Raw genomic sequence first — 71,340 nt, 5'->3', positions numbered from 1 at the left:
AGGACACACTACACCTGATACCACATAAATATAAAAGATCATCAGGGACTACTATTAATTCCTATGTACCCACAAACTAGAAAACCTAGGAGAAATGGATAATTCCTGGAAACATACAATCATCCAAGATGGAATCAGGAAGAAGTAGAAAGCCTGAACATATTAATAATGAATAATGAGATTGAATCAGTCATTTTTAAATCTCTTAACAAAGGAAGGGTCAGGACCAAATGGTTCACAGCCAAATTCTACCAAATTTACAATGGAGAACTAGTACCAATCCTCCTGATTGGTTGCAAATAATTGAAGTGGAGGGACTTCTCCCTAACCCATTCTACAAGGCCAGGATCACCCTGGTATGAAAATAAGGACAAGACAAAAAAAAAAAAAAAAAGAAAACTGCAAACCAATATCCCTAATGAACATTGGTGCAAAAATTCTCAACAAAATACCAGCAAACCAAATTCAACAACACATTGAAAAGATAATACACCATGATCAAGGGACTTTTATACGAGAAATGCAAGAATGGTTCAACATATGCAAATCAACAAATAAGATACATCACAGAAACAGAACGAAGAACAAAAATCATGTGATCATCTAATAGATGCTGAAAGCATTTGATAAAATTAAGCATCCCTTTATCATAAAAACCCTCACCAAACTAGGCATCAAAGGAACATACATCAAAATAATAAGAACCATACATAATAAACTCATAGCCAGCATCATACCAAATGGGAAAAAGTCGAAAGCACTCCCTCTAAGAATTGGAACAAGACAAGGTTGCCTACTTCCGCCACTCTTATTCAACATGGTACTGGAATTCCTCACCAGAGCAAAGAGAAAAATATAAGACATCCAAACTGAAAAAGAGAAAGTCAAATTATCCCTGTTCACTGATGATATAACCTTATATTTGGAAACCCTAAAGACTCCATCAAAAATCTCTTAGATACAATAAATGAATTCAGTTCAAGTTTAAGGATGCAAAATTAATATATAGATATCAGCACCATTTCTATATGCCAGTAATGCTCTAGCCAAAGATATTAGTCAAAATAATATTAATAATTTTTAAAAAGTAAAACCTTCTGCTCTACAAAAGATACTGTTAAGTATAAGAAAAGACTATCTATAGACTGAGAGAAAATATTTCCCAAAAAGGACTAAATATATTTCCTGAATATGTAAAAAATTATATATTTATATAATTATATTTAATTTATAAAAATATATTTATATATCATGAATCACATATTTCCTGAATATATAATGAATTCTTACAACCTAATAATAGGACAAACACCACAAAAAAAATTCTTTAAAGGGAATAATATAGGAGTTAAAAAGAAATTATTTAGGCAGATAACGAAGGTACAGGACTCTTCGTAAGGATTTTCTTTTAAAAATCACCCCAAAATCATTTATTTTCCAACAGAAAGCAGCAAGCATAGAAAAATCAAGCTGCAAGCATAGATAAGCAGGCATAGGTGAATACCCGCAGCTATGCCAAAGGCCAGGTATATACAACATGGAGGTTTTCCCCTCCGTTCTCCTTGTCGCCCTGTGTGCGATGTCACTGCCAGCCATCCAGGTGGAAACCACATCTGCATAATAAAAGATTAGGGTGGGAGAGCCGGCCTCTTTGTGGACTATGTAAATGCTACACCTGGCCCTATGTAAATCAGACATTGCCTCCTCAAGCCCTCTATAAAACCAGCCGCTTCCCACCTCGACCAGGGAGATCCCGTGGGAACTCTGTCCCTCTACGCAGGAGAGCTTTCCTCTTGTTTCTTTCACCTATTAAACTTCCTGTTCTTAAAACCACTCCGTGTATGTGCCCATATCTTTGTTCTCCTTAGCGCCAGACAACGAAACTCAGTTTTTTCCCCAGACAAAACCGCCTCATTATGGGGACTCACTCAGGATCAGAATCAGAACAGACGGTGTATTCATCAGAGCAGTGAGTTTAGGTGCAGGGCTTAACTTTCACCTCTCTCCCGTCTTTTCGAGGCTCTCGGCCTCCACTTTAAAATCAAATCGGGCGAGGTGCGATGGCTCACGCCTGTAATCCCAGCTCCCAGCACTTTGGGAGTCCGAGGCGGGTGGATCCCGAGGTCAGGAGTTGGAGACCAGCCTGACCAACATGGAGAAACCCCGTGTCTACTAAAAACACAAAATTACCCAGGAGCGGTGGGCGCCTATCATCCCAGCTACTAGGGAGGCTGAGGCAGGAGAATCGCTTAAACCCGGGATGTGGTGAGCCGAGATCGCGCCATTGCACTCCAGCCTGGGCAACAAGAGCGAAACTCCATCTCAAAAAAAACCCGTAATAATAATAATCTAATTCAATTTAAAAATAAAATTAAAATTAAATCAAACCAAATAATGGGCATCCTACATCCATCTAAATGCTGACAGGGCAGCCGCCATTCTTGAAGTCGCGGATGTTAGGCTTGCTTAGGAGAACATGGAGAACCTCCAAATACTCACGGGTCATCGGGCGTGTTGGCCATTCTTCGAACCTGTTTCCTCTCACGGAAGACATAGCCGTCACGTGGGGCAGGAAAAGGTCCTAAAGCAACTGAAGATTTCTGGCCAGGGCTACACCCTGGTGTTCTGCGACGGCTTCTGGACTGACCCCAGCTTCCAACCTCCGACTGGGGGTGGGCAACAGGATCTCCAGCTGTCCTATCGCAACACGTCCTCCTTTCCTATCCGCAATTGCCATGTCTCCTATCCTCTCTGTGAATGCAATGTGTGAGAATTTTTACAGTTTAGGGAAATAGTCCTATTAGGAAAGATCAGCGAATGCCACAGTAACTGGGAATATAGCACAAGGGAATCCTGTGTTCTGTGATTTTCCAGGAGCCAATAGTCTCTCTCAATAAGCATTTCTCTCTCTACCCTTCCTCTGGGAGGCACATGGTATTTCTAGGTCAACATCGCCACCTAGTGGAATAAGACTCCTCTCCATGAGGCACATGGTCGGTCCTTTGCTGTAACACTCTAGCTTCCCAATTCTCCTCCCTTTTGCACCCCTATGCTAGAGACAAGGCTTTATGCCCCTTCTGTGAATGCGAAAACTCTTGCCTTCAACAATTAGGAGTAAAATGTCCTCTAAAGCCAAATTTTAATTCTGATACTGTCCCATCAGCAGGAAAAATGCCATTAGGTCCCTACATTCTTTTAAGACACTCATTCTGCCCCCAGTTAAAACAGTACTTAGTAAGGAGGTTTTAAGTCCAGAAGTTATCTGGAACCATTCTCTAAGGGTAAATCATTCTCTAAATACCTGAGATTGGGTAATTTAGAAATAAAATAGGTTTATTTAGCTCATGGTTCTGCAGGCTTGGAAGTTCAAGGACATGGTCACCCTCATTTCTGGTGAAGGCGTCATAACATGGCAGAAAAGGTCAAAGGAGAAGTGAACAAGTGCAAAGAGAGTAAAACCTGAAGAGCATCTGGCTTTATAACAACCCACTATTATGGGAACTAATCCATTCCTGTGAGACCTAATCCAGTGTTACCAGAGGCAGAATGCAAAGTCATTTCATGAGGGATCCACCCCCATAACCCAAACATTTCCCACTAGGTACCACCACATGGGGATCAAATTTCAACGTGTGTTTAGGTGGAGACAAACAAACCATATCCACGTTATACAAAAATTAACTCAGGATGGATTGCAGACTTAAATATAAAATGTAAAACTATACAAAACTTTTAGGAAAAAAGAAAATTTGGGGGATTTAGAGATAAGTGGTGTTCTTAGACTTGCCATTAAATGTATGATCCATAAAGGAAAAATTAATTAATTGGACTTAATAAAATTTAAAAGTTTTCTTGGTGAAAGGCCCTATTAAGGGCATAAAAATACAACATATAGACCAGGAGAAAATATTTTCATACCTCCTATTTGGCAAAAGACTAGCATCTAGAATACATAAAGAACTCTCAAAATTCAATATTTAAAAAATAAATAATATAATTAGAAAATAGAAAAAAGACATGAAACAGTTCACTAAAGAGAATATTCAAATGACAAATGCATGAAAAGATTTTCAATATTATTAGCTATATTTAATTTAATGCAAATTAAAACCTCAATGAAATGTTACTACATACCTAGAGGGTGGCTGAAATTAAAAACTGACAATATCAAATGCTGGTGAGGATGCATAAAAGCTGGATCATTCATACACCACTGATGGGAATGTAAAATGTACACGAAAATAAATTAGTTCGGCAGTTTCTTTTAATATTAAACATGCAACTATTATATAGCTCAGCAATTGCATTCTTGAGCATTTATTCCAGAGAAATAAAAACATATTCACACCAAAAAATCTGTATGTGAATGTTTATAGTGACACTGTTCACAATTACAAAAAAAAAATTGGAAATAATTCAAATGTCCCTCAATGGGTAAATGTTTAAACAAACTGCAATACATCCATGCCATGAGATACTGCTCAACAATGGAAAAGAAAAACAACCTGGATGAATCTCCAGATGATTTTCTGAGTGAAAAAACAAAAATCCCAAAATGTTCTATACTATATGATTCCATTTAAATAGGAAGTCAGGGTGGAAAGACATTGGGGGTGGATATAAAATGACAACATGAGGGAATCTTGTTCTTTATCTTGACCTTATCAATGTTAATATCCTTGTGTGACATTGTACTGTATTTTTGCAAGATGTTACCAGTGGACATAACTGGGTGAAGTGACAGAGGATCTCTTGTTTCTAAAAATGTAAGAAGTAAACCAGATACAAAGAAATATGATGTAAAGAAAACCTCATTTACAAGTTCATGTCCTTTGCAGGGACATGGATAAAGCTGGAAACCATCATCCTCAGCAAACTAACACAGGAACAGAAAACCAAACACTGCATGTTCTCACTCATAAGTAGAAGCTGAACAGTGAGAACACATGGACACAGAGACAGGAACATCACACACTCTGGCCTGTGGAGGGGTGCAGGGGGAAGGGGAGGGAGAGCATTAGGACAAATACTTAATGCATGCGTGGCTTAAAACCTAGATGATGGGTTGATAGGTACAGCAAACCACCATAGCACATGTATACCTATGTAACAAACCTGAATGTTCTGAACATGTATCCCAAAACTTAAAGTAAAATTTAAAAAAAAAAACAAACAAGAAAACCTCATTCACAATCCGGTGCATCTAGTCTTCCTTTTGTTTACAATAGTTCTCAATCCTGGATGTTTTAACTCCCACAGTAGACATTTGATGATGTCTGGAGACATTTTTGATTGTCACAATTGAAAGAGCAACACTGCATCTAGTGGGCAGAGGCCAGGAATGCTGCCAAACATCCTGAAATGCACAGAACAGCCCCCACAGCAAAGAATTATCAAGACAAAAATGTCAACAGTGCTGAGGTTGAGAAGCACTGATTTGTAATATCAATATCTTTCACTCTGCATCAACATTTACAACATCTGTCCCTCCCAAGTGAGGAATCTCATCGATTATTAGTAATTTCAGGACAGGAACTAAGTGAAATAAATTACTAAGTGAAAGGAAGTAACTAAATGTTTTTCTCCTGAAGGATAAACGCTAAAATTACCAAAAATGAAAATAAAGCAAAATTAATTCAGCCAAACTTGATTTTCATTGTACATGTAGCAATACTAGATGTTATGAGTAACAACAAATATAAGACATATGCTGCCCCAAAAAGCTTAATATTTTGGAGAGTCTAAGACACAGTAAAACAGTAAGGCAAAATTATTTTTTACTGTCATAACTTGGGTAAGTTAGTAAGTCTGTGTTTCAAACTGACACAGTAATAACAGTAAGGCAAAATATGAATAAAAATGCTTAATATGTAAATAAGAATAATTGAGAATAACAAACTTGAGTTGGCCCTTAATAGATTTAAGAAGAAAAGAATTTTAGAATTGAAAGCAATTAATAATATTTCACTTAACTATTCATTTTGTAAGTGAAGTAGCTGAAACACAGGCTGACTAACTTATCCAAATTATGACAGTAAATTACTGAGACGAGAACTCTAGTCATCTGATTCCTGATCCTTTTGTTGCCTCTTCCTGGATAACATACAGCCTTTGTGATTGCTGGAAAGAGAGAAAACCCTGTCTAACTATCAGTGGAAATGTACATCATCTTTTCATCATCATCATCATGTAGCAATGCTAGACTCTGTGAATACTAGATGCTGATTCTCAATCTGGATATTGATGACCCCACAGTGGACATTTGGTGACGTCTGGAGACATTTTTGATTGTCCATCATCATCACAGCTAACATTTGAGTTTTAGTAAACATATTGGTGAAGGGCTCACATTATGAAATATCAGAAAGTAAGATTGGAAAGGAATGGGCATGTCAAGAAGAAAATATAAAACTAAACAGAATAGTAACAGTGTCAATCTAAATGTTGTAGATGTTAAATGAGAAGTAAAAGTAAGTTCTACAGAAATTTCAAGGTCAAATTCCAATGGCTTAAGGGTAGTTAGGCATGGCTTGGTAGAAGAGGTGAGTTGGAGCTGAGAATTCAAGAGCTCCATATGATTTAGGAGATAAGAAGACAATCTAGATAAGGAAGGCAGTATAGAGCACAGAGTTAAATAAACCAGTGGCTTTCAGGACAGCAAAGAAACAAAATTAGCTATAATAGAAGACTTGAGTAGAGAAGAAATAAGGCTGAAAAGGCAGGATGGCTCCAGACTGGACAGGAACCCAGGGAAACTGAATTTACTCTGGCAAAGAGAAATCACTGCAAGTGCTGAAGCAGAATAACATCTGGCAATGATGTAGGATGGATTGAGCCAAGAGAGATATAAGGGAAGGCAGGGAACTATTCATCTAAGAATAAAGAATAACAATGCTACACAATATCTGTAATGTATTTCACTGTTACTACTTGGTAGATACTGTGCTAACACGCAGTTTTTTATTTAATTCTCACCACTATCCTATAAAAGAAACTGAATTAGTGAAAATTTTTTGCCCCCCATTCTCACATACCACTCAACATAACACTTCTGACACCACATGTGGGGGAGTTATTTCCCCACACACCAAGCAATCAACTCTGCAGTGGACATCAGCTGGGTGTCTTCTACTTCAATTGTGATTCTATCTACCTGGAAAGAGGTTCAGATCCCACAGGTTGAGGGCTCAGGACCACAAGAACTCCCCCGCTTCAGATGCCAGTCACAAGTAGATTGTCACCCATACTTCTGACTGACCAGCTATAAATTGGGGGCCCCTACAATCCCCTCCTTGGATTCAATGAACTTGCTAGAGTAGCTCACAGAACTCAGGGAAACACTTTACTTACATCAACTCATTAATTATTGAGGATATTACAAAGAATACAGATGAACAGCCAGCTGGAAGAGGTACATAGGGCAAGGCATGTGAGAAGGTGAGGGTGTAAAGCTTCCATGCCCTCTCTGAGCATGCCACCCTCAAGGAACCTCCATATGTTCAGCTATCAGGAAGCTCCCCACACGCTATCCTTTTAACTTTTTATGGAAACTTCATAACATAGGCATGATTGATTACATTGGTCATTGGTGATCAACTCAACCTGCAGCCTCTCTCCCTTCCTGGTGGTCGGGGGAATGGGGCTGAGAGTTTCAACTCTAATCATCCCTTGGTCTTTCTGGTGACCATCCCCCATCCTGCTACCAGTTATCTCACTAGCATTCAAAAGCCACTCTTATCATTTAAGAAATTTCAAAGATGAAATTTCAGAGTGAGACAAGGTCTCACTCTGTCACCCAGGCTAGAGTGCAGTGGCGTGATCATAGCTCACTACAGCCTCTACCTTCTAGGCTCAATCATATTAACCCCATTTTATAAGTGAGAAAATTGAGTCAAAGAGAGGCTAAGTAACTTGTCCTTATCACAAACTAGGGAGTAGAGGAGGCAGAATTTGTGCCTGGATAATATGACACCATAATATGAACTTATACTCTTAACTATGCCATGTAAACAAAGTATGGGAGGCCATCGTTTGGACTAGCCTCCTGCACGAGGTCCCAAGAGACCAAACAAACCAGAACGAAGTCGTTCATATTAGGTGCCACATAATCAAACTAACCTCTGAAATAGGCCAGTTTTCCAAAAACAGAAGATTCATAACAGCCAATCAGAAGGCATACAGTTTACCTAAGCTAGCATGATAGGGGTGTTCCCTCTGTTTCTACGTTATAAGGAAGGAAACTTTGAACCGACCAATCTACTTTTTGTTCCATTTCTGCTTTCTTCTACCCTTTTCTGCCTGTGAAGCCAAGCTCCTCTGCACAGCTCATCTGAACACTCATCCTATTTTATAAAATGAGGTGTTTGATTCTGGAATCACAAATAAAAGCCAATTTGAACTTTAAGATAAATTTGCTGTAACTGTATCTTTTGATAGCCATGTGCGTCCATATTATTAAATGTATTACTGAAAGAATCCAAGAACAAAATAATTAGGGTTGAACTAGTAATTAGCAGCAAAAAGAAAATGCAAAGGAGGGAAACGAAGCTTAACAATTTAATGTTTATTAGATAAACAGGAATGGGAAAGAGTAAAAAATGAGTAAGTGTTGGGAGTGATTAATACCATGGATAGAAACAGGGGAATCACAAGGTGAATCCAGAGGGGAAAGATGAGTAATAAAAATTTCATATATGTTGCATTTGGGAAGATGAAAAGACATCTATGTAGAAATGCTAGAATATAGCTAAGGTAGATATTAGAAACTCCAGAGAGAGGTAAGGATTGGAAATACAGATTTTGAAATTACCCAACATAAAATGGATCGTAGAAGCAACAAAACCATTAAGCTCTCCGAGTTCTTTAAACAAAAGGAAAGGAAAGCTTCAATACTTGGGGTACAGCAATAGTTAAGAGGCAGAAGAGAGGTGGGAGGAGAGCCAGGACAGGGTACTCTCAGAGTTCTACAAATGAGAGTTTCAGAAGAGGGCAGTGAACACACTTGGTACCACACAGGCTGCCTTCTCCTTTCATTCTGTAGTCTCTCCCTGGAAGACCTTGTTCTTTACCCTTTACTTAAACCACATCCACCTATATGCAAATGAATCATACATCCATATCACCAGGCCATATGTTTCTTCTAAGTTGAATGCTCAAATTTCAAACTACCTACTTTTATCTCCACCTGGATGCCCACAGTGTATCTCAAATTCTACATGCCCAAAATCTAACTCTGCCTCTCAAAACACATTTTTCTTCCTGTATCTCTGAAAACAGAATCTAGCTGCACAAACAGGAATCCTATGAATAATCCATGACCTGCCTCTCTTTCACATTCCAACCCCAGTCAATTCATTTCAAGTCATCATGAGTTTTAGCAACTATCTCTGTCCCTTTCCTGTAATCCCTGGCCATTATCTTCCCAGCCTAAGCTACCACAGTCTTCCACCTGGAATAATACAACTATCTCCCACTTAGACATCACATATAATCTTGCCCTCTTCAAATCCATTCTCCTCAGTGCAGTCAACAAATAATTTCAAATGCAAATCTGAATATGTTGCACAACATGCCCCAACCCTGCTTGAAACAATTCCGTTTCTACAGCTCTTAGGGTAACTATCAAATCTCTTGCCTTGGCCTACAGGACCTGCATGCTGTGACTCTTGCCTATCTCTCAGTCTCATCTCTGCCATTATTTTCTTTGCTGGTCTTTCAGTTTCTTGACTCTTCCATCCTCATAAACCTTTAAATATGCTTTTCCCACTACCTAGCAAACTCTTTTCACCCTCATCACTTCCCTCCACTTCCTTTCACCTACTTATCCTTCAATTCTTGGTTCAGTGACACTATGCCAAATCTCCCTATTATTAGATGTTCTCATTGAAACATTTGCCTCTCCTTAGCATTGAACACAACTATAATTTTATAATACAGTTCTCCCTTGAACAACACAAGTTTGAACTTCACAGGTTCACTTATACGTGAATTATTTTCAACAATAAGAAATGGAAAATACAGTATTTGAGGGATGTGAAACCCAGGTATACAGAGAGCCAACTTTTCTTTTTCTCCTTTTTTTTCTTTTGAGACTAAGTTTTGCTTTTGTTGCCCAGTCCGGAGTGCAATGGTGTGCTCACCACAACCTCCGCCTCCCAGGTTCAAGCAATTCTCCTGCCTCAGCCTCCTGAGTGGCTGGGATTTACAGGCATGTGCCACCATGCTCAGCTAATTTTTTTTTTTTTTTAGTAGAGACGCAGTTTCTCCGTGTTGGTCAGGCTGGTCTCGAACTCCCGACCTCAGGTGTTCCACCCATCTCAGCCTCCCAAAGTGCTGGGATTACAGGCATGAGCCACCATGCCTGGCTCCAACTCTTCACATAAGTAAGTTCTGCAGGTCTAACTTTAGGATTTAAGTATGCACAGATTTTTGGTGTATGCAGGGACCCTGAAACCAATACCCAGATTATACTGAGGGATGACTGTAATTTGTGATTGTTTGATCGATGTCAATTTCTCCTATCAGACCAAAAGCAGAAATTGTATCTTTTTATTCACTATTGAATCACCAAGGCATAGCACAGTACATACCATGGGTGTTCATTAAATATCTGCAGAATTGATTACCAAATACTTTTAAGAAGCAAAAAAGAACGAGGACTGAGCAAGACAATTGGAGCTATCAAGATCAATGATGACCTCTGAAAGTACAGTTTGAATATACTGATGAGGGTAGAATCCAGAATGCAGGGACTTAAGGAGCAACTGAGCAAAGAAAATAGGGGAGAGAGGATGGACAAGAGGCTGACAGAAGGAAGCAACAATGTTAAGGGAAAGCTGCTTATTTTCATTTTGTTATTCTTTATGCCATTGTTGTTCTGCCTCCAACACTGAGAAGACTTAAACAGAGAAGAATTGAAAATATTAGAGACAGGATGTAATTAGTCAGATTAAGGGAGGGCTACAGTTGAAAAAGTTTGTCTGAAAATGTCAGCAAAGAGGTGAGGTAAGCAAAGATATCATAAAGGAGTGATTAACTTGGCTGGGCACAGTGGCTCACACCTCTAATTCCAGCAGGTTGGGAGGCTGAGGCGGGCAGATCACCTGAGGTCAGGAGTTCGAGACCAGCCTGGCCAAATGGTGAAACTCCGTCTCTCTACTAAAGATACAAAAATTAGCCAGGTGTGGTGCCGCATGCCTGTAATCCCAGCTACCCAGGAGGCTGAGGCAGAAGAATCACTGGAACTTGGGAGGCAGACGCTGCAGTGAGCAGAGATTGCACCATTGTACTTCAGCCTGGGCAACAAAAGCGAGAATCCATCTCAAAAAAAAAAAAAAAAAAAAAAGCAGTGGTTAACTTAAGCATAATGATATAACCAGTTGAAAGCAATATTAGAGTTCATAAAGAAGCTGACAGGTTGATAAACCAACAACACTTAATTAGGGAAAGCATACGGAAGGGAGCTGTGTTTCAATCAAAAGGTAAGGAAGCCATTTACACCGCTTAGATATAATCAGCAAAATCCAGATTATGGGAGCTTGTACAGGACCAATAACCCAGTTCCTTCAACAAATAAATAGTAAGGAAAAAAATAAAGAATGACTTTAAAGAATAAAAGAAACTTAAAGGACATATCATAACGTGGATTTGACTGGATCATGATCCAGGTAAGCAAACTAAAAAATAAATAAATAAATTTTTGAAAAGAAAAACAGAAAATTGAATTCTGGACATTCAATGATAGCAAGAAAATATATTAAGTACTTCAGGTGTGATAATAGTATTATGGTTATGCTTTTAAAAGATCCTTTAATTTTTCAGAAATCATACTGAAATATTTAGATTTCAGATACCTGGTATTTGCTTCAAAATAATACAAGACAAGGTAAGTAGTTAGTGATACTAAAGCAACAAGACTGGTCATAAGTAATAATCATCATCATCATTGCTGAAACTGGGTATTGAGCTCACTGGACTTCATTATGTATGTTTTTATTTAATTTGTTTGAAATTTTCCATAACAAATTTTTAAGATGAGATTTGGTTTGCACAGTAGGATTTTCTTCTATAAAGTTTATTGTTTAAGGTTTGACCTGGGTTCAGTAGATTTCTCGGAACCACGGGCATTATTAAATGAAATCTAAGCAAAATTGGAGAACTAAGTAATCCACAAAAAAAAAAAAAAAAAAAAAAAAAAACCAGGATTGAGTAGAACACAAGATACCACTTGAAATATGAAATATGCAGGAGTAGATCCTTCAAGTTGCTATCTATTAAAGGTTTTCAAAGAGCAAAATTTAACATAAAGGATAACAAGAAACTAACTGGAGCTGTGTGTGGTGGCTCATGCCAGTAATCCTAGCACTTCAGGAAGCCGAGGCTAGCTGATCACTTGAGGTCAGGAGTTTGAGACCAGCCTGGCCAACATGATGAAACCCCGTCTCTACTAAACATACAAAAATTATCTGGATGTGGTGGCACATGCCTGTAGTCCTCACTAGTCAGGAGGATGAGGCAGCTGAAGCATGAAAATCCCTTGAATCTGGAAAATGGAGGTTGCAGTGAGCCAAGATCATGCCGCTGCACCCCAGACTAGGCTGCACTCCAGACAGAGTGAGACTGTCTGTCTCAAAAAAAAAAAAAAAAAAAGACAAGACAAGAAAAAGAAACTAATTGGGGCATCCACAAGGAGTATGCTGATGGTCCAAGCTGGAAGAAAAATGATTCCATTTACTCTTTGGTTTTTAAGTCAGATTGGAGATTCAAAGCCAAAGAAAAACTCATGCAGGTGTAAGATAAAACCTGAGCATACTATATTTGCTCCTAAGAAAACAATATGTGCACTAAAGCAAAGGTCCCCAACCCCCAGGGCACAGACGAGTAGCTAGGAACCAGGCTTCGCAGCAACTGGTGAATGGCAGGAGCTTCATGCGTTTTAACAGCCATTTCCCATTTGGCATTACAGTCTGAGCTCTGCCTTCTGTCAGGTGAACAGGGGCATTAGAGTCTCATAGAAGCGTAAACCCTACTGTGAACTGCGAAAGCCAGGGATCTAGATTGCATGCCTATGAGAATCTAATGCCTGATGATCCGTCACTGTCTCCCACCACCCCGAGATGGGACCATCTAGTTGCAGAAAAACAAGCTCAGAACTCCCACAGATTCTACATTATGGTGAGTTGCATAATTATTTCATTATATGTTACAATGTAATAATTAATATAAAGTGCACAATGAACGTAATCCGTTTGAATCATCCCAGAATCATACCCCCTCTCTGAGCCATGGAAAAATTGTCTCCCAAGAAACCAGTCTCTAGTGCCAAAAAGGTTAGGGACCGCTGCACTAAAGGAGTGTTATGATATTTCAGATGTAGGGGCAGTCACTCAAATCTCAGCAACCTACTTCTGTCATCTTCCCTCCTTTGTTCATTCCATTTTCATCCTCCCACAAACCAAAAGTGCCTTAGAGGTAGCACAAAGGCCCTGAGGCAAAGGGGGAAGCGTAAGAGATAATACAAGTGTTTGAAGAAAAGGATTAAACATTTCTCCTCTCCCACTGAATCCTGGATTTAAGAAACGGTTTAAGTTGAACTTGACAACTAGCAGGTGCTAGTTGTTTAAGGTGGAAAACGCAATGCTCAGGACTCAGGACCAGTTGAGATGTTTGCTTGGTAGCGACTAGAATATTGAACTCTGGGGTCCTCTCCTCTTGCTTTTCCAGATCTCATCCTCAGCAATCCCCAAGTATTAGACCTTTTTTTAATTAAAAAAAAAAAAAGTAGAGATGCGAAAAATAAAAAGTTATAACGTCAAGTAAAAAAAATATATAGTGGCCGGACGCGGTGGCTCATGCCTGTAATCCCAGCACTTTGGGAGGCGGGGTGGCAGGGGAAGAAAGGCCAACATAATGAAACCGCATCTCTACTAAAAATACAAAATTAGCTGGGTGTAGTGGTGCATGCCTGTAGCCCCAGCTACTCGGGAGGCTGAGGCAGGAGAATGGCTTGAACCCGGGAGCAGGAGGTTGCAGTGAGCGGAGATCACACCACCACACTCCAGCCTGGGCGACAAGAGCGAAACCCCGTCTAAAAAAAAAAAAAAAAAATGTTTAGAGTAATACCATGTGAAGGAGATAGGCACATTCCAAAAGAAAACAGCACGTGCATGTTGGAGCAAGGCAGTCGGTGGCTGCCCCACAGTTAATGTGGGAGGAGCTGTGGAGACACAGCCACAGGCAACACCAGAGCCCTGCACACCATGCAGAGGAAAGGAGGTGCTCAGTGCGCCCAGATTTCATCAGAAGCCACTCTGTCAGGCCCCAGGGGCACGTCTAGAGCGCACAGGCCGACTTGCCTGTGCCCTATTCGAACCGTGCCCTGAGCACCTTCCCCTCCCGGCACCATCCGTCCCTCAGCAGCCAGGAGTTTATAAGAGCGGAGGCTGATTCCAGTGAGGTGGCAGAACTTTAGGAGGCCTCTCCCAAAAGCCAGCTACGTCCCCGTTAGTCAAGATTGCTCGTCAAGGACCTAACCTCCCCTCCAGATTTAGTGTACCAGAAGCGTCGCAACAACGACTGCTGCTTGCGCGCCTCAGCTAGGAGGGTGCGGACATTTTTAAGGACGCGCTGGAAATCCCGGGCACGCTCCCGCCTGTGAAGAAGGCCAAGAGAAAATGTGCGCCAATCAGGATGCAGACTTGGAGGACGTTTACCGTAAGGACCAATAAGAGGGAAGGTGGGCGGGACCAAGGGTGCTGTTTTGCTCTTGGGATTTAAACCTCAACGGCCGGCGGTTAACAGCACGTTCAGCGCGTGGGTTGGCAGTGCCCCTGCGCAAACTTCGGGAACGCTAACTGAACCTGCGTGCTCCGCTAGCTACTGGCAGGACGCGGTGCGGCGAGCGGGCTTCGGCGACGCGGGTAAGCGGGGTGAAGGTCGGAAGCGGCGGGACCTGGGGACGTAGGCTGCGGGCCGGCTGCCGCAGGAGCCCTCGGTCCTTTCCCACTGTCCGGACGGTGCAGAGTGGTAGCCTCCCTCCCTGTTTCCAGGTCCTGCCGGACGAGCCGTCCCGAACCTTGCGTTCCTGAGAAAGGCGGCCGGGGCGGCGTGAGCTGCAGGCGCTGTGCGCGACGGGCCGCGGCCCCTGGAGGTCACGGAGTGCGGTAGCCGCCGCTGCCGCCGCCTTTACGCCGGTGGTCGCGCTGAGCTCCTGGGCCGCGCCGGTGTGACCAAGCGGAGGCCAGGGACTGCCCCGGGGCGGGAGCGCAGGCCCGGAGGCCGCTGGCTACCTGGGTCCTAGCCACGCCCGCGGCCAGGCGGGGCGACTGCGAGCTTTGCCGTTGAGAGGCGGAGCGTGTCTTCTCGCCTTCTGGCTGCACCTTTCGCGGACTGCCGGATGGAACTGTGCAAGGTGTTTGCCCACCCTGAAATGGAAATCAACCTTTTTTTATTGTAAAAAATATGAAGTCTCACTAAGCATGCAAAGAGAAACATTAAGATATCGTTTTAGATTGGTAAGATTTTTCAGTACCCAGTGATGGTGAGCGGTAAAGAAATGAAAGCAAGCACCTTCTGCCCTGTGTGTTGGGGATAATCCGTTTTTCTAGATGGCAGTTTGGCATTATAAATCAGAATTCAGATTGTACCATAACTTATAAGTCATAATCCACTTCCAGGAATTTATTCCAAGGACATAAATAGGACAGTGCAAACATGTACATGTTTTTAGAAATCCGAGCAACATTTAGTACGAATAAAGAACAAAGAAAATACTCGAAATTCCAGCAGCTACAGATAACCATCAAATAAAACACTGTTCACATTTAGGTTTACTTCAGATATATTCATAATGAATATATACCTTATATTTACATGATTTCCTTATAAAATGTCTTTTAAATTTTATGTTATGAATATAATTAAAAGAACGTAAATTAAGGAGATCGTGCATTATTGAGTCAGTAATAAATCGGGAATACATTTCTCTGTCAGTGTCTATATGCATTACCATTTTTAATGGATGCATGGCGTTTCTTGCTATGGCTGTATTATTGTATCACGTATTATTTAACCAGTCCCCTACTAATGTACATTTGTTTCCAGTCTCTTCATAAAATTATAAAACAGTATGGTAGTGATCACTTATATGTATACATGTTTGCATTCTTGTCCTATTTATGTCCTTGGAATAAATTCCTGGAAGTGGACTATGACTTAGAAGTTGTGGTACAGTTTAAATTCTGATTCATAATGCCAAACTGGGCCAGCCACGGTGGCTCACGCCTGTAATCCCAGCACTTCGGGAAGCTGAGGCGGGCCGATCACTTGAGATCAGGATTTTGAAACCAATCTGGCCAGCATGGTGAAACCCTATTTCTGCTAAAGATTAAAAAAAAAAAATTAGCCGGGCGTGGTGGCCGGCGCCTGTGATCCCAGCTACTCGGGAGGCTGAGGCAGGAGAATCGCTTGAACCCTCGAGGTGGACGTTGCAGTGAGCTGAGATTAGGCCACTGCACTCCAGCCTGGGCGACAGAGAGAGACTATGTCTCGAAAAATAATGCCAAACTGCCCTCTAGAAAAACGGATTATCCCCAACACACAGGGCATAATAAAGGTACTTGTTTTTATTTCTTCACACACTTACCAGTACTGGGTATTGAAAAATCTTCTAAAATGATGTCTTAATGCTTTTATACACATTTTTGAGATTGAACATGTTTTCTGTTTATTTTTGTTGTTGTTTAGAAACAGATTTTAGCTTTGTCACCCAGGCTGGAGTGCAGTGCAGTGACCAGATCATAGCTTACTGCAGCCTCGAATTCCAGGGCTCAAGCAGTCCTCCTGCTTCAGCCTCCATAGTACTGAGACTACGGCCTATGCCACCACACCTAGCTAATCTTTTTTCTTTTTTTTTTTTTTTTTTTTTTTTAAGAGATGGGGATCTTGTTTTGTCGAACAGGCTGGCCTTGAACTGGCCTCAAGCAATCCTCCCACCTCAGCCTCCAAAGTGCTGGAATTACAGGCATGAGCCACTGCACCCAGACTGTTTATTATTTCTTTGGTAAATCATCTGTCTTTTCTCCCTTATCTTATTGATACGTGTACACTTTAATAGATTTCTAAGCAATTCAAATTACTTTTTTTTTTTTTTTGAGATGGAATATCACTCTTGTCACCCAAGCTGGAGTGCAGTGGCATGCTCTCGGCTCACCGCAACCTCCACCTCCCGGGTTCGAGCAATTCTCCTGCCTCAGCCTGCCAAGTAGCTGGGATTACAGGTGTGCACCACCACACCTGGCTAATTTTGTATTTTTAAGTAGAGACCGGGTTTCACCATGTTAGTCAGGCTGGTCTCGAACCCCTGACCTGGTGATCTGCCCGCCTCAGCCTCCCAAAGTGCTGGGATTACAGGTCTGAGCCACCGCGCTCAGCCAAATTACTGATTTTTAAACCTGTTAAAAGTATTTCTCCCAGTTTGTTGTCTCTCTTGTCTTCATTATGGTATTGTTTGCCTTTGTGATAGGATGTTTTTTTCTTTTAATACTATGATTCTTTAAGCTACTTGCTTATCTCCCCAGAGGTAGAGAAATTTGTTATAACTCTGCAATAGTCTCCCTGTAACTGTCAGGAGTCTGGCTACTGACCCAGAACCTTTATCTCAGTGTAAAGACTTTGCCCTTCTATCCTTGAAATTCTTTTGATTGTAACTAGCTAAACCTAGGACACTGAGTCACTAAGATTTTTGAAGAGAAGATATTGTTAGATATTTTGGTCATTGTTGTCTGTGTTTACAAGTTGCTCTAGCTTTTACGTGAAAGTTCCTCTAAAGAGAAAGGATTGTTCGGTCTTTTATATTAGAATTTTATATTATATTATAAAAGTAATATATTACTTTTATATTATATTACCTGTGGACCTTATTAAAGTTTGTATTTTATTTACTGTTTGGAAACATCATCTTCATAGGTTAAAGGAAAAAGGAGTATGACACAGTTTAAATGCAGAGGAAATAATACATTAATCACTGTATAGTAGGACACATGCCATTTAGGAAAAAAAAAAAAAAAAACAACTCTTGGCTTTACTGCCAAAAATCTTCCTGGCCCAGAGTCTCTCAAATTGTTATTCATGTATAGATATATATATAAAGTATCATTTAAATTTCACAACCTATTGAAATAGTTCCTTTCTTCTAACATTTATTAATTCCCTACCATGGATCAGAGACCGGAATTTGTACAAATGCTACCTAAGAGAACAAGTAATTTTGCAAAGTTACATTTGGGGGCTTCTCATTTGTTACACCTGTGATAACTGTTTTTACTTTTTCTGTGGCAACTACCAAAAATGTAGTCACTACATTCTTACTCTTCTAGATTGGATAGTATAATCTAGCTTTGAAAGGATTTTACTTAAGATTTAAGACCCTGATCCTCTGATTCCTTTGCTTCTACACAGTCTCCTAACAATGACTTTTGGTTAGTGCTTTTTGTCCATGTATCACTGCTTTAGAGTTAATTTTTTTTAACTGTATTCTTCTTTTCTAGGTTGTTTTTTTTTTTTTTTTTTTTTTTTGACTTGAATGCAAATACCAATCAAGGCACATTGAAACAAGGTAAGAAATTGACAAAAAAAAAAAAAAAAAAAACTTTGGTTTGCACTTACATTATTCCACCAGGCTCATCGATTCCGTGAAAAAGAGGATCTTTAAATCAAAATTAAAGGACAAAGTAATTGTATTTTAAGAATACCCAGGGCAGGAGCCGGGCGCGGTGGCTCACGCCTGTAATCCCAGCACTTTGGGAGGCCGAGGCGGGTGGATCACGAGGTCAAGAGATCGAGACCATCCTGGTCAACATGGTGAAACCCCGTCTCTACTAAAAATACAAAACATTAGCTGGGCATGGTGGCGCGTGCCTGTAATCCCAGCTACTCAGGAGGCTGAGGCAGGAGAATTGCCTGAACCCAGGAGGCGGAGGTTGTGGTGAGCCGAGATCGCGCCATTGCACTCCACAGCCTGGGTAATGAGCGAAACTCCGTCTCAAAAAAAAAAAAAAAAGAATACCCAGGGCATAGTGAAGTGTTGATAGACTAGGTGATAATGATTCAAATCCAGAAGACTTGGATGATACAATGGGCAATTTTGAATAAATTTTAAGTGATTTTGTCCCACTATTTCCCCATCTCTAAAATGGGGATACTTTCTGGTTCCCTCTCTGCTAGGATATAAAAGCTACTATAATGTACTTTTCAGTACTACAAGTTCACCTCAACTTTGGTATGCTATTTTACTTCCTAAATTTGAAACTCTTTCAGTGAAGTCTTATTCTGTGGTCTACCCCTTGCTGGGCTTCTGTAACAATTATGCAGCATTAGTTTATGATTTATATATATTAGTACTGTTTTTAATTGTCCCATGTTATTTGCACTAGCAGCTGGAGGATAGAAAATATTTGTATACCTGGAGTCTTGAACATGGGTAGGAAAAAACTAATTGTTGGTTGGTAAGTAAAACTTTGGATCTCATAAACATGGGAGAATTATAAATTAGAGGATCAGGGTCTGAGATCTTAAGTAAAATATTTTTGGCTGGGCACAGTGGCTCACGTCTGTAATGCCAACTCTTTGGGAGGCCAAGGTGGGTGAATCATGAGGTCAGGAGTTCGAGACGAGCCTGGCCAACATGGTGAAACCTGTCTCTACTAAAAATACAAAAACTTAGCTGAGGTGGGCGCCTGTAATCCCAGCTACTTAGGAGGCTGAGGCAGCAGAATCGCTTGAACCTGTGGAGGTTGCAGTGAGCCAAGATTGTGCCATTGCATTCCAGCCCAGGTGACAAGAGTGAGACTCTGTCTAAAAACAAACAAAAAAAAGATCCTTTCAAGGTTGTCTAGATTATACTATCCAATCTAGAGTAAGAATTTAGTGACTGCATTTTTGGTAGTTACCATAAGTCAAGACAGTCATCATAGATAGAACAAACAAGAAGACTTCAAATGTGAGTTTGCAAAATTACTCATTCTCTGAGGTAACATTTGTACAAATTCTAAATGTGGGTAACACTCACTGCAGTAATGAAAATTACTATTGAGGAAGAAGGTCTGAGTTCAAACTTTGTTGTTTATTATTTTTATGGTTACAAAGGATAATGTATTTAAGACGACTTTGAGTTCTTTTGAATAAATACCAGTGTTCACAAGTAATATTTTGAGGGTTACTTATTAACTTTGATTTGAGAACAAGCAAAGCCCCATCTCATTTTCCTATCTCAGTGTGTGGTACTACCAGCCACTCATGTTTCTCACATCTGAAAAAGGAGTTATCTAGAAAGCCTCCCTACTTTTGTACAGCATATCTATTCACTGAATCCTGTTGTTTCTTAAGTTCATCTACTTCTCTCCATTTGCCTATGAATATCTTCTAGGCCACTGTCATCATCTGTTGCCTCCCAGTTGGTCACAATGCCTCCAATCTTGCCCTCTTCCCATCCATAGAATGCCTAGAGCAGTGTTTTTGCCACGCAATTCTATAGGGCATGTAAATTTTTTCAGTGGCCCTGCAAAATAAAATCTAAGCTTCTTAAAGAATGCCATTGCTCTTCAAATGTGACTTTTGCTTACCTTTTTAAATTATGTTCTTGTCACTCTCAAGTCATACCAAGGGATTCACAGTTGCCTGAATGCATATGCCGTCCTCTATAATCCTTTACACAAACTGTGTCTTCTGCCTTAGACATCCTTAAAGTGGTTCTTTACTTTAACTGGCTCTCACTTGTTCTGCAAGGTTTAGCTTTAATATCTCCTCTATAAGAATTTGCCTATAACCACTAGCCCAGGCCTTGGCAAACATGAGGATCCATGAACTAAGAGTGCTTTTTACATTTGTAAAGGATTGTAAAAATATGTACCCAATAGAGGCCATTTGTGGCTCACAGAGCCTAAAACATTTACTCTTTAATCCTTCACAGAAAACATTTACCAACCTCTGCACTAGATGTATGTGCTTTGTAAGATAAGGTACTATGCTTTATTCAGTTTGTTAACTTCCAGGTAGGTAACTTCATGCCTGGCATTAGACCAATTTATCCAATCTTTAATTAACTGAATATTCTTAAATTCTATCTTAGAAAATAAGATACTCAGGAGAAACACTTTATGAAAACTCAGATGAGTAGTGAATCTCATCTGCTTTGGGGGGAAAAAACACAACTAATTAGATACTTGCAGGATTAGGCTTTAATGAATTTGAATACAAGGCATAGGTTTCCAGGTGTACATAAACACATCTCCATTTACAACTGCTTTTTGCTTCTTTAATCTCTAAATCCTTTTGGACAGGGATAAAAGAATATTTGAATTTTCTTATTAAAGCAGTAACTTCCTTAATAGGGCTTTAGTCTTTCTGCATTTTTTTTTAAGAGCTGATAATCTGAATTCCTAGTACTTGCAAGTAAATTTTTTTTTCCTTTTCTGTCCACCTACCATTAGGTGGTTCCTAGATCCTGGCAAATTGTCTGTGGTTAAATGATGCTTTTACTTTCTGGGTCCACACAGATCCTCTTTGTTGGTGTCTCCAAATTAGTATTCTCTTCCTCTAGTGTGTCATTACAGTCCCTTTTGGCTTTTGTTTCTTCCTCATGGAATAAAAGTGGGTGCTCAATCCGTCCCCTACGTACAAAATGCTGGATCCGGGATTCCAATCCTTGGCATTTAGGACGGTCCATGAGGGGCTTATATGTGCGCATCTTCACTCCTTCTACAAAAGCACTGGTCTGCTTTATGACAGAGGGCTTAACATTTCTCCATTCTGTCATTCCATCCATCTTTGGTTCTCTTCCACAGGGTATTGCAACAGAGTCCAGTCCTTGTAGCATACTATACAACATGTGAGTTTTGACAGCATGATTAGCCCATAGTTGTTGTAGATGGGTAATATTGAACTCCTGAGCCTCCTGGTCATAAATCCACTTGACATTTTCAAACTTACAGTCATATAAGACTAGAGGAAATTCTACAGCCATACTAGAGAAAAAGAAAAGAAAAGAGTTTGAGAATACATCTCAGCCATCCAACAGTTCCTTAAAAACTAAGAGTTAGTTGGGTTAAGGGAGCCGGGTAGCGGGCCACAGTTGATGTTAATAATTGACTGCCTAATAGCTAAGAAAATATCCCACCATCCCCAACCTTGAACAACTTTATTACAGTAATGAAAAATGCAACAAATCATAGATGAACCTGATCTATATTAGGTAAATGTCAGTGCTAACAAGATAGCTATAAGTGAGTTGACATGGCTCTATCATGCTGCTATAAAATTAAAAAATAGCTGATATTTTTTCCAGATTTGTTAATGGCATTGCAATTTTGCTCAGTATGAGTAAAATTATTGGTATCTATCTCAGCCTGTTCTCAAAAGAAAAATCTTGACTATTCTTTCTTTCCTACCATTTCAGAAATAGGAAATTAGGAAAAATTCAAAAGTACAATAGGATGACTACTCAGTGATAGAAAACCAGCCAGATTTAATACAAATAGCTTATTCACGTTTCAGTTTTACCACATCCTAACAATAATACCTCTTAACATAAATTCAGAAACAACAAAGATGTAGAAATGAATGTCCTTTTACTTAAGGAGCCTGGTCAAAACACCTGCCTCTTTACTCACAGGATAGAACAATGAGAGGAAAGTAGAAGATACTACTCCCTCTTACATGTTCATAACATTCTACAGTTCAGATTAAAAACTTCATGAAGGCAAAATCAGTGACTTAATTATTTAGATAATCATGGGGGAGAGAAGGATATGCTATTTCTTTTGTTTTGTTTTGTTTTTGAGACAGAGTCTCCCTCTGTCACCCAGGCTGGAGTGCAGTGGCCTAATCTCAGCTTACTACAACCTCTGCCACCCAGGTTCAAGCGATTCTTGTGCCTCAGCCTGCTGAGCAGCTGGAATTACAGGCATGCACCATTTATTTTTTAACTCACCTATATTGAGGCTTCTGAGGATTTTTCTCTATATTCAGCAGTTCATCAATAATCTCTGGCTTCTCCATTCCTTGGCCAATCAGAAGGAGGATAGCCATCATACATCGGACTTGATGATAAAGGAATGCCTGGCCAGTCACTTCAAATTGACATAACTGAAAAGGTACTTGCCATCTCTCCTCACCTGGGCTCTGGCCCACTAGCTGTACTTGAGCAGATAGAATAGTCCTTTGAAAATTAATCACACCATTGGCTACATCCATTTTACACAAGTTCCTGAAATCATGGGTACCAACATACTTCTGAGCTGCATAATCCATGGTTACAATATCTAAATCAGCACGAGGGAAAAAATAGCGGTAAGTCCGCTCAAGACAGCTGAACCTAGCACTGAAGCTCGGTTCTACAGGGGCCCAGGCCAATATACGGATGTCTGGAGGGAGCACCCGATTGAGAATGTGGGTATAACGGATCTCTTCAGCAGCTTCCTCATTTATATTAAAGTCCTCAGAATCCCTGCCCCTTGGAAACTGAGAGCGAAGGTCAAGTGAAATCACCTGTGGAGTAAAAGAAAGATACTGGGTTTCAGAGACACAAATATTCTCAGTACTCAGTGTGTATATCTAGAATATCCTGGTATTGCTTGGAGAAACAGTGTATTGGCCCTTACCTGTCCAAAGGCACTAACTCCTTTGTCTGTTCTCCCGCATCGGTGATAGTTGGATGTCTGTCTGCTTTCTACTAGTCGAGTCTTGGTTAGAGCCTCAAACAGTTTCTCCTCAATGGTATTATTTGTATTTTCCTGACTAGCAAAGCCCTGGTATCCCCAGCCCATATAGGCTATTCTTAGGGCTACATGTCTTCGGCCATGAGCACTGAAATCAAATGCACGCTTAGTTTTTCCAGCTCCTGAATTTTCTCTAATGTTTGAGTCCTCCTTACTTTTGGCCTGTTCCTTTTTAAGTCTTTGCACCTCATGCTCCAGTTCTTGTACTCTTCTTAGGAGTTTCTCAGTCTGGTTTCTGTCTGCATCATCAGCCATGATACGACAACCCCAGGAATAAACGAATCAAACAGGGCCGCCCTATCTGAAAAGAGAGCAAAGGAATACAACAGTTTGAGTGCTAGTTCCTTTGATGATGTTCAGATGGTATCTAACATTTAATTTAATGCCCAAAGAATATACTTTTGCTTTTCCAGGGATACAAGCATTAGCTTTATTGTGGGCTGATCATCCACAGATATCATTCTTTTCCATCCTGTCTAGCCAGTTCACAGAGGGAAAGAACTATTACTCAGCTGTCATTATTAAGGTTTCATTAAAGCAGTCAAAATTCCAGGAGAATGTCTATAGATTTCATTTCTCTATCTTCACTGAGTGTATTGAGGACTCATGTTACAGGTATTTTTTCTGTAAAACATTTCCATTTGATTTCTTATTGTATTTGTTCAATTCTCTAGTCATAAGATTTCTTTATATGGGCTACTTAAGTCTGTTCTGGGTTTCTGTTGCTTTTATTTCAAATAAATGGCTTGTATGTTCCATCATCTAATAATATTCATTAGATGAATAGTAGGTGGTGCAGTAGAAGCTAGCCTAACTGAAGAAGCTTACTGATGGTTATATTTCACATTGGAAGTGGAAGCTAGAGACAAGATTTTCTCACTTTAAGCAATTTTGATGGGAGAAAAAGGGTAATTAAGCACATTGACCCCTTTTTTAAGCTGAATTAAATGCATGTTTTGATAAAAGATTTCTGTACCTCTAATAGTTTAAAAAGTCAGTCTGTATAATGTAGATGTCACTGTAGAAATTCCTGTTATATTTCAATAATCTGAGGACAACTGTACTACATCCTTAAAATTGGGATGGTCCTAGACAATCTGTGACTGATGGTTACTTTAGTTAGAGAAGACCATCTCCACATCTGTTCTAAGGCTATGTTATCTAAGTGTAGGTAGCTAATTTAGTTTTTTATTGAGTTTCTGTATCTATAGTAATTCTTTAAACTATTATATATATTAAATATATTACAATTAAATTGTAAAAAATGAAACTCAAAGTACTAGAAGAAAACATGGAATAACTTTGAAATTCTGGAGTAGGAAAGGCATTTCTAAGCATAACAGTCTAGAAACCCAGAAACCAAAGAAAAACAAGATGTCACCTAAAAGTAAACATTTCTGCAAGCAAAAAATAAAAGGCAAACAACAAACTGAGAAGGAAAAAAATAAGTGATGGTAAAGTGCTACCTTCCTTAATATATATTTCATTAATATATAAATCAGTTTTAATGAAAAAGTCAATAAGAAAAAAAATCCAGCAACCTGAGAGTCAAACAGGCAAAGACCAAGCATTTCAAACAAAAAGAAAAAAAGCTTATAAAATTTTTATTTTTTATTTTTTTTGAGATGGAGTGTCACTCTTGTTTCCCAGGCTGGAGTGCAATGGCGCAATCTGGTCTCACCACAACCTTCACCTCCCTAGTTCAAGCGATTCTCCTGCCTCAGCCTCCCAAGTAGCTGGGATTACAGGCATGTGCCACTATGCCTGGCTAATTTTTTAAATTTTTAGCAGAGACGGGGTTTCTCCATGTTGGTCAGGTTGGACTCCAACTCATGATCTCAAGTGATCCACCTGCCTTGGCCTCCCAAACTGCTGGGATTACAGGCATGAGCCACTGTGCCCAGCCTAAAATATTTTTAAATGTTCACTTCTACTCAGCTGAAATAAATGCAAAAGGATATGAGAACTATTTTTTAAGGAACTGACTACGAAGGCAATTTGATAGTATGCCACTTTGGAAAGGGACTAGAGAAACATGGTTAACACATGGTCAGTACAGCTTCTTTGGAGGTAAACATTTTGGCAGTAGCTGTCAACTTTTGGCCTACTTCTCCCATGTCTAGAAATTTAACCCATTCATATGCTTGCCAAATAAGTAGCAACTTACAGAATACTCTTGTTAACATTAGTAAACCTATAAATCTAAGTTACATCAGTAATCAGTAAGGGAATGGCTGAATAAATGTATGATACATTGATACACTGGAATTCTGTGCAACATAAAATAAACCTCAGCCTATGCTTACATAGCTGGATAACTTGTTATCTTTAAGGTTCAGAAGAGTTGTATATTGTTCTCCTTTATGGTATAAAAAAATAAGTGTACATGTGAATATGGAAATCATTTCTGGAGAAATCATAAGAAATTGCTTTTGAGAGTAAAACTTGGTGGGTAAGGGAAAAATCCTTGCTTAAAATTATCATGTGCATGTATTCGTTTTTCAGTTTAAAAAGAAAAATAGTAGGGACACAGGAAATAGTGGACAGCAGATACCTATCTCAGATTCAGTTAGGAAACTAGCATTGGGTATTTGGCTGATGGATGTGAGTACTAAGTTATTTCAGACACTAGAATGAACAGATTTAGCCAGCAACTGAGGATGTATTCAAATTACTAAAGCATAGAAATTATATGTATGCATATATATATATACACATTGTGTGTGAGAGAGAACACAACACTGCTTTTGATTTTTTTTTTTTTTTTAGATCAAATCACTCTTTTATGGTTAAAAGCTGGGACTCACTCTGAAGCCAAACTGAGTTAGAATTCCAGCTCCACCACTTACTAGCTGAATAACCTTGGGCAAGTTATTTAACTTCTCTGTGCCCTATGTATTCATCTGTGAAAAGGAGATAATCCCACGGCTGAAAATTACATGAATAAATGTAAAGCACGTAGAACAACGGCAGGCACATAAAGTACCCCCTAAGTAACCTGTTACATAATACACATTAAGTGGTATGCCCCATATCATGAAGTTTCAAACTTTTCTTATGCCAGAACTAAACTGTCCTGTTTCAGGACCTACTAAAGGTGGCAAGACAGGAGAAAGCAGGATTAAGAGTGGAAATGAAAGCAGGTAACAGATTCCCTGGAACTGAGTTAATGCCCCTCTAAACTGTTCTTATACTACCTGGTATTGAATTTATGATTGCCTTTGCCATTCTTTCTCCATTTGACTACTATAAAATGGAGATAAGGGAATGAGCAATTTATGAGTTGGGAATTTATTATTGGAAAACTGACCAATGTTATCTCTTGCAGAAGGTCCTACAGTGTAGGAAAGCAATGAAACAACTTGCACCTGATGGACAAAAATGGGCCAGTATGGATCCAGAAGAGCAAATGTTGGTAGCTGCTACAGCTTTTACCCACATCTATGCAGGACAGGGTAAAGGAGATGTCAGGAGAGAGGCCCAATCTATCCAATATGATCCCTACAGTAAAGCTTCAGTAGCCCCAGGGAAGCGACCTACTCTTCCTGTGCAACTACAGTACCCACGTGTGGAAAGTAGTATCACTTCAGAAGCAGTCTCTGAGGCCTCCCAAAGACTCCGAAAGCCAGTGATGAAGAGAAAGGTGCTGCGTAGAAAGCCAGATGGGGAAGTGTTAGTGACAGATGAGTCGATTATCAGTGAATCAGAATCTGGTACAGAAAATTATCAGGATCTCTGGGACTTAAGACAAAGGCTGATGAATGTGCAGTTCGAGGAAGACAGGGAATCCTCATTTGATATTTCACAAAAACTTAATCCACCACATGAATACCAAGGAATTTCTCAAGATCAGCTCATTTGCTCTCTACAAAAAGAAGGAATGGGCTCTCCAGCTTACGAACAAGACCTGATTGTTGCCAGCAGACCCAAGTCCGTTATTCTCCCAAGGCTGGATCAGTTAAGCCGAAACCGGGGCAAGACAGACCGGGTAGCCCGGTATTTTGAGTACAAACGGGACTGGGACTCAATGCGCTTACCTGGTGAAGATCATAGGAAGGAATTACGCTGGGGTGTCCGAGAGCAGATGCTCTGTCGAGCAGAACCCCAACCCAAACCTCAGCACATATATGTCCCAAACAATTACCTAGTACCAACAGAGAAGAAAAGGTCTGCACTCCGTTGGGGTATTCGTTGTGACCTTGCAAATGGTATCATACCCAGGAAGCTTCCCTTCCCTCATTCTCCTCCTTAAATCTTTTTTAAACTGTCTTCTTTCACAGGATTGTTTGAGATAACCTGGCTCTTTTTATCTTTCCTTTTAAATAGAAACAACTGACTTGAAAAGCTCATAGAACATTTTACAGTAAGGACTTCACCTATCACTGGTCTTTCCTAGCTATATATCACATTGATGTCATATAAAACTTCCAAATTAACACTCAAATCCAGCAATTGCAAGATATATTGGAGAAAGAGAAACAGATCTGGTCTTTCTATTTTGTCAAATTAGTATTTTGCCAAATCAGTAAGGGCCCTTTGTGTCCTATAACCTTTTTTACCTATGGCCAATGTGAGTTGCTGTGCTTTTATGTGTATTTTTTAAGTTGCTGGGCATTACATTTATCAATTAAAGAATTTTGGAAATTCATGAACTTGAATATTGTTTCATTAAATACTTCCCTAATATGATCTTGAACCTGAGCTGTGATGAGAGCTCAAAAGAAGGAACAAAAACCTGCCTGTTACACAGTCCTAAAGGATGGGAGAGAGGTAACAACATAGATAGCCGTCATTACTAAAGGTATACAACAAATCCAAGTAGCTTTAAACTACTTTAATAAATGCCCCAAAACAGTACCATATAACAAACAGGATTCAAAATTGTTTTATTTCAGAATCATTTCAATAATATTTTGCCTGTCAGCTGGAATACCATGCTTTTTATAATTCGCTCCTGAGATTTTTGTAGGAATTATGCATCACTTGGAAGGCTATTCCTACTCCAGTAGAATTTCAAACTAGTAACATCTGGAATCAGATGCAAACATAAATACCTAAATGAATCTAGCCTCTTGGGGTGCAGATTAAAATATGAATTCTGCTCACCTTAAACTGGAATTTATCTGTTCTTGGTATTTCTAACCCAATGGGGACCATGTAAAATCTGAAAGTTGTCAGTTTTAACACTGGAGGCCAGAAGAACGATGGCATAGATTGCTTGTTCAAGGAGAAGAGCACTAACATAAACGTGAATGACTGACCCTTACTATCTGTGAAAATCATTTTCCCTATAACATTTAAAGCCACATAATTCACACATTCACCCAGTTCTATTTGCTAAGTATCAGGAAAAGAAGTAATCAATGACTCAGATACGTGTAGGATATACTCACTGCAAATAAGTAGAAACCAAACTGTCTTCCAACAGTGGAATAGTAATGTCTTTAAAGATATTAGAATATTAAATAGTCATTGGGAATCTTGGGAAGGTGAAAATTAGATGAATGTATCATAAACTGTACAGCATGATCTCAGTTATACACTGTACACACAGGGAAATATCAAAACCTAACTCTTGAGCAGTGGGATTAAAGGTAGTTTGTATTTACACATTGGCTTTTTATGAGGTCAAAAATTATACGGTGATTTTAACTTGCAGAACACTCCAATGATTTATTTAGATCTCAAAGTCCAGTATTACCAGAATCAGCCTCCAAAGTTACCTAGTTCAACACCCCTGCTAGCTAAAGAACTAGGCCAGGGAGTGAGTCTGGCTGGTCTTAAGGCAGATTTGTGGCAAAAACAAGACTTGGTACACTACAGTGTTTTTTCCAGCACACCCATCTTCAGGGTGAAGTGTAGTAGTTCCCAAGCAGACGTTTAAGGTAACACCTTGGCCAGGGCTACCAAGTGACCACAAAGGGAATTCGTGTGTACCCTAAGCATCAATTACAAACTAAAACAGCCAACACCAGATGTTCCATACATTGGGCCAGGAGCCGTGGCTCACGCTTGTCATCCCAACATTTTGATAGCACAAGACGGGGAGGACCGCTTGAGGCCAGCAATTCAAGAGCAGCCTGGGCAACACAGCGAGACCGTCTCTACAAAAAAAAAAAAAAAAAATTAAAACTAGTCTGCCACGATGGCGCGCGCCCGTAGCCTCAGCTACTCGGAGACTGAGGTGGGGGGATCGCTTGAGCCCAGGAGGTCGAGGCTGCAGTGAGCAGTGATTATGCCACTGCACTCAGCCTGGGAGACAGTCTCCAAAAAAAAAAAAAAAAAAAAAAAAGTCCTACTGTCAGGAACCAGTGGGTTAACAAAAATAGCATTCCTCTTGATAAACTTCGTATTAATCCAAAGGGAAAAAGAGGGAGCACTGTCCAAAAGATTCGTGGGCACGCACTATGATCACTAAAAAAAATAATTCGAAAATTGCTGCCACAGCCTCCCACATACTCCTGGGATCTCAACTTCTACCACTGTTTAGTTTTATGAGCACCCAATTCTAAGTGGGGCAGCAGAGCACTTTTGTACACCACAGTCCAAGGGCCACGGAAGCTCCGGTCACAATGGAATTAAAGATGTCCCTACAGCTGCGAGTTTCCGCTGTGAGCTCCAGAAAGTACCAGACACAAAAGAAAGACACTAAGCGAGGTCTCATTTCCATACACCAATGCTTTCCTGAAAAGACCAAAGTATATGTAAGAAGGCAAAAAGACAACCATTTAGCAGTGTGTCCGTTTGTTCCTTCCCCTGTGGAACCCAGAAATTAACCCACCCCAAAGAGCCCACACTTACTTTCGGGTAAGGGGCAGTGCCGGGTTTCCGAGACAGGAAGCGGTCACTGTGCGTCTTCTGCGCACGCGCTGGAGGCTTCATGGGGGGTGTAGTCCATGGTTGTGGGAAATGTAGTTCTGAGAACCCAGCTTGGTGCTAGAATTCACCTCAGGTTTTTTAGTACAGCTATCGTTTCTCCACCCGCAAGGGAGAATCTGGGGCTGTGTCAGGACAGCAATAAAAGGAGGAATTCTAGTGCTACGCTATAATAAAAGAATAGAGATAATTTTTCAAATGTCTGCTATCCTTACACGAAAACTAAAAGATTGAAGATCTTGGCTCGATTTTGTCTTTTGTACCTACTTAAACAAGAAAGTTACCACTGAGAGACGAAAACACTTACTATTGGAATCTAAATTAAAAGCTGAAATGAATATGATAATCTCAAAACAAGAGACTAAGTGTCCTGAGGGTGACCGAACACAGCTGCGGAGCGTTGCTTCAGCACCACGGAGAGATCATGACTGCAGTTTCGTTTGTGGGTTTTTGCATTTTTGCCCCCAATTCCAGAAATGCTGACCCAAATCTCAAAATTACAGTTAGAAAATTGGGGGAAGGAAGGAGGTGGAATTTGGTTCTTTCGTCCAAATTGAGCAGTCATTAAGTCATTAGTAGCGGGGATCCAGGGATCTATCCCGTATTATGCACATGCATGTAGGACGTAGAGGTTATACCGAATGGAAATGTTTTTAACATGAGACCACATTTCGGAATAAAAGTTTTAAAACGCCTATGTGGAACATCACAGGAACCGCAGTTAGAAGTTGAACAGCTCTGCTTCCTTTCCGCAACTGTAGCATTCGAGGTCATTCGTCATATCAAATTCATCAGATTTTGTCCTCACTTTCCTAAGCAATTCGCTAACCTTTCTGACATCTAGTGATGCGAAGGCGGAAATTTCCAGGGAAACGGGCAGGGGGCGTAAAGCGCTGTGGGGAGTCCGGGGAGCTCCCGCCTGGAGTGCTGTGTGCGCGGCAGGACGCGGGCGGGGGCGCTCTCCACTCAGGGCGGAGGCTGCAGCCTCACGCAACCGGCTCAGCAGGGACCAGACGCCCACGCCGAGCGCGGACCTGGGGCGGGCACACCAAAACCGCGCGCAGCAACACAGCACTGCCCTCCTCCGGCCGCGCCCAGGCCGCCAGCTCTCCACGCCCCCTTCACACCCCGTCCACGCCCCCTGTGTCCCTCCACGCCCCCTGTGTCACTCAGCGTCCCCTCTACCCCAGCTCCGCACCCCCTCCGCCCTCCGGAGCGCCTCACCCCTCCCTCCAGCGCCTGCGCGCCGCACCGCGGGGGTCGCCGGCGCGGACGCCTGCCCCCTGAGGAAGCCCATTGGCCAGCGGACGGGGCCGGCACCGCCTCGCGCCTGTGGTAAAAGCACGTGCTGGGGGCGGGAGCAGCGATCGCAGCCATGGCGTCGTTACTGTGGGGAGGAGACGCGGGGGCGGCGGAGAGCGAGCGGCTGAACAGCCACGTAACCGCCACCAAGCCGGGGGGCACAGCCGCGGGGGTGGAGCGCCCACTCGCAGAGGGAGATTAGTTGGGAGGGGAGGGAGAGCCCGCGAGCGTTCGAAGTGGGGTGTTCAGATGCTGGAGGGGAGATGTGGGAAGGGTTTGGAAGAGGGCCACAGAAGGAGACCCCGTCCCCACCCACACGAGAGGCAAGACCTTTGGTTGGAAAGGGCAAAATGAAGACCCCGGGAAATCCAGGGTGGGAACGCAGCTGGTGGTCCCAGTTAGACCCTGAGTTTTCTACTCTGCCTATTTGATCATTAAGCCTCAGCTCGCTTCCATCCATCTGCCAGTGCACTTTCCTAGCCACTCTGCCCTGGTTGGCGCTGTGAACCCCAAGTACTGCCCATCTCTAAACTAGAGGCCTAGGAAAGAGAAACTTCATGTACAGGGAATACAGAAAATCAGAAAATCTCCAATTTTAGGGTAATGCATACAGGAGACCCAACTCCGAAAGGAATCTGCTGCTACCTAATATTGCAAAGGAAACAGTACCCCAGTTTCCTTCCCTGAATCCCGTCCAGCCCCTGTGGTAGGGAAGCACTGGGCTGCTAGAGGGCTTGCATCTTAATATTGGTTGAAATTTGTTTCTCTCAATAGTTTTCAAACCTCAACCACCCCCGGAAGAACCTTCGGGGTATCAAGAGTACTACAATCCAAAACATAGGTGAGTGCTGTTAGGGCAAAGCAGAGTGGCCTCAATGAATTAAAAATTATTGCTTTGCTTTTATCACATCCCTGCCAAGTGAAATACCCTTCTTCTTCAGTGGAACATTCAACACTCTCCATTACCTTCCCCATCATTTTACCCACTCCTCCATGAAATGACTGTTCTTGCCAGTAGACACTGAAGAGTCAGGAAGAAAAAAATTGAATCATATGCTTTACATTTCTGCTCATCGTTTGTCTTTACATGTACTGTTTCTCTTCCATCCTTTCCAGATGGTTCTATTAATAACATCGAAGAAGATGATGAAGATGATGTAGGTAGGAGATAAATTTATTTGCATGTATCTGTTAGCATTCTTTTTCCATTTATAACTTCAATAGTGTGAGTGAATAATATAATCTCAATTGGAGAAGGCCTGTCTTTGCTTCTATTTTCTTATAGTGACTATCAGGAGACACACTAAATTATAAGTAGGTTGTATTTATTTAAAGGAAGTTGAAATGGAATATGCAGGGATTTATTGGGTTAAGAATTTCCAGCTGTCAAGAATTTGCTTTCATGGAGGTGGAATTAGGCTACTTTGAAGTTAGAGGATGGTGAGTACCAGTGCATAAGAAACTGAATCCTCATAAAGAAGGGATTCTCAGTGCTATCTCATTCTTTCTGGAACCTTCTTCTAGAGGAAAGATGAGCATAGGTGCGATTGCTTGGCATACAACCACTGAAAGAAAAAGAGCAGCTTATTTGATGTCATTCAGGAAGCTTGATGTCCTCTTTTTTATTTTTGCTTTTCTAGTGGATTTGGCAGCCAATTCACTCTTAAACAAGTTAATCCGTCAATCCTTAGTAGAATCCAGTCACCATGTGGAAGTTTTACAGAAGGATCCCAGCTCTCCACTTTACTCAGTAAAAACATTTGAAGAGCTGCGGCTGTGAGTATTTTTACTCTTTTAGTATGGGAAAAATGCTGAAAGGCACAGAACAAACGAATCTGCTTATAATAAAAACAATCTGGCTCTCCTCTTTGTTTTCTGATATTAATATTTTGTTTTTGTTTTTTGAGACAGAGTCTCACTCTGTCATCCAGGCTGGAATGCAGTGGCACGATCTCGGCTCACTGCACCTACGCCTTGCAAGTTCAAACAATTCTCCTGCCTCAGCCTCCCGAGTAGCTGGGACTATAGGCCTGTGCCACCACGCCCAGTTAATTTTTGTTTTAATATTCAGTATTAAAGTGAGATTTGTATGTTTTTCATGCAATCAAAATATAGCTCAGGCCGGACACGGTGGCCCATGCCTATAATCTCAACAATTTGGGAGGCCTAGGAGGGCAGATCACCTGAGGTCAGGAGTTTGAGACCAGCCTGGCAGACATGGAGAAACCCCGTCTCTACAAAAATATTAAAAATTAGCCAGGCTGGTGGCGCCAGCCTGTGATCCCAGCTATTCAGGAGGCTGACACAAGAGACTCACTTGAACCTAGGAGACAGAGGTTGCAGTGAGCCGAGATCACACCATTGCATTCCAGCCTGGGTAAAGGAGTGAGACTCCGTCTCAAAAAAGTGTGTGTGTGTGTATCTTTTTTAAAGGTGTTCTAAAGAAGAACATTAGGATATCCAAGTTGCCTGGTAAATTGTGAACATTTTTGATAAGATACTTTCCTCCTGCAGTGCTCAGGGGTTAGATAGCTAAGCTAGGCACAGCTAGGTTGCCACTCTCCGTATCAGAACCCAGATTCTGATGACCCAGACATCCCCTCCACCAACTGTAGATAAATTACAAGCTTTTACTTTCCTGATTATATTTTGTTTCAAATAATATTAAACTGAATAACTTTCCCAAATGGGTTTGCATTCCCTAGGGATTTATCATTTGACGCTTTAAAAAAAAAGGTATTTTAACAGAAAGAAAAGTACTGAAACCTACTTATGTAAAGAGTAAAAATCCAAAATCCTATCGCCCAGACATTTTCTAAATAGTAGAAGAAGCCTACCCATGATTTAAGATGGGCTGCCAGTCATCTACCAATTAAACACATAGAAATGTGCATGTTATTAAAGGTAGAGGTGTTCTAGCCCACTTGCTTTATCCTCATTCTGTCATTTTTCTTAAGAACCTCAGGAAAGCTGCATTTTAAAATATTGCCTCAGAAGGATAAAATAATATTGTGTCTTCTACTCTTAGAAAGAACTGATAGAAGAATTGCCTAAATAAAAATTTGTCTTCTCTGAAAATTACTGTTAAAAAATCAATATCATTTGTGAAAAGGAACTAAACAGTAAATGTCACTTAGTTTTCTGCTTAGGCAGAAAATATAACTCTTGGCAAACAGATGTATTCTTTTTATCGGATGAGGTTTTCCTATTTTGCTTTGTTCAACAGAAGTTTCAGCTTAAGGCCTTTACCACTGTCCTTCACCTAGGCTTATGGCATAGCTTATCATTTTAGTGGTCCACCTCTGCAGGCATGATTGTTTATGTTTGGAAGTTGAGGTATGAATGATATATTTTAGAAATGCACTTTTCAGGTCTGTATTTCTGATGCTACTGACCAACTATAATAAGCTGTGTTTGATTTTTTTTTTTTTTTTTTTTTACCAGAAAGGAAGAGTTACTAAAAGGAGTCTATGCAATGGGCTTTAATAGGCCATCCAAAATCCAAGAGATGGCTCTCCCTATGATGCTGGCACATCCGTGAGTTTCCAGGGTAGTGGTATTCTAACTTGGTTATATTTAGTTTCTTATTTTCAGTTTATGTCCACACTCTTGTATTCAGTTTATGCCCAGTGGTCTTCTCTTTTCTACAGACCCCAGAACCTCATAGCACAGAGCCAGTCTGGAACAGGAAAGACAGCTGCATTTATATTGGCAATGTTAAGCAGAGTTAATGCCTTGGAATTGTTCCCACAGGTAAGAGAAGGCTGAGAGAGACTGGGAATGCTTGCAGTGCCAGTGCAATTCTAGTAACAGGCGATGTTCCTGGGCAATGAAGTGGTTACTACCGTGATATGACAATATTTAGAAAAGACATGTTTTCATGAAATCATAGAGCATTGGGCAGCAGTATGGGACAGTGATGGAGAGGACAAGCTTTATAGTCTGGTTTCAATCCTAGCCTCCCCACTTACTTACTGAATGTCTTAGGCAAGTTAGTAAATCTGAGTCTGTTAATCTTTGTCTGTAAAGATAGCATCTGTAAAGGAATGTATTATAGTTGGTCTGTTCACCCTTAAATCCTGATACCTAGCACAGTGCCTGACATGTAGAAACCACTCATTAAATATTGAATAAAGTCATGTGGATTTAATAATTCACATTTTTAGAACAGTCCCTGGCATAAATTAAGCATGCAATAATTATAGGCATCCAGTTACAGTACCAGAAGATCATGCAGTCCACCTCACTTTGGCAGAGGAGGCTGATGCTTGGAGAGGGAAGTGTCTTTCTAGAGGTCCCCAGAGAGTGACCGAGTCAAGACTGGCACTGGCACCCGGTTTACCACTCTCCTAGTGAAGTTTCCATTCATGAAAAGTATCTGGTCATCTCTCCCTGTTTGCTTGACAAGCTGAGTACCTGTATCCATTAAGTGCTATGGGGAACACCAGGGTTCTCTCAGTAAGCTTCCACTCTGATCAGCCAGGTCAGGTCAGCGTAGATCAGGCATAGGAAATCTTGTGCATTTTATACAAGTTCAGTGAAATTTATGTTTAGGGTTTGATATTATCAGTAAAAACTATGTAGGATAAGTTATGCTTGAGCACATTTTGAAAAATGTGGGTGAAAGGTATTTTTAGCAGTTTGTCTATGTTTTTCTATCACAGATTCCTAATTGACACATATAGGTGCATTAGATATCACCATTTTTTTTCCATCAGCATCTTTTTTCATCAGCAACTGCCATTTTTATGGAGTATAGAATAACAGTTTGGGGGAATATTATTCTGCCTATTATGTTATGTTATATATATCATATTATATAGATATAGGTAATATAAATAGACTGGATCAAGGAGGGAGTGTTCCCGAAATAGGGAAACTTTTTTTTTTTTGGACACAGAGTCTCACTTTGTCACTCACGTTGGAGTGCTGTGGCGCAATCTTGGCTCACTGTGACCTGTGCCTCCTGGGTTCAAGCAACTCTCCTGCCTCAGCCTCTTGAGTAGCTGGAATTACAGGCACCCACCATCACACCTGGCTAATTTTTTTTTTTTTTTTGTAGATATGGGATTTTGCCATTTTGGCTAGGCTGGCCTCAACTCCTGACTTCAGGTGATCTATCCACCTCAGCCTCCCAAAGTGCTGGGATTACAGGTGTGAGCCACCACGCCCAGCCTCAGAAATAGGCAGACTTTTAATAGCAAACAAGAGGCTATGGGATATAACTCAAACTGTAGTTAGCCTTGCATTCATTGATTCCCAGCTTCCCTACATCCCATTCTTCATCACATGCCTCCCCCACCTCAAAAAGGGTGACTAGTAATTTGTGTTTCTGAATAACCCTTTAGAGAGGAATATGTAAAAGGTAGCTGTTTCTCTATCCCTTGGCCCCTTCCCCTTCTCATACTCAGCATTCGCCTCAAATCTGTCAACTATTAAACTGTGTCCAATTAAAATTTTTTTTTTTTTTTAAGAGATGGGGGTTTCACAGTGTTGATCAGGCTGGTCTCGAACTCCTGATCACAAGTGATCCACCTGCCTCAGCCTCCACAGGATTACAGTGCTGGGATTACAGGCATGAGCCACCGTGCCTGACCAAATTAAAAATACTTCATTCAACTCAAACCTTCAGTTTCCTTTCTGTGCCTCTCCCTGTACAAATTTTTATTGTAGTTGAAATTTGAAAGATGCCTGTAAGAACCTTTCTCCTCCCCTCTTCTCTCTCTATACCACAGTGCCTCTGCCTAGCTCCTACTTATGAATTGGCTCTGCAAACTGGCCGTGTGGTTGAGCAGATGGGAAAATTCTGTGTGGATGTTCAAGTGATGTATGCCATTCGAGGGAATCGAAGTATGTACTAGTAAGCCAGTCCTGGCTGATTTTTCAAATCCTGGTTTTACCACTAATAAGCATTTTATGTAACTTCTCTGCATTCTCATCTCTAAATGGGAGAAATAATAGCACTCATGTCATAGAGCTGTTAGTAGAATTGAGTTGATGTAGGTCAAGTGTTGTGCACAACGCCTGGCACGTAGTAAGGACCCACTAAATGTTAGCCATATCATTTCCACATCCTGCAAGAGGATGCCTTTGTATAGTCCTTACTTCGAGACTTGGTTGGTTTGTGCAGGACGGCTTCAATTTTTGGATTTTTCATTAAAATATTATAAGCTTATAATGGGGGAAAACTTTAAAAGACAAAAGATTAGGTAAAAGTGAAAGTTGTCCTTCATTGCCTTCCAAAAACATAATCCCAAAGATTACATAGTAAACAGGCAAGCCTTTTTTTTTTTCTTTTTGCTTTTTTTTTTGTTTTGAACTCATAAAAGCACATACAAATGGCCCATATTTGTATTTGTTTTCATTGAGTGTTTAGAAAAATGGGAGCACTTTTTACTGTTTATTCTTTTGACTAGCTGCACAGTAGTTCATGATTTATTTAATGTAACCTGATGGGCATTTTGGTGGTTTTCTCTTTGGGGAGGTGCCATTTTTCACAGTTGTACCAGTATTTCTGTAGGGTAGTGGAATTGCTACAGTGTGGCTTTTTAAATGACTGTCAAGCGAAATCAAATGGCACTGTTATTACCATAAGCATAGAAAGAAATTTATCCTAAAAATTCTGCAGAATCAAAAACCACAGTGACCCTCAGGGTTTGCACTTGGAAAATTATTACAATCTATATTTTTGCTTATCAGCTTTATGTTGCACTGCCCTGAACTGTGACCTGTTGGAGTTGTTTGCATCTCAAGGAGTGCTTAAAACTCTTTTCTCCCCAGTTCTCAGAGGCACCGACATCACTAAACAGATTGTAATTGGCACTCCTGGGACTGTCCTAGATTGGTGTTTTAAACGAAAATTGATTGATTTGACTAAGATTCGTGTGTTTGTACTGGATGAAGCAGATGTGATGATTGATACCCAAGGATTTTCAGATCATAGTATTCGTATTCAAAGGTAATCTTCAGTCTTCCTCTCTTCCTCAGCTTGCTGTCCAGATGGGGAATTTCATTTGTTTACTCCTCCTTTTTATCTTTATTGCTTAACTCCTCACCACCTTCACCTCTAAAACAAATTTGGGTTTTCATTATTTTCACTGGTTCAAAGATCCCTCAGCTGCCACAGTTTTTCAGCTTCTTCAGTTTATAATCTTGCCTGAGTGCTTTACTTTTGCAACACAGATTACAGATGAAATCTATTTCTATATATTGCCTCTGCACCAAATTTGCCAATAATGTTCTGTATTTTGGCCAGAATTCTAAAGATGATCTGTTAAAGCCTGGTGAAGATATTGTGAGGATACAATGGATAATTAAAATAGAGTAGAGGACCCAGTAATATGGGATCAGGAGACTGATGGTCTAGTCCTGACTCTCCCTCTAACTTATAAAAAGCCATGTCGTTTTCCTAGGCCTCTCTATCAGGATCACCTGAGGGGTTTAAAACTACAGATTACTGGACCCAACCTCAGACTTACTGAATCAGTTTCTGTGAGTGGATCTACCAATCTGTATCATGTATTTTTAAATGACATATTATATACTCAATGTTAAATTCAATTAGTATTGAAAGACTTGTAATGAAAAATATTAAACCATTGCTCCAACCTGAAGAAAATACTTCTCTGATATTAACCTTTATACCTTTAAATAATATTTTCATACTGCTATTTCCTGATGTATAGTCATTGTCAACTGATTTCCCACTATAGGAAGTGGGACTTGAGTTCTTTGAAAACACCGCCCCATTCTACCTTTCCTATTCCCCATCACCTCTCTGTAATTATGTCATGAGTTAGGTTACATTAACTGTCAGTATTGATATCATGTGACAGGATAAGTATTGTTCACTGCTGAGCCAAACAGTGTATTATTATAATTACAGTTGTTCCTCTGCATTCATGGGGGATTGGTTCCAGGACCCCCTGCACACAACCAAAACCTGTGGATGTGCAAGTCCCTGATGTAAAATGTTGTAGTATTTGCATATAACCTATACACATCCTCTTGTATGCTTTAAATCATTTCTAGATTATTTATAATGACAAGAAAAAGGCCCATATACATTTAGTACAAACACAGTATTTTGCCAAATATTTTTGACCGTTGGTTGAATCCACACATGTGGAGCCGGCAGATACAGAACCCACTAATATAAAGGGCCGTTTTTCTTGTAAAGCTTTCTTTTCTAGAAGTAATCATTGCTTTTTTTTTCATTTAGATAGTGTCATTGTGTAAGGATCTTTAATTTTTTCCTGGCTATTCTATCATATGTGTCCTATGTCTGTGTTATCTCCACATCGTAAAATAAAATTTTAAAATCCATCCATTTCTCCTTTTTCCTGACAATATTTTAAGCTCCCTCTCTCCAGCTTCATTCTGGTAGATTTGCTTTACAGCTGTCATCATGGGTCTTTCCTTTGCTCACTTAAGTTTTGAATTTACTATATCTTGGGTCGTTTTTCTTGGAATACATCCTCAGAATGCTGGAGTATATTTTCTAATACCTTCTTGAAAAATAATATAAAAGAAGTTCATTTTTCAGCGATTGCATGTCTGAAAATGTTCTTATTATACCTGTAAATTTGATCTTTTGGTTAATAGTTTGCCCAGATAGGAATCCTATGTCATTCTCCCTCTAAATTCAGAGAAATGTTGAAAACAGAAAAGTTTTTTAAAAAGCTTTAATATATAATTAATATCCTCAGCTTCCAGTGTTGTTATTGAAAAGTTTAATGTCACCCTGATATCCAAGCTTTTGTTTATGACCTTTTTTTTCTCGATAAAAGCCTTTGAGGTCTTCTTTCTTTATGGTATTCTGAAACTTTTCAATGACATACTTTGGTTCAGGTCTTTTTTCATTTATCATGTTAGACCCATACTGCACCCTTTCATTCTCAAAACTTGGGCCTGCCAGTTCTGGGAAAATTTCTTAAGTTATCTCTTTCCCTAGAGTGACCAAGTTTTTAGAGAGCCCCTCTGGGACACAGTCATAACAGTTCAAAAAAAATAATTACATAAAATAGAAGAAATAATCATACACATGTGTTACTTTGTTATGCATGTCCTTCCTTTTTGTTTGCTATAGCCTCTTTGACAGCAGAATATTCCTCATATGTGGTGATACTTTGCTAGCTTTCCATGATCTAGGGCAAGAAGCTAAAATTCCAATGGACAGCTCTGTGTGCATGGCTGGGGCCGTAACTTGGGGAGCCCTACTGTATGATGATTGTCATCTGGAGGTCTTTAGGACTATGTAATGTCTCTGCTCTCTTTTCTCGGGGATAGACCCTTGGTTGCTGACACCCTGGGAGCCAGGGGAACAGGATGAGAGGGCCCTCCCATTCATTATGCATATTTTCACTTGATCTCCTCAGCCATGTTTTGCCCCCACTTTTTACTAAGACTGATATCCCCAAGTCTGGAATTTCTGCACGGAATAAACATCTAATCTGCTTCTACAGGCTTAGCTGCTTAAAGTAAGGGGATCCACCTGCTCCTTATACATATTTTCTGCCAGTCTTCCTGTTTAAAATAATTTTGAGTAGAGATCAAAAGAAGTTTCCTTCTTTTCATCTTCTTACCAATAAGTTGATTTGTTTTATATAACAGCAAATAAAAAATTCAAAATTCCAGGAAATACTTAGTAGTGAAAAGGGGCTTTTTTGTTTTTTGTTTTTGAAATGGAGTCTCATTCTGTCCCGCAAGCTAGAGCACAGTGGAACCACCTTGGCTCACTGTAACCTTTGCCTCCTGGGTTCAAGCAATTCTTCTTCCTCAGCCTCAAAAGTAGCTGTAGCTGGGATTACAGGCACACGCCACCACACCCGACTAATTTTTCTACTTTTAGTAAAGATGGGGTTTCTCCATATTGGCCAGTTTGTTTATGACCAAAAAATGGTCATAAACAAAAGCTTGGAGATCAGGATGGCATTAAGTTTGAGGTCAGGTCTCAAATGATCTGCCTGCCATAGCCTCCCAAAGTGCTGGGATTACAGGTATGAGCCACCACACCTGGCCCCAAAAAGGGCTTTCTGAGAAAGTCCCTTTTATTTTATACTCAAGAGAATATTAAGCAATAATTAGAGCATTTATGTTGGTTGTTCAGCCCTGCATTGTTAAAGTTTTCCTTCCTTAAAACAGGTTAAACCAGTGACGTCCAACAGAAACTTAATACAAGCCACATGTATAATTTAAAATTTTTTAATAGCCACATTCAGAAAGAAAGAGATGAAGTTAATAAATATATATTATTTAACCCATTGTATCAAAATATCCTTTCAACAAGTAATCAGTATAAAAATTATTAAAATTTTTTAAAAATCAAAATAAATAAAAATTATTAATGAAATATTTCACATTCTTTTTTCATACTAAGTCTTCAAAATCCAGTGTGTTCTACAGAACAGCCCATGGTTTTCTTTCTTTGTGTAATTTGTATAAATTTTTTCTTTGGAGTAAAATAGTCCAAGCTTTAGGATATGAGTCCTTGTGCCATCTTTCCCAGATACAGGATTGTGACCCAGCAGGTGGCCAAGAGGCGCTAGCATGTGGAATGCAAAGTTTTCCTCATGTTTTCTAACGTGCGCCCTGTTTTCAGCTTTTTTCTTCTGATTCTGTGGTTCCTGGAGCTTGCAGGTCCTAGATCTCTCGGTGGTCTGAGGGAACAGTTAGTTGCATTTTCATCAGCACTCTGTTCTGCAATGCTCATGGTGTAGCTTCATCTGCTTTCTCATTTACCACCCCTCTGTCTTCCAAAAATGTACTCAGATAACTTATCCACTAGTTTCTCCTTTACTGTTCTCCATGTTTTTCGTGAATTAATCTCTTTTTATCTCTTTATGATCACATCAGTGGGATATGGGCAACTGAGAAGATAACACATGTAGACAGTCTAACATCATTGACCATAGGTCTGCCGGATTGTTGTTTGATGATCGAGACCCCAGTTTTAAAATTGAGTTTGAGAATCACTGGACTATATGATCTCTTTCACTCCCTTTTGGTACTAACAGTTTATTCTTTGAAGTGCTCTGTCTCCCTCTCAAAAGAGCTGATTTCCCTCTGGTGTCTCTCATTTATTTTGTTTTAAAAAGTTGACTTTTTATTGGTGTATGAAACATATACAGAAATACATTAATCCTAAGTGTACCACTGAGTGAATTATCACAAGAAGCCATGCTCTTATAACAGCAGCCCAGATGAAGGAATAAAATTTTATCAGCACTCTAGAATTTTCTTAATAACCCCTTTCTGGTCACTGGTCCCGCTCTTTTCCCAAAGATTAACCTCTATTCTAACTGCTAACTCCACAAATTGATTTTGCCTGTTTTTTAACTTTATGCAAATAAGCCCTGAATTCGTTCTGGGTTCTGAATGGGTACATTTTAGTCACTATACTTTCCCCTGTTGTTCCCCTTTAATTTGTATTTAGTTCTTCCTATTCTGAATACAGTTAAATTTGGCTGTTCTTTCCCTCCCAAGATACATAACACCTGCCATCAAATAACTGTCTCTGTTTCCTTCATCTTTGTCTACCTTTGTGTGAGATTATAACTGTAAAAAGCATCTACGCTACCCCTCTTGTGACTGCACGCGTCTGCCTCGCCTAAGGAAGAAATTGGCATGAGAAACCTCAGACCCTCTGCAATATATACCTAAACTTTGCTCTGAGCTCCACATTCTGTTTATATACTTTTCCAAATTCTTGATGGCAAGGAGGGGCAGGACCTTGGCTATCTGCCTGGAGATATAGCTGGTCATTGCAGGCAGCACCTCACATGGAACAGGGGTGCACACAGCAGCTGATGGCAGTGGCATGAAGTGCTTGAAGAAGAGTGACAGGGTGACACTTGGGTGATAGCCTTCTCTCCTCTCTCACAGAGCTCTACCCCCCGAGTGCCAGATGCTCCTCTTTTCAGCAACCTTTGAAGACTCTGTGTGGCGCTTTGCTGAGCGAATCATCCCTGACCCTAATGTTATCAAGTTACGCAAGGAGGAGCTTACCCTGAACAACATCCGGCAATATTACGTGTTATGTGAGCACAGGAAAGACAAATACCAAGCTCTGTGCAACATTTATGGCAGCATCACCATTGGTCAGGCCATCATCTTCTGCCAGGTACACTCTGTGGATGTGTCTTCATTGTGCCCAGATATCCCCACAGGTAGAGGTAGGGAGACATAATAAGTGCCCTAAAGCCAGGCACCATGTTCAGCACTTTTTGTCTGTCTCCAGTTTAATCTTCAGAACAGCTCTGAATAGAAATTACCTGTATTTTATGGGTGAAACATAGAAAGGTTAAGTAATGGAATAGGATCTTCAAAATGATGTTAAACACAGTGCCTTCTTCTTTTAGAGGGACTCCTTCTAACACTTCCCCATTTCAATTTATGTTTATTGTAGCTTTTGCAGATACCCTTTATCAGAGGTTAAGGATGTTACGCACTATTAACAGCACCCCATTTTTATGTTTGTTTTTTGCTTTCTGACATTTCATGTTCATGTGTTTTATTTTCTCACTACCAAGTAAACTCTAAGCTTCATGAGAGCAGGGCCTACTCTGTCTTATTCACTCCCATATCCACTGCGCTAGACCAGCACCTGTCTGACACATGGATAGTACCAAAAACACTTGTAGAACAAAAGAAAGCTCAGCTCTGCCGCTGGCTAGCCATGCAACCTTGGGCAAGTTACATACATTTTTAAGCTTTGGGAGTTTTGTCTATTTTTAATTATCATTATTATTTTTTTTTTTTTTGAGACAGAGTCTCACTCTGTTACCCAGGGTAGAGTGCAATGGCACAATCTCGGCTGACTGCAACCTCTGCCTGCCAGGTTCAACCAATTCTCCTGCCTCAGCTTCCCAAGTAGCTGGGATTGCACCACACCTGGATAATTTTTGTATTTTTTTTAGTAGAGATGGGGTTTTACCATGCTGACGAGGCTAGTCTCGAACTGACCTCAGGCGATCCACCCACCTCGGCCTCCCAAAGTGCTGGGATTACAGGCATGAGCCACCGCACCCGGCCTGTTTTAATTTTTTAATGAAATTAGGTTGCTACTTCATTAATTTGTTGTGAAACACATGACCCTCACCGTAAAGATTTAAGCCAGACACCTGGCACCTGGGAAGCAAGCACTCTTAGGGTGTCTGTTGTTGCCATTGTTAAATGTTATCATTTTGTCATGTCGTAGCACATGTGAGGTTTATGGAGCCCATTTATCTCCCTTTCATGGTTGAGAAAGCCAAAGGTCTGACTGGTTGAGAGGATGTGAGCCTTAGAAGCACAAAGGGAGGGAGGATGCCATGCCACATTTTAAGGCCCTCAAGGAATGAGGGAGAAGTGAAGCAAAACTCCTCTGCAGCCCTCTCCCATCCCCACCCTGTAAGCATAGCCAGGCTGCTTTGCTTAATCTTGGGTGCTGTGGTGGGTTTTGCTTTTTTACATAGACTCGTCGAAACGCCAAGTGGTTGACTGTGGAGATGATACAGGATGGCCACCAGGTGTCTTTGCTAAGCGGGGAGCTGACTGTGGAGCAGCGAGCTTCCATCATTCAGAGGTTTCGGGATGGGAAAGAGAAGGTTCTCATAACAACCAATGTTTGTGCTCGAGGTGTGTGTTTAAAGTCAGGTCTTGAGTTCTGATTTGCATATGATAAAATACATTCTTTTTAAGTCTACAGTTCTGTGAGTTTTGACAAACATGCAATCATGCAGCCGTCACTGTCATCAAAATACAGAGCATCTCCATCTCCCCAGTTTCCTCACACTCCTTTTCAGCCAGTCTCGCTTCCCATCCCATGGCTTCTGGCAGTTACTGATCAGATTTCTGTCTCCATATTTTTGGAGACCCAGAATCAAATGCTACTGTATATAGCCTTTGTGTAACTTCTTCCACATAACATAATGCTCATAATGATACTAATCAATTTCAGTAGTATTGTTACATGCATCAGTAGTTCATTCCTTTTAATTGCTGATGATATTCCATTGATAGTTCATCTGTTCACTAGTTGATGGACATTTGGATTGCTTTTAGTTTGGGGCTATGTTTAACAAGGCAGTAATAAAAATTCATGTGTAGGTCTTTATTTAGAGATACGCTTTCATTTATCTTGAGTAAATAAGTAGGAGTAGGGTTGTTGGGTCCTATGATAAGTGTACGTTTAACTTTATAAGAAGCTGTAAAACTCTTCCAGTTGCTCTGCATTCTTGCCAGCAATTGCTACTGTTACTCTTAATTTTAACCATTCTGTGGATGTATACTGGGATCTCCTTGTAATTTTAAGTTGCATTTCCCTGATAATTAATGATGCTGAGCATCTCTGGAGTTTTTAATTTTTAAAGTATTGACTGCTAGTAAAAAAGAAAAAAAATCCTTTGTTTTTTCAAGAGAAGGATGGACCTTCCTACTTTTTTCATCTCTCCTAAATCATTGCTTGGTCCTCATATTCAAACCACATTTTCTAGTTCATTCTTACTTTAGCAAACAGAACTGAGAACCTCCCATGCTAGGAGCGGATGATGAGTTCTGCTTTTGGGAAGGGTATCCTGAAATAGGATGAGGTCCCTACCCCTTAGGAGCTCACCGCCTAAACTCTCACCTCTCTAGACTGGTACTATTCAATAGAACTTTCTGCAGTGATGGAAATGTTCTGTTCTGTGCTCTTCAGTTAGTAGTCACTAGCCATGTCATCTCTTGAGCACTTGAAATGTGTTTAGTGTGATTGAAGAACTGAATTTTTCCACTAGGCATATTGACTCTTGAGTACTTGAAATGTTGCTACCGTGATCGGGGAACTGAATTTTTAATTTTAACTAATTTAAATATAGCTACATGGTGCTGATGTTTACCATATTGGACAGCATAACTCTAGACCCTAGAGGAAGGAAGGCACAGAGAGCTCCAGGTCAAGGCACAGTGTGAGGAGCACAAGGATCCTAACCCAGACAGCTTGTTAGTGTTGAGAAGGAAGGCACACTGGGGAGGGGAAATGTAGAAGTCTTCCAAGGCAACCTTTGATCTGAAAGGTTTTGCAGGGGCGGGTGCCATGACTCACACCTGTAATCCCAGCACTTTGGAAGGCCAAGGCAGGTGGATTGCTTGAGGTCAGGAGTTCAAGACCAGCCTGACCAACATGGTGAAACGCTGTCTCTATTAAAAATTTAAAAAATCAGCTGGGCATAGTGGTGGGCACCAGTAATCCCAGCTACTTGGGAGGCTGAGACGGGAGAATCGCATGAACCCGGAAGGCAGAGGTTGCAGTGAGCTAAGATCATGCCACTGCACTCCAGTCTGAGTGACAGAGCAAGACCCTGTCTCAAAGAAAAAAAAAAAAAAGGTTTTTGCAGGAAGGGTAGCTGTTCAATTGAATGAGAATTTACATTTGTTCAAGAAGTGTTCAGATCTTAACTGGAGTGTTGTATTTGTGAGTCAGGGGAGGAAGAGACGAGACTTTAGGTGGTTTGAGGTCTTGAACTGTTTATACTTTTCCTGTACAATTTGGGCAGAGGGTTTTGAGCACAAGTGTGCTGGACATTGCTGTGGTGACCATCGTAGGAGAGATGAGAGGAGTTCGGGGAGAGAGTGGTGAGAAACCAGTCTGGAAGTTGTTGTGACCATTGAGGCGAGGGCTTAAAAAGACCTGACTGGAACAGTAGCCATAAAATGGAGCTCAGCCGGAGTCCCATGATGGGTAAGGGGGAGTGAGACTACTCCCTCATCCTCTACGGGGCCTGCTGGGGACTTAGCACAGGAGGAGCAGAGACGAGAGGGTGGCTCTGTGAGCTTGGTGAGGGCACCTCTCCACCATACATACACACACGCACACATGCACGCATGCACGCGTGAGCCTTGTGCATATTTATGCTTCTGTAGCATTCTCTATGGAAACTCTTACCTAACATCATAGACATCACAGCAGGCAAGCAAACTTCCTGACCAAAGTACCTGTCTCAATTACATAAGCCCAGTTTGGATTTCTGAATTTTCTCTGTGAATAAGAATTCCCTTGGCAAATGTGGTACTTGAATGGCCCATGTCCTGAGGAAAGTATTGCAGGACCCTACAGTGTTTTTCCTCTTCTAGGGATTGATGTGAAGCAGGTCACGATTGTTGTGAACTTTGATCTCCCTGTAAAACAAGGAGAGGAGCCAGACTATGAGACCTACCTCCACCGCATAGGGAGGACAGGACGCTTTGGGAAAAAAGGCCTCGCCTTCAACATGATTGAAGTGGATAAGCTGCCGTTGCTCATGAAAATCCAGGACCACTTTAGTAAGTAGCACTACCCTCACAATATGAACCACAGACCTGCCGGCCTGACAGCAATGATGTGTGCTAGAGAGCTGGAGTCCAGAGGCTCATGAAAGTAGTGGAAGCAGAAGGCACGGGCTGGAAGGCTTTTAATTCACAGGACCAGGGTTCTAATATGAGACAGATGATTAAATAATGCTTATATGGTAAATAAAATTATTTTGATCAAGTAGAATTACTATGAGCTCAGATTTATGTGTTACAGCTCATTCTGGAGTTAGAATTTCACATCTTGGGAAGGCAGAGTAGATTACAGGAGCAGATTTTCACATTTTATAAAGAAGTCCCCTAAGCAGAGTAGTAACATCCTTTAAGATTCTCTTCTGTTCTCCTCTTTTATTTATGCCTTTTCCCTCCTCTTGCCCCACCATCCCAAACAGGAAGGTCCTAAATTCTGAAGTCTGGGACCTTTCCTCCAGCCTCTCATCTAAACAAGGCAGGCTCTGATGATAGGCTGCTGGAATTCTAGACTGGCAGATTTCTCTGATGGAAACTCAAAGGGTCCCATGGCTCAACTTGTCCCGTGTCCCAAAGCCTATACATGTGGCTGGGGAGCAGGATAGAAAGAGCACCTTCCAGGACAGTAGTACTTAACCTTTGTAGAAAGCAGTAAGCACTCTAGGGAAGTGCACATAGGCAGGCACATGCCATTTGAGATTTTCACAAGTTGCAGGCTGAGTGTAGCACATCTGACCTTTCAGGGAAGTAGGTTAAGTGCCCCTGTGTTAGGCTAACTGGGGAGGACAGGACGATGATGCATTAAGGCCACTGTTGCTATGGTGAGCTCCTAAGGCCCTGGTCTCAGGAAGTGACTGTAGCAGAGGAGCCTTAGTCCCTCCCAGGCTCTCCTCAGTTCCCCTCTGACCTTCTCTGCCCCAGCGTATCTAGATATATACAGTCCATGGTCTGGTGCATTTGATGCTGTTTGAGTTGACATTGGTCAGTGATGTTGGTACCATTCCTTCCTTATGTTCCTATATCAAGGCTTTCTATACAAGGTATCACTGTCTTCAGAAATCTAGATGGAATGAAGTTTCTTTTAGGCCCTGACATAAGACTAGTTCTGTTCTCTTTTGTTCTTTTAGACAGCAGTATTAAGCAACTCAACGCTGAAGACATGGATGAAATTGAAAAGATTGACTATTGAAGAAAGAACGTTATTGTTTGTGCATTATCCTAGTTTATGTGAGAATGTCTCAGTGGGTTTTGAAGGTAATTTTTTTATGTTGAGGCTTTTTCAATGTGAAACTGTCACAGATGGCAAAACAAATGTCATGGTACTTAATTTTAAGACATGAGGTCTTTTTGAAACCAAATTGATGTGAAGCTTGTGATCATCTTGAATAAAAAAAGCAAGATTATTTCTTATTCTAATCTTTGTACAGGTGACATCTCAATGTGGGCTACTAGGGTGTTTTTGGATTTGGTTTGTGCAGTCTGAGCAGATCGTGCCTCTTGGGAGCATCTTACTGTGCCACGAGAGGGCAGTAGAGCTTCGCTGGTTTTGGAAGTTGAGCTGGTAGGAAAAAGCCATGTGTCCTCAGACCTCACTCACAGGTGCCCTTTCCAGCCATTTATGCCTTTCCCCACCCCCTGCCTGAAACTGCCCCCTGCGTACACATGCATGTTCTTCAGTGAAAGTACAGATTAAAACTTCTAAAAAGTGAAACCATTTGGAAGAAAGAGTATTATGTTTCAAGTGACATACAGAATTTCAGAACATTTTTCTATTTTGCTTCTTACTCTCTTCAAATTAGAGAAGATTTACTCCCTGATCAGTTATTTCACAGTCTCTAAAAGTGTGGCTTTATTATGGGGATTTCTGAAAAGCAGTCAGTGGAGGGTAAAAAACCCACATACCCTATTAAAGAAGTAAAATTTCAGAGAGCAATTTTTTTTTGCTTTTAAGAATTGAAAAGTATATCTGAGAATCCTGGACATTTTCCTGCAAGTCCCATTGAGATACTTTTTATTATTCATATTTCCTACTCTAAAGTGTAGTGAGCTTGAGAAAATGGGGTAAATGGAGAGTCTTCCAGAAAGCTGGAGCAGGTCTTACAGCCAGAGTCCAGATACCAGCCCTGTCACGGCACCAGACTGCACCAGTGGCTGCTGTGAATGCCCCTGTCATTGGTAGGATGCTGGTTCCTGGCATATCTATTTTGATATTCCTCTTCCATGTTACCCTGCCCATGTTTTCTCCCAGAGAGCAGGGCTCAGAAATTAATAAAAATCATCATGCGCCCTCATCCAGCAACAGATATTTATTGTGTAACCTTTATGCTAAACACCAGAGAAAGGGAGGTGAGTGAGATATAACAGCCATCTTGGAATTCAGAGCCTAATGGCAGAGACCTAGAATAAGCCAGCATGATAACAGACTCTGCTAAAGCAAGCGGGTCTAGGTTACTAGTGTAGCGCAGAGGAGGGACCCTAACACCATCCAGGCCGGCTTCCAGAGGGGAGGACACTCAGGACCTCCTACAGGAGAACAGGATGTATTCAACCGTACCTTCTCAGTGTGGACTTTATACCACCCAGTAACTTTCTAACCTGAGTCTACCAGAGGAAATGTTCCAGACCCAGCTCATCATAATTACCTGGAGAACCCGGGAGGAAAAAAATACAGATTTCCTTCCCCAAGCAGACAAAACCAGACTCTCTGAGGGCAGAGCCCAGAAATACCCACTTCCATAAGGGAGCCTCAAGCACAGGTAGAGTAGTGGTAATGAAAATGGCCATCTCAGAGAGAGACCCTCAGGCAGAGAGGCCCTCAGGGACAGAATTTGTAAGACGTGGAACTCCCACTTCTCAGTGTCTGTCCTGGTTCTCCTTATCCTATGTCTGCCCTCCTCTCTGGACTGGAAGCTGGTGATCACTCTTGTCTACTCAATACTCCTGTCACAGTGCCCAGTGCATCCTAGGTGCCCAAGAAACTTGTATCTTTGTTGAGTAAATTTTTTTTTCTTTTGCCACTTCTTTATTCACTAACATTTTTTTGAGGTTTTCCATCCTAGTTTTGAACCCCAATAATATGGCACAGGATGAATAAGCATGGGAAGTGTATCCAGATACTTTGTTCTCTCTTACCATTTGAGAATTGAGTTGGACTTTCCACCATGTGCAGCTGAGCCTTGGGGTGTCCTAAATGAAACTTTACCACTTCCCTTTCTAGTTCAAATCTCTGGTAAAATCTCTGCCAGTTACCCTTACGAGTGTCTTCAGTAATTTCTGTTTGTCAACTATTCCCACAAGTCTGCATGCACGGGGAATTTTTCTGCATTCCCCTTTGTCTTGCCACCTAGGAGGCAGCAAAACCATCCTGCATCACAGCTGCATTAACACCAACTGGCTAGTTTAGTGAGTCAACAATCCAAAGGCTGTTTTGCAGGGTGCAGCTCTCATCAGAGCTATAAGCAATTTTCCCATCTTCCTGCATGGCCTGGCCAAGGTCTTCTCTCTCAATGCCTGCCTGAGGACAAAGGAGATGAAGAGGCAAGGAAACACCAGGTGATTTCAGTGCAACTGTGAGCTGAGTTAATCAGCTGTATATTTCTTGGCACCAAATACTAAACCAAATTCATGAAGTTTGTCTTGGCCAGTTTAATACTGTTAGCATATTGAAATTCATGATTACATAGAGCAGGACTGTGATTTCCAGTGGGTGAGTGAACGCCTCACCTGGAACACAGCTGCTATGATGTTAGCTGCTGGATCTAAGGCAACCATTAATAATAGGAAAGGCAAATGAGTTGGTCATAGTCTGGTGGGATGTGTGACAGCTGCTTCTCAAGAGACATTATTGCTTTTGGTCATGAGAAAGTGTTGATCCTCCTCAGCAAAGCTCGGTCACCATGAAAGCTGCTGGCAGTCTCTGCGCATATGACCAACAGTGGAAAATCTTAGAGGAGTGATGCGGGTGGTGGGTAATGAGCAGTACCTTTCCTGACACTGGAGAGAGAGAGAGGCTGGTTTTGTCAAGCTTTGGCTTGGCTCCTGGTCCTCTGAGAGGCTCAATCTCCTTCCCTTTGATTCAGGTCGGGACCTAGATTCGAAAGAGAACCCATGCAGAGACAGCCCAGCTGTTGGGATGGGCCTGCACTTTGCTCCCTGAACCAGGGAGCATTACTCTGTTCTGGCCCACATTGTACAGACAGCCCATCATGCCCAGCCTTGCAGGAGGGTCTTAAGGAGCCCAGCAGTCTGGCACATACTGGGTTTCCCAGGGGAGTAACAGAAAGGTCAGATCCTCTTCAATCCTAGTGCCCTCACTTCAACTCTCCATTACTTCTGAGGAATAATGATGTATATCAAAGACTCTCATATCATTTTAACCCACAAACTATTAAATTCATCACAGTCTTATTCTGTGCTACAGGGAGTACCAACTTTTTGCTCTAGAAAGAATTCAAGAGGCTGTCAACCCCAACATTTTCTATATTTTGCAAATCCGTGACTAAGAGAATTTGACATTTTCCCTTCTCTCTCTCTCTCTCTCTCTCTCTCTCTCTCTCTCTCTCTCTCTCTGCAACGGTGCCTGGCTTATTTTTGCATTTTTTTAGTAGAGATGGGGTTTCACCATATTGGTGAGGCTGGTCTCAAACTCTTGACCTCACGTGATCCACATGCCTTGGCTTCCCAAGTGCTGGGATTGCAACTGTGAGCCACTGCACCCAGCATCCCCTTCTCATTTCTGTCTACTGACTCCCCTTCCCGTTCTGCTGCTCACATCCCCAGGTTAATGTTTTCACTGTCGGGTTCTGCCTTCTCCCTTGCCGCCCTCCTGTGCCTCCTGGGTCCCCTCAGAAGGATAGGTCTGGACTTCCCACACCCTCCTTCGCTGCCCCTCACTGTGTTGCCGGGTATCTGCCATTGTCTAGTTTCTCTTACTGCTTTGTAAACTGTCAGTTTTAAACGTGGATAGGGCTGAAGCACCATTCTGCATTTTTAATGTGGATTTTCTATACCCGTTTAAACATTAAACTTTTAGACTCTTCTAGTGAAGTACAGAAAACACACATGAACTGGGATGATTCTTGGCTGAGGGATATCCCACTGTGTTTGGCAAACCCACGGAGGGACCCACTGCCCCATATCTGGAACTGCCTGGCCCTCTTTTACCAGTTTATCAGCCTTCCACTTCCGCTGAGGTTGGAAACAGCCAGAGGCTCTGATACAATCACAATGAACTCTGAAGAGGGGCTGTCTCCCTCTTGTATTCAGAAGAACTGAAAGTTTTAATAAGCCTCTAGAGAAGCATGGCAACTATCTCTAGCATTTTTCTTTGGGAATTAACCTGCCTGTGGTTCTTTCTATTCAGTAGAATAACCTTGGGCTTCTCTATTCCTGTTTCTAGAATATAATTTTCATAAATAAGAATGGTCTTCTATTTTCAGCTTAATATTTTTTCTGTTGTTAGAAAGAATGGTACAGCCTCACTCAGTTCCTTAGTTTGTGATCATGACTTGAAATCTCTTTCTGGGTTATGCAGAGGTATAGTCATATGTGTATGACATTCAGAGGTATAGGTATATATAATGGCCTCAGGCATGACTTAGAAGGCACAGAATGAGCAGGCCGCTTTGTGAGGTGGTGAACTCCCCATTCATGAGAGCATTCAATCAGAAGATGAGTAGTTACTTGTAATGGATGCTGTAGTTCTGGTTCTTGAATTACCAGGAGTTTGGAATAAAATGATCTCGGAGACTCTGTCCATTCTAAGATACCATGTTTCCATGACCCCATACAGAATAGCTACACAGGTGGAGGAACATGAGTCAGAGAAGCTTTGCACAAAAGAAGATTGTTTTCCGCAAATGAAAATGGGGTAATTAAAACTTCCAGTTGCACCCTGTCTTAACTTTCAGATTCATTGGCTCCTTCCCCATTATACCAAGCTTATGCTGCATGTGGATTATTTTTAATTTAATGTTCGTATTATAAAAGCAATGAAACAGCAAACAAAAGTAGAGCAAAATATCAAAAATCTAGTGACTTTATCATAAAAATTATCAGCTTGATACAGTCCTGTTCACCTTAATATACACGTCTGTGGTTAATTATAGTGTCATATCTTTCTATTTGAAACATTCAAGTGTTTTTTTCATGTTGCCATGCAGTCTTTGGGATTGTATTTTCAAAATAATAATTGGCCAGATTGTCCTATCTAGTGAATAATGCATATAGCTGTCTTTGTTGAACATTTATGAGATGTCCATTTTTCCAAAGTTTTGATTATAAATCATACTACAGCAAATATCTTCTCACCCAGTATTCCGAATTATTTCTTAAGATTAGAGACATTGATTGTGAGTACCAGATCAAAAACTAGGAGCATTTTAACATTTTGTTAGGGTCACTTTGCATCCAGTAGACTCTGGCTATACCAATATATGTTATCACACCAAATTCACCTCACCTTACCAGCAAGGGATATTTTCGTTTTAAAATTGCTTGGTCTGCTGGGCCCAGTGGCTCACACCTGTAATCCCAGCACTTTGGGAGGCTGAGGTGGCCAGATCATGAGGTCAGTAGATCAAGACCATCCTGGCCAACATGGTGAAACCCCTTCTCTACTAAAAATACAAAATTTAGCTGGGCATGGCAGCACGTGCCTGTAGTCCCAGCTACTCAGAAGGCTGAGGCAGGAGAATTGCTTGGACCCAGGAAGTTGAGGCTGCAGTGAGCCAAGATCGCACCACTGCACTTCAGCCTGGGCAACAGAGCCAGACTCTGTCTCAAAAAACAAAACAAAACAAAAAATGCTTGGTAACTTTTTTGGTTTATGTTTCTTTTAGTACAAACAAGATTATATTTTTTAAAGTGGTTCATTGTTTGAAAAACATCTGTAGTGTTCTTTGCCCTTTTATCTTGTGAGATGTTAATGTTTTCCTTGTTGTGTGAAATATGTATGAATTTATTTTTCCAAAGAAAATAAAGGCATTAACCTTTTACTAACAATATGTTTTCTGTCTCAGTCTGACTGCCTTTTAAAATTTGTTATAGTTTTTTCACACAAAATTAATTTTTTTGTAATGAAATATATCAATACTTTTTTGCTTGCTGATTCTAGAATATTGGCACTGCTCTGGAAAACATGCTTAATTTTATTTTTAGTTTTGTGATTTTTATCTTTAAAAAGATACTCAGCTTTAGTTCATCTGAAATTTGTTCTGGTGTGAGGTATATCACTAAGAAACCTCTATTTCCTATTCTTAGATATCCCTTATCATATTAAATTTCTACATACCTCAACACATAAAACAAGATTCTGGATATCTACTCAATTCCAGTGTATTCTTGGGCCAGCACCACAGTTTTATGTATTATTGTTATGCAATGTGTTTTATTTCAAGGACTTGTTCCCCCTCTTGGCTACTTTCATTTTCTCTCATATTTTAACAAATGTCATTACAAGTTTATTCCTCAAGATTAGTTTTAGATCCATTTAACCAATTTGCAAAAACTCCTCTGATATTTTATCTGACTGCATCCATTCAGCAGGAGTAATGTATTCAGTCCTTACATTACTTTGTGGAAAATAGATTTCTTTATCATTTTGAAGCGCATGCTAGGTCTTTCTTATCTCAAAAAGGTCAGGAGATATGCTAGGAGCAAAGACCCTTAGACACCTGAGCAAGAGGCTGTGCTAGTCAAGGGGGAGAGACAGGGAGGGTTGCTGCTGAGGTGGCCTTAGGGCATGCCCAGAGGAGGAGGACCTGGCAGCAAGCCCCGGCATTTCATTTCTGTGCATCCCTACATGTTCCCTTGTCTTCCAGGGGTCTGAATTCTGCCAAGTGAGTGCATGTGAGGGGAGGAGGCCTGGGCTTCCCCATGAACCTGCTCTTTGGTCATGGACAAAGCCACTTCACCTGCCATGGCCCCACCTTCCCAGGGCCCTTCCAGCTCTACAATCCTATTCCTCCCTGACACCACAGTGCTATTATGCTTCAGCCTGACAGGCATAAATGACTTGAAGGCAGAGACCATTTGTCATGGACCCGGCTCTCTGTCAGGCCCAGCACCCAACCCAGTGCCTAGCACCCCCAAGATGTTCCACAACTATGGGAAGAGGAAAGGAGGAAATTGTGTAACCCCAATTTGTAGCAGAGTTTTGTCTTAGCTAATGTGTTTTAGAGCAGGAGTTCCAAACCCCCAGGTCATCAGGACTCGGCTGCACAGCGGGAGGTGAGTGGCAAGTGAGTGAGCGAAGCTTCATCTCTATCTACAGCTGCTCCCCATCACTCGCATTACCACCTGAGCTCTGCCTCCTGGCAGATCAGCAGTGGCATTAGATTCTTACAGGAGCACAAACCCTGTTGTGAACTGTGCATGTAAGGGATCTAGGTTGCGCACTCTTTATGAGAATCTAATGCTGATGATCTGCCACTGTGTCCCATCACCCCTAGATGGGACCATCTAATTGCAAAAAAAAGCAGCTCAGGGCTCCCACTGATTCTACATTATGGTGAAGTTGTATATTTCATTATATATTACAATGTGATAATAGAAATTAAAGTGCATAATAAAAGTAGTGCACCTGAATCATCCTAAAACCATTCCCCCCACATCCCTGTCCTTGGAAAAATTGGCTTCCACAAAACCCGTCCCTGGGCCCAAAAACATTGGTGATCGCTGTTTTAGAGCACTCTATCTCAAACTTTAACGTAAATATGATCTCCTGGGGATGTCGTTAACCTGTAGATTTCTGGTTTAGTAGGTCTGGGGTGGTGCTGCCGCTGGTTTCTAGACCATACTTTGAGTAGCAAAGTTTTAGAACACGGATCTAGGTGAGGATTCTTGGCTAAAAAAAAAGAAAAAAACAGGAGAGCAGGGTTGGGGGTGCTTGAATCCTTGTCACCATTATGCTTTAAATGTATGTGTACAGACCAGGCATGGTGGTTTATGCCTGTAATCCCAGCACTTTGGGAGACCGAGTTGGGTGGATCACCTGAGGTGAGGAGTTCGAGACCAGCCTGGCCAACATGGTGAAACCCTGTGTCTACTAAAAATATAAAAACTATCTGGGCATGGTGGCAGGTGCCTGTAGTCCCAGCTACTCGGGAGACTGAGGCAGGAGAATCCCTTGATCACAGGAGCCAGAGGTTGCAGTGAGCCAAGATCATGCCATGTGCTCCAGCTTGGGCAACAGAGTGCAACTCGGTCTCAAAAAATAAAAAAATAAAAAGGTATGTGTATAGACAAGCAACTTAGAAACACAAAGCCATTTGACACATAGAGCTGACAAGGGTATAGGTGACTTTCTCTCACATGTTTGTTGCTATGAAGTGTTTGCAAAGAATAAAACCTGCAAAGAAAATCAGTAAAAGGGTAAAAAATAGTTCATTCTCAGCCACACGGAGGCCATGTAGGGCACACCACTCATTGCCTCTTCCCTGAGCTGCTCTGCACTGCTAGAACAAGGTTTCTTTCTGGCTGGGAGGTTTTCAAAATGTTTTCAAACAGGCTGCTTGAGTTTGCTCCAGTTAAAGAGGCATTTGAGGCTATGATCACAGCCGAGGGTGATATGTGACAAGCTGTCCCACCTCTGATGCAAATGCTGCCTGCAGAGATATAAGAAAAGCCCTCATTTTACAGCCAGGGCTAACACACAGGCAGACCAGGTGACCAGTGACACCCTCCGCACCCACTAAGAGCGGTAAGAAAAATCAATTTAAAAGTTTGCCTTTCTTACTAAAAGAATTTTTATGAGGCCAAAGCGTTGACAAGTTTGTCATTCCCAGAATCTGCTAACACCCTCCCCCTAGCCCCGTAGATTTTTAGTACTTTTCCCCTCCTCATTTTTAGAGGGGAGGAAAAACCGTCTTGAACAAGCAGAAAGTTTTATCCAAGGTGTTTGGCAGCGACTCTGAGCTCTAGGAAAGATTTATGTCTTTGTCCTCTGGCACTGCTCAGCGTTAGCTCACTTAAAACAACTGAATATATGAGTTCACTTTATCCTGTCAAAGTGGAACCTAGGGTGGCATGGTACCCAGCTGGGGTCCACAGGGACTTTGAGGCAATGTTCATGTCTCAGTCACTTATGCTGAGCTCAGCCATTTTTATGTCTGTCTGAGATCATTAAAATGAGGAGGGCAGGGAGCAGAAAGCCCTGCAGAATGAATGGTGTGATGGAAACACCACTGGAGTCTAGAGGGCTCTGCCAAAAACATGGATTTAGGGGTTCACTGAAAACGCTGCCTGTCTCCCACCGTCACCCCTTCCATTAGCAGTCCTTTGGACAGGAGCAAGACCAATTGCTGGGAGTATGAACTTCCTAAAGGGTACCTTCAGAGAGGTTTCTCCATGCTGATGATCCCAAGAATATTTTAATTTTCCTTGTTAAGTCATTTGTTTTCTTTGCTGCTGCCTTACTACCATTAAGACTAGGCCCTGTGACGGAGCCTATTGCCCCAGAAAAAGGAATATGGATTCAGTCCTGGACAGATTCTCTAGGCCAGGCCTAGGTCCGCCCACCTCACATGGGCACGGGCTCAGGATTCGCAAAGCAGCTTTGATATTAAACCTAAGGCAGCAAGATTAGAAAAGGCGCTGCTGCCCCAGAGGAGTGTGCAGCTGTGCAGCCTAAGCCCAGGGAGGTAGGTGAGCTGGGGGCCCAGAGTCTGTGTCTGCCCATCTGGGGGATGGCTGTGGGACCCTCTGCTCCCCAGCCCAGGACAGCTTCCCCTTCCAGAGTCCTCAGGCTTCAGCCAGAAGGAGGGCTGGTTTCTGTCTTAAGGGTGGGGAACTGGGACTCTTAGCCCCTCACAAGTTCTTAGCATTTAAAGGTGACAGAGCCTGTCCCCTAGAATGGGAACAGCCCAAGGGCAGGGATTGTGCCCTCCCCCAGGGGAGGATGGAAAGGAGGGAAGTTAGCTAGTTAGCTGTTGGTTAGTTGATCCTCACACAGCCTGGAAAACACTCATGGAAATGTAGTAGTGCCATTTTATAAACGAGGAAGCTGAGAGGCTAGATCCGCCAATCACACACTGGAAGTGGAATTTAACTGGGCCTGTCTGAATCCCATTCCTTGCCCTTTCCTGCAGCAGCACTGCCCAAACCTCAGTCATTCCCGTAGCACTGTCACCATCTTTACCAATCTTCATACTGCATAGATACAGCTACATGTATATGTAAATATATTCTTAAATCTACTTAGTATTGTTAAAAAATATAACTGTTTTGATGTGCTAGTTGCATTTTTCCAATATGCATTAAAACAAATAAAAGAATTGTCCATCCACGTGTCATTAGCATGCTGCCCAAAGTACACCTATCACGGTCCCCATGATATTGTCCCCAGATCAGTAGCAGCAGCAGCACCTATGAACTTCTTTATTTTTCTTTTTTTTTTTTTTTTTTGAGACAGAGTCTCACTCTGTCACCCAGGCTGGAGTGCAGTGGCGTGATCTCGGCTCACTGCAACTTCCACCTCCCTGGTTCCTTCGGAGTAGCTGGGATTACAAGCAAACACCACCAAGCCCAGCTAATTGTGTTGCATTTTTAGTAGAGACAGTTTCACCATGTTGATCAGGCTGGTCCAACCCCTGACCTCATGATCCACCGGCCTCGGCCTCCCACAGTGCTGGGATTACAGGCCACCGGGACCTTAGAAATGCAAATTCTCAGGCCCAGCCACAGACCTCCTGAATCAGAAGTCCTGGGGGTGGGGCTCAGCAATCTCTTCCTCAAACTCTTCTGTGATCCTGATGCCTGTAAAGGTTGGGAGCCGCTTTACTAGAGTGTTTGACCACTTAAGAGTGTCCTGGCCATTTCACCTGTGTGCCTCCCAGCCCCTCCAGCTATGCCCTGCTCACCCCACTTCTGGGCCTTTGCCAGAGCCATTTGTCCCTCCTGGATTACTCTGACTTCATTATGAGGACAGAGCACATGAAATCAGACTCAGCTTTCATAGCTGAGTTCAGAAAGACAGTGATTATAATGTGATGAACATCTGCTTCAAGGAAAACACCTTGGAATTTACACATGAGCATGCAAAGTTGTCAAAGGCATTTGAACCAGAGCAGCTCCACCTTAAATAAGAGCTGGGTAAAATGAGGCTGAGACCTACTGGGCTTCATTCCCAGACAGTTAAGGCGTTCTAAGTCACAGGATGAATGACATAGGAGGTCAGCTCAAGATACAAGGCATAAAGACCTTGCTGATAAAACAGGTTGCAGTAAAGAAGACAGCCAAAACCCACCAAAACCAAGATGGCCACAAGAGTGACCTCTGGTCGTCCTCACTGCCGCAGTCCCATTAGCACCACGGCAGTTTACAAATACCGTGGCAACATCAGGAAGTTACTCTATATGGTCTAAAAAAGGGAGGCATGAATAATCCACCCCTTGTTTAGCATATCATCAAGAAATAACCGTAAAAATGGACAACCAGCAGCCCTCAGAGCTGCTCTGTCTATGGAGTAGCCATTCTTTCATTCCTTTACTTTTAAAATAAATTAAATAAATTTGATTTTGCTTTGCACTGCCGATTTGCCTGAATTCTTTCTTGCACGAGATCCAAGAAACCTCTTTTGGGGTCTGGACTGGGTCCTCTTTCCTGTAACAAAGTGGCAGTGCTTGCTTATTTTTCTGTGATTCCTTCGGCCAAGACTCGGAAATGATGAAAGGACCTAGCAAACAAGTGAGTTTCACAGTCCCTAGAGCACTGCTGTCCAGTAGAACTTCTGCAATGATGGCAGTGTTTCATATCCACACTGTGTTGGGAGACAATTCCCCATGGGTCTCCTGCATTTCTACATAATTTTTTTTTTTTTTTTAGACACAGTCTTACTCTGTCACCCAGGCTAGCGTGTGGTGGCACCATCTTGGCTCACTGCAACCTCCACCTCCTGGGTTCAAGCAATTCTCCTGTCTCAGTCTTCTAAGTAGCTGGAATTACAGGTGCATGCCACCATGCCCAGCTAATTTTTGTATTTTCACCGTGTTGGTCAGGGTCTTGAACTCCTGACCTCAAATGGTCTGCCCTCCTCGGCCTCCCAAAGTGCTAGGATTACAAGCGTGAGCCACCGCACCTGGCTGCATTTCTACACATTTTATAAGCAGAGGCACTGCCTTTGTTCTGGTCACTTTTCAAGGATTTTTTTATTCATACATAGCCAGCAGTCTTGGAAGACAATGTCTTCCTCCAGCGCAAAGGGCAGATATTTACCGCACATTGCAAAAGATCCAGGTTTCCTAAACCCAGGGTTCCTTTCTTATATGGCAACCCACTTGTACGTGTGGGTATCATTTAGCCTCATTCATGTTGCCCTGTGGGAACTGGAGCTCAGGAAACTGAAGCAAGAAAATGCTGATACTCTGGTTACTGATATTGCTATAAATAATAAAGTTCTTTGTCCTTGACCCAGTAGTCTCATATCTTCTGCCAGCATCCATGAAATGGTCAAACTAACTTGTTAATTTGCAACCATGGTAAAATATGCGACCCTTCATATTTCTTGACACATTACTTAACACATATAGCATCGAGCACTTTAAATGTGGCCAGAGTGACCAAAAAAGTGAAATTTTAATTTAATTTTAAATAGCCACATGTGGCTAGAGGCTACCATATTGGACAGCACAGTTCAGAATGCTCATGCATAAACTGGAATAGCCATTGGTCATGGATGCCGTAGAGGGAGCTTTAGGCTTGAGACTTAGGTGATTTCTAGGTTATTTTTAATATTAAAGTTTTGATTCTGTAGTTCTAAGAAGAGTAGAATTATGGACAGCCCAAGGGTAGAGGGATGCTCTTTCTTTTTATTACATCCAGAGAGGTTTTCTGGTATTGTTGAAAGATGAAAGCAAAGCAAAATGGGGGCTGAGTTTGGAGACTGGAGATGGGGAGATGTTTCTGGCAGAGAATGTAAGCCTTTTGAAGGAGGCTCAAAGGCCAGAGATAATATATGGCCAGAGAAGATGAGCAGACCAGGGATCTTTGAAGAATTTACCCAGCCCTCCCCTCCCCTCCTGCCCCCAACTTGAGCACCTCCCCCATCTGCCCCTGGCTGGCTGAAGCCTCCCTGGACCTTTCTCAGCTCCTCAGGCCTTTGCCTCTCTCACCTCCTGGCTCAGAACAATCTCCTCTTTGATTGCTGACTCGGGCCCTGCTGACTGTCAGGTCATCTGTACCTAATCAGGAGGAGCTGGGGCCTGAAGGATGATAAACGGGGCTTCTCGTTTCAATAAAGTTTGTGCAGAATATTAGAAACAGCTGTGTGACTTGGCTCGCTGTGCCGGAACCTGTGGAGGCCTAGCGTTTCGGGGAGGAGAGTCAAGATGAAGAACACCAGGGCAGAGTCTTTTTAAAGAGTGCTTTGCCACCTAGGGCTGACAAAGCCAATCAGCTTCGTTCAACACCAGCCCCTGCCCGGAGCCCTAGGCCTGGACCAGCGTGGAGAGTGCTCTGGAGTTCGAGGACTCAGGATGCAGCCAGGCAGCTCTGCATTACCCAACAGGTATTTATTTACCTTTATTGTCATTTATGTTACAAATACCACATAGATTTCTCTGCAGATTGCTTATCTCACCTAACAAAACATTGTGAAAATCCCCCTAATTTATTCTTTTTTAAAAAATCATGGTAAAATGCATATAACGTAAAATTTACGATCTTAACCATTTTCAAGTGTACAGTTTGATAGCGTTAAGTATATTCACATTGTTCTGCAACCCATCCCTGGACCTTTCTCTCTTCCAAAACTGAAATTCTATATCCGTTAAACAACTCCCCATTTCCCCTCCCTCTCTAGCCCCTGGAGTACTTCCTGTCTCTGTGGTTTTGACTACTCTAGGTGTCTCATCTAAGTGGAATCATAGAGCACCTGTCTCTCTGTAATGTATTGTTTTAACAGTTGTATAACATTCCGTTATATGGGTATATGTATATCATTCAATCAATATTAGTGGTTTTGCCACTACAAAAAAAATGCTATATTTTTGTATGCATATCCTCAAATACTAAAGCTTTTTTTTTCTATAGTATAATTTCCAAAAATTACATAGCTCAAAGAGGTGTATATTTTTAGTTTTCATATATTTTACCAGGTCTCTTTCTCAAAAGTCTGGGGTAATTCACATACCCACCAGCTGTGATTAAGAGTGGTTTCTCCCTCACCTTCTCCAGCCCTAGGTATGATCATTCTTTTAAGTTTTGCTCTTCTGATAAATGAAAAGCAGTATCCAATTTCTAAAATTTGCATTCCCTTGACTATTAGTGAGGTTCAGCATCTTTCCATAAATGTATTGTTCATTTGGATTTTCTTTTCTATGAATCACCTATTTCTATCTTTTGCCTATTTTTCTACTAGGTTATTTCTCTTTCTTATTGACAGACAGGACCTCTTTGTGTACCAGATGTTAACCCATTATTGGTGGTATATATTGAAATATTTTGCTGAGAGCTGTGGCTCACACCTGTAATCTCAGCACTTTGGGTGGCTGAAGCAGGTGAATCGCGAGGTCAGGAGTTCAAGACCAGCCTGACCAACATGGTGAAACTCCATCTCTACTAAAAATACAAAAATTAGCCAGTCGTAGTGGCGTGCACCTGTAATCCCAGCTACTCAGGGGGGTGAGTCAGGAGAATCACTTGAATCCAGGAGACAGAAGTTGCAGCGAGCCGAGATCATGCCACTGCACTCCAGCCTGGGTGACAGAGCAAAACTCTAATAAAAAAAACCAAAAAGAAATATTTTCTCCAGTATATAATTTGTCTTTTGACTTACATATGGTATCTTTTATCTTTCTCATTTTTGTTGTTGTTGTTGTTGTTTGTTTGTTATTGCCTTTTAAGACGAAGTCTGACTGTATTGCCAAGGCTGGAGTGCAGTGGTGTGATCATAGCTCACTGCAGCCTTCATCTCCTGGGCTCAAGCCATCCTCCTACCTCAGCCTCCTGAATAGCTGGGACTACAGGCATGTGCCACCACACCCAGCTAATTTTTGAATTTTTTGTAGAGACGGGATTTCGCCATGCTGCCCAGGCTGGTCTCAAACTCCTAAGCTCAAGCGATCCGACTACCTCAACCTCCCAAAGTGCTGGGATTACGGGTGTGAGCCACTGCACCCAGTGGTATCTTTTTTTTTTTTTTGAGATGAAGTCTCACTCTAATGCTCAAGCTAGAGTGCAGTGGCTCAATCTTGGCTCACTGCAAACTCCACCTCCTGGGTTCAAGCAATTCTCCTGCCTCAGCCTCCTGAGCAGCTGGGACTATAGGCACACACCACTATGCCTGGCTCATTTTTGTATTTTTAGTAGAGATGGGATTTCACCATGTTGGCCAGGCTGGTCTTGAACTCCTGACCTCATAATCCCAGTGGTATCTTTTATCTTTCTAAAATTTAAGCATCTTATGTCTCTCTTTTCCTCTGTAGCTTCTGGACTTTCTACTTTATTTAGAAAAATATCTTCAAACTCTAGATCATATAAATATTCTCCTTTTTCCTCATGAAACTGTTTTAAGTGTTACATTTAAATCTTTCAGCTCTTTGAAATTTCACTTTAATAACTTAATGAGGTGGAGGTCTTAACCTTTTTTTTCATTCAGATACATAGCCAACTGTGCCTATACAATTTATTAAAGAAACCATAGTTTGAATCCACTGGTTTGAAATACCACCTTTATTGTACCCTATAATCCATATGCATGGGGATATATTTCTGGACTTTGTTCTATTTCTGCCCCATGGGGCTATTTATCTTCTCCTGTACTTTTAATGTGTGATGTGATTCCAGTAATTTAATAGTTTTCCTTAGGCCACTCTTACTTAATATTTCTTTGCTACTGTTGTTTTCATCATTGCCATTATAAAAATTCCTGCCAGCTAACAAAGCTGTGAATGTCAGTAACTTCAAAACAGTCCAGAATAAAGCCAAGAAGGGGAGGGACAGGCTGGCCCCTTACCTGCCCATTTCAGGAATAAATCGAGGCAATGGCCAGACAATGATATTAGGTGAGCACACACTATGCATTCAACATTGCTCCTACCACTAATGACAAGGTTGGAAGGCCAGAACTTCCAGCACTATGGTAACAAGGTTCTTATTTCTCAGCTCCGGGCCCGTATCTTCTATAGTCAGTTTTACAATGTTGGGCTTGGACCGTGCAAACTCCATTTGTGCTTTGCCAGTCACTAGAGGGAGGCTGCAGGTGGGACAGGAAGTATGGACAGGCTCCTTCCTGTTTGCATCTGTGCGTTCCCTGTGAGGGCACCCCAGCAACACACCTTCACCACAGGAACGGCAGGCCCATCCGGGAGCAGCGCCTGAATCCCAGTTCACAGCGTTTCTAACGCTTGCAGCTTTGTCATCCACCCCACCTCCAGCCCTGCACCCCTGTTCCAGAGACCCCAGCACCAGCTGGCAGGTGCCCCTTCCGCAGAGGTCTGGATGCAGGAGTCCTTCCTTCACACCCAGAGACACCAGCGCCTGCTGAGTTCGAGCCCCCTCCTCAGAGGTCTGGGTCACAGGCTCTGGAACCCTCCTTCAAAACTCTTCCTTAGGGTCCTCCAGCCCTGGAGTGGTAGCTGCTCCTGCAGCTGCAACCCCCATCCTTACCCTTCCTGCTCGCCTAATTAACAACTTCCTACCTCATTATCAGTTCCTTATGCTGAATTCTCTTTTTGAACTAACTAGTGTGGTTTCTGTCTCCTGACTAAACCCCAGTTGACACAGGTAATGAGGAACTGAAGTTTTCTGGGAAGTGAGGGCTGCCTCTCTTGGCTGCCCTGCTGAGAGCTCCCTTTCCTCCTCCATTCCCAGAATTATTTGGCTGCTGGTCGTCAAGGAGACGGCTGACAATTTCCAGTTGCCAAGCCTCACCCTGCAGCTCTACAGAGACATTTTGGAAACTCCCCACTCCTTCCTGCTCCCCAGCCAGGGAACTTGGAGAATCTAGCCAGGTTGGGTGGAGGGCACTGGGAGGGAGTAGAGGGGAGGTGACAAGCCTGAAGATGGAGAGAGCAACTAGAAGTTTCCCTGGGCCCTGGTTTCCCCCTCAGACCTCAAAAGTGTGGGCCACCCTTGAAGGCCAGGGCCAGCCTGGTGGGCATCCCCTGTGCTGGGTCCAGACAGACTCCTACTGGAGCCTCCAGCCAGACCTTCAACTACAGAGGACTGTCCCTACATTGTCATTCCTGGCCTGGTAGCAGCACCATTGCCCGCTGGGGCAGAACCCAGGAAGAGCCTGGGAACTGAAGGGCTAGGAGTCTTTCCTGGCGGAAGGAACTGCAGCTGTCCTGAGCAGTTTGCTCATACCAGACAGCACTCCAATGCACTGAGGCCTAGTGTCACAGCCCAGGAAACAACAACAACAACATTAATAATAATAGTAGTAGTAGTGATATAGTAGGTGTGACTCACTCTACAAACTTAGGTGCACAAAAATATCCATTTCTCTATTTCACTACAATCAAGTAGAGTTGAGTTCATTCCTGGGACTCCTGCCTTTTTCCAGTGTCCCACCAGAACCCATTGCTCTGTTTTAAACGTGTCCCCAAAACTCAGGTGTTGCCAATGTGGTAGTACAGTATTAAAGATGGAGTCTCCAAGAGGTGGTTAGGCCATGAGGGCTCCTTTCCTGTGAATGGAAGTAGCTGCCCTTATAAAAGGGCTTGACAGAAGGAGTTTGTCCCCTTCAGCCCTTCTGCCTTCCACTATGTGGCACCATGGCCTTTGTCTCCTCTGGAGGACGCAGCAGCAAGGTGCCACCTTGGAAGAGATCAGCCCTCACCAGACACCGAACAAGCCCTGGTCTTGGACTTCCCAACCTCCAGAACTGTGAGACAATAAATTTTTGTTCTTTTTCTTCTTTTCTTTTTTTTTTTTTTTTTTGAGATGGAGTCTTGCTCTGTTGCCCAGGCTGGAGTGCAGTGGCACAACATCAGCTGACTGCAATCTCCGCCTCCTGGGTTCAAGCAATTCTCCTGCCTCAGCCTCCCAAGTAGCTGGAACTACAGGTGCATGCCACCACACCCGGCTAATTTTTTTGTATTTTTAGTAGAGACAGGGTTTCACCATGTTAGCCAGGATGGTCTCGATCTCCTGACCTCGTGATCTGCCCACTCAGTTTCCCATAGTCCTGGGATTACAGGCATGACATTCTTATAAATTACCCAGTCCCAGGTATTCTAGTATAGCTGCACAAATTGACTAAGAAACTTAGGAGGGACAAAACCAGGGAAAGGCCTTTAACTGCTGGTCCATCGTGGTTGCTGGCCTGCTTGTTGTCCAACTCTTTCGCGGGCCTGTGCAGTCAGCAATAGCTCTCTAGTCCTGTACGTTTTAGGGTCCTGGCTGATGACTTCAGGCTCTTCCTCCTCCAGGTACCTAGTGACCTCTGACCTATCCCCAAACTCAGGAAATCTCTTCCTCTTGCTCTGTCCCCAAAGGCATGCTCCTTTCTCCTTCTCACCCCGTCCACCACCCAGCACACCTCACACAACCTTTTCTTTTTGAGACAGAGTCTCGCTCCGTCGCCAGGCACCCAGGCTGGAGTGCGGTGGTGCAATCTTGGCTCACTGCAACCTCCGCCTCCCAGGTTCAAGCAATTCTCCTGCCTCAGACTCCCGAGTAGCTGAGACTACAGGCGCATGCCACCACACCCAACTAATTTTTGTATTTTTAGTAGAGATGGGGTTTCACCATGTTGGCCAGGATAGTCTCGATCTCTTGACTTCATGATCTGCCTGCCTCGACTTCCCAAAGTGCTGGGATTACAGGCGTGAGCCACCGCACCCAGCCACCTCACACAACGTTTGTGAAAATAGGATGATGTTAACATCAGTGTCAAGCAGGTACAGCTTCTTCCCTGCAAGAATCCCCATGGCAATGTGGGACTAGAGACCTGGTGAAAGCAACATCTGGTCTATTTTGGTGAAGTAGTTTAAGGTAAGCTAAAGACATCATGACATCTCATTGCTGAATGTTATTCATTGAAAAACAGAAACATTGTCTTACATAATCAAAAAACTATTCTCACATGTAAGAAAATTAATTTTCTAATATTTTTTTTGAGACCGAGTCTTGCTCTGTCACCCAGGCTGGAGTACAGTGGCACAATCTCAGCTCACTACAACCCCACCATCTGAGTTCAAATGATTCTCATGCCTCAGCCTCCCGAGTAGCTGGGACTACAGGAACATGCCCAGCTAATTTTTTAATTTCTAATAGAGTGAGGGTTTCACCATATTGGCCAGGCTGGTCTCACACTCCTGACCTCAAGTGATCTGCCTGCCTCGGCCTCCCAAAGTGCTGGGATTACAAGCATGAGCCAACGCGCCCGGCCTCTAATTTTGTCTAATAAACAATTAGTCCCATTTCACAGAGGAAAAACTAGGACTTGAAGTGGGTGAGCAACTTGTTCATCGTCACTCAGCTAGTGGGCAACAGAGCCAAGGTCCGAACCCTGATGTGATTCCAGCTCTCCTCTTTCTTCACATCTCCAGCTCTGCACAGCGGCTTACACCTTCTGCTAATCCACCATCCGGCTCTTACTACAACCCTGAGCAGTGTCGGGGTGGGCATTGCAATCACTTTTTTAACCAATCAGGAAACAGAAGCCATGCGTGTTTTGCTCCACGTGCCCAGGTAGGGCTGGTTGAGAAAGGGCTCTGAGAATGGAAAGCAGATGGAAGGAGGGTTAGTTCCCAGGTGAAGTCGCTGCCAGAAAATAGGCCTCCTTTTCCACAGCCCCAACAGGTGCTCCCCCTTCACTGTCACTGCCTCCGCCTCCATCTGCCTCCTCTTCCTTCCTCTCCTGATCTGTTCGCCTCCTGTTCCCAACCCCTCCATCCAGGGCCTCCTTCATTTCCTCTCTGGTCTCTAAGGATCAGTTTACAAAGTGACTAGGCAGTGACCCCTGCCTGTCCTCTGTCCCTGTTGCCTTCCCTCTCTTCCTCAGCCTCGAGCACAGCCGGGGACACGTTGCCGGCGGAGCCTCTAACCCATTTCCTCAACAGCCCTAGGCTGGTCTACTGCCGGGGTCCCGGAGGGCGGGGCTGGCCCGACAGCACACATGGAGAAGGCATTTGCTCCCGGAGCATCTGCTTCCCTCCCCAGCCCAGCCGTCCCTGTCCCTTCACATGCTGCTGCTCCAAAGCCCTGTGATTTCAGAATCAGGATTCAAAATGGTCGCAGGGCCAGAGAGCTGGGTTAAAACCCACAGCACAAAAGGAGAGGCCTGTAGGTTGGCTCAGAGGTACAGGGATGTGGTACAAGACAAGCGTCATCTGTCCCTGAGTTTACCAAGTGCCCACGGTCTGGTGTAGCTGCTGCCTGTGCACAGCGGAGGGTCCTGGAGAGGAGGCAGCAGCAGGCACCTGGCGCTTGTTCCAGCCACACCACTGCCTCGTCCAAAGACACGGCAGACTCGGAGCCACCGCTTCCGCTCAGGACAGCCAGATGTGCCCAGCCATACTCAGGAGCCACGAGAGGCTCCAAGGGAGCAGTGCAGCCAACATGCCCTGATACAGGATAAAGTTAGCTAGGGGATCCGTGAAACTCAGTAAATAACTGAGCAAGACTTTGGGCAGTCTTGTCAGAAAAGAAGGGACTCAGCAGTTCCACAGGCCCCTGGCCAGACTGAGGGAGCCACAAACCCAGAGTGGACGGGGACAAACCAGAGAATGTCCAAAGATGGGGAGCAATCTGGGGCACAGGAAATCAAGTCACAGGGAGAAAATCGGGGAGAATGTGAGCCCATTCATAAGATAGGAATAGCAATCCTTTCTCATGGGGTTGTTGGGGACCCTAACCCATGCCTGGTATGTGTAAGTGTACAACAAATGGTAACTAGTATTAGTTATTTAGGTGGAGAAGAGAAGGGATGGACACACAGTTTCAAACAGTGAATGACTTTCATTCGGAAGTGGGATTTGAGTAATTTTGCAAAACTTCCATGAAAGAATTCCCCAAGGATAGAAGCGTCAGGAAAGCAGATTTTTGTTCAACTTAAAGAGAAGGAGGGCGAGAGCTATGTTGATTCAGTGTATCTACCTGCCATGCTAGGTGCTTGCATGAGGCTTAATACTTGTGGTAGTGTCTCATTTGTCCAATAACTTGAAGACGGAGCTTTAGTATTCTCATTTCACAGATGATGGCCACAAGATTGAGACAGTGTGTGTTCCTTACCCAAGGTCGTGCAGCCCTGCCCTACATTACCCCTGGGAGGAGCTGCAGGGCCTTCTCTTTAGGAGGTGGCAAAGGGGCTTCCTACATGCAAAGGAAGGTCACATCAGCCCTTTTGGAACAAAATTTCACCTCAAACTACTGGAGCCTTGGTCCTGAGTCCCTCCTTGTAACCCCCTCATTTCTGAGTCCAGCTGGGAGGCCACTCCAGGGACCCCAGGCTAGCCCTTAGTCCACACAGTTGCCTTTCCTTCCCTCCAGGCTGATGTGAGCCCTGGGGACCCAGGGAGGCTGGAGATGGAGCCCCCCCAGTGAGGGTGGAGAGCACAGGCCCTGAGCAGGAGAGACGATGAGCAGCAGGCACCAGGACCTGGGAGTCCACAGCTTCACCTGCCCCAGGGCCCAAGCACTGAGCTCACACAGAGCAGAACACAGCTCCAGGTGACCTCAGCTTGGCTGAAGCTCCTTGGGAAGAGGGGAGGAGAGAAAGAGTGGAACTCTTGCCAGGCCTCCAATGCTGCCACCAAAGGATGGAAAAATCTGACCCCATCCCGTATCTTAAACTTAGATGCTCAAGAAACACTTGTTCAATTCACTGTTTACGTTCTTTGGTTAAGGGTATAAGTAAGCTTAATAAGCAGGAGCTATATGTGCATAGTCTCATGTGTTCTTTTCAGGAAAACCATTAAATAAAGGAAGAAATTGAAGCTCAGAGAAGTTATTTAAGATGCCTAGGTCACACAATAATAAAGAGATAAATGTGTGTTCTCACTACTGAGCTTTCTTGTCTCTCAAAGCAAGGAACCAGCTCACCTTGTCTCTCCTAGCCCCTCAGCTCCCGAGGCAGCAGAGACAGGAGCCCTGGGCCTGTTTTCCCATTCCAGACACAGCTCTCCTCTTCCAGACGGGGGCTGTGCTCATCCATGGGGTTCCTGTTCTG

At 42.2% G+C, this 71,340-nt stretch overlaps 3 protein-coding genes across 6 annotated transcripts; 2 read left to right on the top strand and 1 right to left on the bottom strand.

Annotated features, from left to right (window-relative positions):
* The first annotated feature begins 14,758 nt into the window (after positions 1–14,758).
* Positions 14,759–28,419, top strand: HYLS1 (HYLS1 centriolar and ciliogenesis associated). 2 transcript variants are annotated; one of them, XM_032285029.1, is made up of 3 exons: positions 14,759–14,919; positions 18,564–18,613; positions 27,100–28,419. In XM_032285029.1, exon 3 carries the CDS (start codon positions 27,124–27,126, stop codon positions 28,021–28,023), a length of 900 nt encoding a protein of 299 aa, XP_032140920.1. In that variant the 5' UTR covers positions 14,759–14,919; positions 18,564–18,613; positions 27,100–27,123; the 3' UTR covers positions 28,024–28,419. The 2 variants fall into 2 exon arrangements, with proteins under 2 accessions (XP_032140920.1, XP_032140921.1); XM_032285030.1 differs by lacking the exon at positions 14,759–14,919 and having other exon boundaries at positions 18,546–18,613.
* Positions 20,101–30,622, bottom strand: PUS3 (pseudouridine synthase 3). Its single transcript, XM_032285028.1, has 4 exons — positions 30,573–30,622; positions 23,655–24,072; positions 22,985–23,541; positions 20,101–22,019 (listed from the first exon to the last, which is right to left on the bottom strand). The coding sequence occupies exons 2-4, from the start codon at positions 24,024–24,026 to the stop codon at positions 21,518–21,520; spliced, it is 1,431 nt and encodes a 476-aa protein (XP_032140919.1). The 5' UTR covers positions 24,027–24,072; positions 30,573–30,622; the 3' UTR covers positions 20,101–21,517.
* A 1,254-nt stretch (positions 30,623–31,876) lies between these two features.
* On the top strand, positions 31,877–49,643 carry DDX25 (DEAD-box helicase 25). Of its 3 annotated transcripts, none has more exons than XM_032285026.1 (12): positions 31,877–31,982; positions 32,724–32,790; positions 33,066–33,110; positions 33,590–33,725; positions 35,394–35,486; positions 35,600–35,702; positions 37,685–37,799; positions 38,730–38,907; positions 43,833–44,070; positions 45,404–45,566; positions 48,042–48,230; positions 49,355–49,643. In XM_032285026.1, the coding sequence occupies exons 5-12, from the start codon at positions 35,425–35,427 to the stop codon at positions 49,414–49,416; spliced, it is 1,110 nt and encodes a 369-aa protein (XP_032140917.1). In that variant the 5' UTR covers positions 31,877–31,982; positions 32,724–32,790; positions 33,066–33,110; positions 33,590–33,725; positions 35,394–35,424; the 3' UTR covers positions 49,417–49,643. The 3 variants fall into 3 exon arrangements, with proteins under 3 accessions (XP_032140917.1, XP_032140916.1, XP_032140918.1); XM_032285025.1 differs by having other exon boundaries at positions 31,880–32,085; XM_032285027.1 differs by lacking the exon at positions 31,877–31,982 and adding an exon at positions 32,003–32,036.
* The last annotated feature ends 21,697 nt before the right edge of the window (positions 49,644–71,340 follow it).

Source organism: Sapajus apella, unplaced genomic scaffold (genome assembly GCF_009761245.1).
Source record: "Sapajus apella isolate SASKATOON/1434 unplaced genomic scaffold, GSC_monkey_1.0 scaffold16, whole genome shotgun sequence".
Classification (NCBI taxonomy): Eukaryota; Metazoa; Chordata; class Mammalia; order Primates; family Cebidae; genus Sapajus; species Sapajus apella.
Note: the sequence above shows the minus strand (reverse complement) of the source record. Positions and strands in the feature narration are given on the sequence as shown.

Excerpts from the sequence above, each read along its gene's own strand:
- PUS3 (XM_032285028.1), bottom strand. The coding sequence starts at position 24,026 with ATGGCTGATGATGCAGACAGAAACCAGACTGAGAAACTCCTAAGAAGA. Across the intron at positions 23,542-23,654 it reads GAGTTAGTGCCTTTGGACAG|GTGATTTCACTTGACCTTCG; the intron begins GTAAGGGCCAAT and ends TTTACTCCACAG. Across the intron at positions 22,020-22,984 it reads CCTCAGAAGCCTCAATATAG|TATGGCTGTAGAATTTCCTC; the intron begins GTGAGTTAAAAA and ends CTTTTTCTCTAG.
- HYLS1 (XM_032285029.1), top strand. The coding sequence starts at position 27,124 with ATGAAACAACTTGCACCTGATGGACAAAAATGGGCCAGTATGGATCCA.
- DDX25 (XM_032285025.1), top strand. The coding sequence starts at position 32,023 with ATGGCGTCGTTACTGTGGGGAGGAGACGCGGGGGCGGCGGAGAGCGAG. Across the intron at positions 33,111-33,589 it reads AGATGATGAAGATGATGTAG|TGGATTTGGCAGCCAATTCA; the intron begins GTAGGAGATAAA and ends TTGCTTTTCTAG. Across the intron at positions 45,567-48,041 it reads AACCAATGTTTGTGCTCGAG|GGATTGATGTGAAGCAGGTC; the intron begins GTGTGTGTTTAA and ends TTCCTCTTCTAG.